This window comes from Oncorhynchus mykiss, chromosome 3 (genome assembly GCF_013265735.2).
Source record: "Oncorhynchus mykiss isolate Arlee chromosome 3, USDA_OmykA_1.1, whole genome shotgun sequence".
NCBI classification, from domain to species: Eukaryota; Metazoa; Chordata; class Actinopteri; order Salmoniformes; family Salmonidae; genus Oncorhynchus; species Oncorhynchus mykiss.
In genome coordinates, this window is record NC_048567.1 from 48,232,176 (window position 1) to 48,304,264 (window position 72,089).

Consider the following 72,089-nt stretch of genomic DNA (forward strand, 5'->3'; position numbering starts at 1 on the left):
TTGAGAATGATGCATTATAAACGGGATGATCGTTTTCACCCCAATAAAGATCTGCAGTAGCACTGTGAGTACAGAAGCATAGGGTTCTATGTTGTCAAATTGGAAGCTCATCTTCAAGACCTTCTTGAACACAAAAGACAATCATGGTGGTCAACAGAACAGGTAGGTAGCAATAATTTCCCACATCATCTAGGTTAAGGATGATCCACTTTGATCGGTGTGGGGCCGCAGTACCCACATCCATACCCACGTATGTAATCAGAGCTGGCCCTAGCCTTTTTGTCCCCCCAAAATTCTACACATTTTGCCATGGGGTGGAGAAAAGATTTTGCAATTTTCTAATACATTTTTTTTATTTATTTTTTTTACAAATGCACAAATTTTTCAATGGGGTGGGAAAGAAAAATGAGCAGTTTTACAGCTAATTTCCTGCAATTCCACACATTTTGCCATAGGGTGGAGAGAAATGTTTGACGTGATATGTAATATGATATCTGAGTGAGAGTGATTAACAAAATCAATGGGGAGATTCCCCGATAGCTGGCTAGACTAACTTGCATATAAAAAATGTTTTAGCCGACATGGGCTAATTGAGTGACACTCATTGACTGACATAACAAGAGAAAAACTGCTGAAGCGCAACCACATTTGGAAAGGGCACCTTGTGTAATTCTACTATTCTGACTCTCAAGAGTTAAGTTGAGACCCCGACGAGTAAAACCCCCAAAAATGAAGGAAGAAATGATCCGCGGGCTGCCAGTTGCCCATCCCTGATCTAGGCAGTAACATTTCACACATATTTACTACCACAATAGACCATACAACTGTCTGTAAAAGTTTGAATTCAGACTTTTATTTGAGGTATGCTTGTTCTCTCTGTCCATAATTAGTACTAAAGACATAAATTGCAAATGTCAACACACGGAAACAGCTAATACACAAATGTAACTTTTTTTTCTGCTTTTGATAAGCGCCATTGTTCTGATTAGGCCCAGGTTTGTTTCCTGTATAAATGGAGGAAAATCCGGTTGAAATGCGTCCATTAGCGCGGCTTGTTTTCATGTGCCCACTGCAGAGAAAAAGAGGCACAGCATTACAAATGAAACAGCACAGGGGCACAAAAATGCACTGTGACTTTTTTTTCCTTAATGTTAATTGTACAGCAGCTTCCTACGCACATACCATCAACTATATAATGATACCATCAAAAAAAAATACATAGAAAATCGACGCATAAATGTGCAATTTACATAAAGAGAATCAGTGGCAGTGTGGAGCTACGAACCGAGGGGTGTGATTGTATAATCCCTCTCCTTTCCTGTGATCATAACATTTTAATGACTGAAAAACAACACATTTGGTTAATGGAAGGATTACAATTACACAGTCGAGGCAATTTTCTATTAAGACACAGAAACCTTGGAAATAAATAGAGACGAATTGCCTCAAGAGAGCATCGCGTGTTGTGCATTGTATGGGTGTTATACAATAAATAACTGACGTTTCTAAATGTCATGTCTCTTGGCTAACATTATCCACGTCAGAACTGAAATTGTCAACACACATCGCGAACATGGACAGGTCCGCACATCTAATCAATCGAGTCTAACCATTGAGAGAGTGGAGACAAGAAAACACATTTGGTTTCCAGAAAAAAAACATCTTTATTCAATATTTTATGTGTTTTTTTTTTTTTGTACTGTACCTTGGAATAGATGAAAATACATTGACGTTTACTGTAGGTATGGCAATACATACACACATATAAACATGTACTGTACTGTATGTGGTGCATTTTAATATGTATATATCAATAGCAAATGTACATTGAGTACACATATGTGCAAGTTTATTTCCTGTACATATGTATGAAATGTATAAATTTGTAATTTCACATATCTAAATATGTTAACCCAACACACTTACACATTGAATTGTAAGTGCACACAAAGACACATTAACATGCGCACTACAACAGTTCACAAAATATTAAAGCAAAGTACATTCTAGTTTAAAAACGGAATTTGCATTGGAGACCCTAGAGAAAGACCTATACAGCCCACAATATACTTGCAGAAATGTGGCATTATGAGTACCTATATATCCCACAGAAGTCAGTATCTCATGTATGCATCAGCGTCAACTTCACACTCACTAATGTGTCTTCTCAGTTCTGCTGATAATACTGTTCTGGTGTAAGGACTGTCTTTCGGAGGTAAGCTGTTCATTTTTTGGTCCATTTTTTTTCTTTTAGCGTTTTTTTGTTGTTGTTGTTGCCGTCGTTTGTTTTTGTTTCTTTATTTTTGTACAAATGCATGACATTCAAAAAAAGACAGAACGTAAGTACTACATGTACAATATGTAGCAATGAGGTAGAAATGGTTATAAAGAACAAACGTTTAAATAGGATAACGGATAAGAACGACATAAAGATGAAGCCGACGTCTAGAGCAGCTCGGGAAACAAAAAACCCACCCAGAGGGACAAGTGATACAGGCTGGAAAGCAACATTCAAGTGATTAACGTTGACGTCAGACGTGAAGGAGAATAGATGTGCTTATCAACCTTTCCGTAGCCAGTTCGTTGTACTTAAAGGCCTATCCTTTACATTGTTGCCCTCCAAACGAAATTACTTTGAGAAACTGTATTTGTTTGGATGTTAGTGAAGTTTTTCTTCTCATCCCTTAGTTTTTCCTGTTCTACTGCTTGTATAATTAGTGTAATGTAGTGTATTGTAATGTATAAATAACTTGTTGAACAGCTCGTTTCAATATGTTTAATTGCTTTGCCTTAAATTCATGAATAAACATGCCCTATTGGCATAAGCAAAATTGCTTACCTCGCTATTAAAGTAAGTAATTGCCAGTTTCAGTTTAAATATCTTATGTCAAAATAAAACTGTTGATTTCACTTTGGCTTCAAGTGGAGACTTGACAACAAATTGTTGTATGACAAAACAAAGCTTCAAAAGTGCATTTGGTTAACTACACTTAACTTCAGGGGACTTTTATCCCATCTAACTATGGCAATAAAAGCCATATAGCAAAATCGGAGTGTTGTTTCTTGTGCAGCTGTTATTCTTTATAATAGTGTAACATGAAAAAGCAGCTGTTGCCAGGTTAACGTTGGTCATAAGACTACACTAGAACATGAAACAGTCATAGACAGCCAGTGATTCTACAGCCTCCTGTTGCTCAGTAAGTGCCGCCATTGGAGGTGAACAATATATATGTTGTCATTGTAAACACAATAAGCTGAGAAAGACGTATGAAACACAAATTGGGAAAATATCACGTTGAAATGCGGGTGAACTCAAACCCAAGATCCCTCAGTGCAGTTGCGCTGTACTGATAATACTTTCAGTGGTACTGTAGGACATCCCTTTCAATGCACTCGTGCGTTCTGACAGTTTTCATACTGCTATAGCGGGGGGGGGGAACAAAAAACAAAAAACAAATGCAAGGCTTTTTCATGCATTCATCAGGCCTTGTGTCTCCATTGCCCCTTTTCTGGCACATTACTAAACACTGATAGTTAGTAACAACATAGCTTTGCTGTAAGAAATGACCCTAGACCAAGGGCTTAAAGATAGGGCTAACGGACACACGTCTCCAGACCCCTTTTCAAGACCACCCTGCTCATGTTCTGAGAAATGAATACTCCATGTACATAGGTGTCTATGAATGGGGACGACACTGGCGTAACACTAACTTAAGCTGATTTTGTTGTCAGCAAGGCAGCTTTTTTGTTCCCTCAAAAGGCTTCATAGTTTAATGAGCGAAATAGGCTCTGTCATCTTGCCCTAACCTTAGATTCTGCTTTCAGAGAAAACTAATAAACTGAGGTAGAAAACTTAGGGCATACATAATCCTTCGTTTTCATTCGTGATAAACTAGCAGCGGGATGGAATGAAATACCTTGGAGGAAACGGTCTGTTTCAACCTCGAGAGGCTCGTTTTCAGCCTTACACATTTCTCCGCAAGTGGCCGGACAGTTTTATCTGCAGATGAGATACAAATTTAAGCTGCTGACAATATTCGACAAATACATATGCTATGCTTTCTCCTACAGATGAGGTTTAGCAAAAACATACATCCTAAAAATGTGTTCTCTTAATGTACTGTGGCCGGTCGATGAAGGCCGGTCGAATGTGTTGTAGTTGATAAAAGAAACGTCATTCCTCCATCTTTGCCACATATCAAATAAAACTATATTCACAATAGGATTCTTCACTTGGGAAATTGCAAAGAAAAACACGACACTTCTCCGTTTGTCTTCCAAATACTCCAGAATCACTCTGGTACATTCAATGTCATACTCATTTTTAGCCTTTCCAGGTACCGTAAACCCTCCATTTTTGATAATGCAAATTCAAACGCAAGCCAAATGTTTAGTGCTTTGAAACAATCTTTGAGGTACTGTACATATCACAATCACTTTCCTGAGTTTTCATAAAGAGAGAACATCAAAATAAATGATGTCTATAAATTAGGGTTCAGATTACCAGTAACACATGTACTTTCTACTGTCCACAGAGAGCGCAAAACAGACACAGTTGAGGAATACTGTTTCAATGGAAAAAAAGCAATTTTGTAGTTTTTGTCTCATATTAAAGCTTTTTATATTAGCACATGCCATCAATGTAGATTGTGAGGCGAAGAGATAATATTATAAAATAAAAGAGCACCACTTCAGGCACTTGATAGCAACTAAATCTCCAGAACAGCAAACTGATATATACACACAGGGGTTCCATCCTGTTAAAGTCTACCCACTTGCACCTTGGTAGGCGATGCTTGGCCTCATCCGTTTCAAGCATCAAAATAACATTTCTCTATGTGTTGTGTGCAGATTGCCAGCCGTTGTGTAAAGCATGCCTCCGCTTCTCTAAGGCCTACCTTTACGCCTTTACTGTACTGCAGGTGTTAAAGTCACCACGACCTGTATTATTCTCTTGTCCACTTCCTGTTTACTGAGAATTCTAAATGGTATCCTTCTGAAAGGGGTTTCCTTCCCACGTGTTCGAATGCTTCAGTTTCATTGACTGCAACCAAACATTTTATTCCATTCGGTGTATGTGTCCAGTTCTTTTTGTGATATGTTGGACTGGAATTTGCTAAATACATTGTCAAAGTCTTGGTAAGAGACTGGTCTCATCTGGCTGGGATGGATGGCTGAGAGGTCAGAAGCTGGGATGCCATGTATCGGTCCTACTACTGCCTCATGGCACAGCCGGGCCACGTCCAGTCCTGAAAAGCCCTCCGTCCGCTGGACCAGCAGTGACAGCTCTTTGTCACTGAGGCAATAGTTGTGCTGTGAGAGCAGTTGGCTGATTATCTGGTGTCGTGCTGTGCTGTCAGGTAGGGGGATGAGAAGCCGTTTGGTGAAGTACCTCCTCAGGGACTCTTGGATCTCCTCAGGCTTGCTGGAGGAGCAGACCACCAGGACGTGGTCCTCGGCTGAGGTCAGCACACTGTCCAGCTGCATGAGGAGCTCGCTCTTGATCCTATTCACTGGGCTCTCCTCGCTGAGCTGGGCCGAAAGCAGCATGTCCACCTCACTGATGAACACCACTGAGGGCTGGCGACACCTGGCTACCAGGAAGGAGGCCTGGACAATCTTCTCTCCCTCTCCCAGCCACTTGGTCACCAGGGCTGAGCCACTGAGCCGCAGGAAGGCAGCCCCCAGCTGGCTGGCCATGCAGCGGCCCAGCAGTGTTCTGCCTGTTCCCTGAGGTCCGAAGAGAAGGAGGCTCCGAGGTAATGTGGCAAGTCCACTGAACATGTCTGGCCTCAAAATGGGCCACAGAATCTCTTCTTTGATGGCTGCTTTGGCCAGCTCCAGACCTGCAATGTCATTCCAGTCTACTGGGGGACCGGGCTGAAGGATCTCTGTGGTGACCAACTCCACGAGGTTGGCATCACTGTTCTTCAGCTGCTCCTCTGCAGTGTGGCTGGATGAGGTAGCGCTGCCAATGTCCGACCCTGCTATGGAATGGGAGAGGAGCTGTCTATGCTCTTCACTGTGCTCATTCATTATGGGGGTTCCAAACTTTCCAAAGGACTCGCCCGATCTCAGGCCTCCCACAGAGCTTTTGGTTGATCCATAGGAGGGAGGGGTTAATGCTCGGCCAGACTGACTGCAACATTTTCTTTGCTGATCTGAGGATATTGGCTGCTTCGTGTGCTTAAATGCTAAAGATGACGGATCAGCATTCCTGTCAAATCCATTCCCTCTGCTTGAGTCTGAGATGCTGTTGTCTGGTATTCTGTACATAGGGCTTTGTGAGGAGCGCTGTTGGTTGTAGTTGAAATTACTATAGCTGGAGTCCATATCTCCATGCCCCGTCATGTAGAAAGCTTTTCTTTTCAATGAGTTGGCTGAGCTGCCATTCAAAGGTGTTGGTGCAATTGGTGCATGGTTATGGGACTGGTAGCTATAGCCAGGGAGTGTAGAGGGGGTTAGGGGCGTGGGAGCTGCGATGCCTGATGGCAGATAGGCAGAGGGAGGTGGGGCTCCCCCAGGGCTATAGCTAGGGGCAACAGCTGTCTGTGGGGGATACCCTGTCGGAGGATAATTGTAGTTGGAGAGGTTGGGAGACCCCGCGTTGTAGCTGGGCACTAGAGTAGGGGGAGGTGGTGGGGGTGGGGGCGGGGGTTGTAGGAGACCAGCATTGTGCAATGGAGAGGGGAGGCCTGAGGCGGTCTGCCCGCTGTAACTAGAGTGCAGGTAGGAGCCATTGTAGCCCGTAGCGTATTCCTGAGAGGACAGACCAGAGTGTAGACTGGTGGCTGTGTGACTCCCACAGTTACTGCTGGAATAGCTGGGCTCGGTCAGGCTGCTGGCCCCCCTTGGGGTGCTACCTATGCTGGCCGACACGTCTGTTGGGGGAAGGGCAGCTGTCATTCCAGATTTGCTCACAGATAAAACATCTGGAGCGCAGTTCATTGGGTAAATCCCCTCCTGCCAGGACTCACTCTCTGACTTACGTCCATTCAGGAGTCCAGGAGTGCCATCGGAATAGGAGCAGAGCAGCGCTCGCTCACTCGGACCCTCTAAAATCCCAGAGTACTTCTCTGCGTATTTCTTCAGCAGGTTGGAGGCGGTGAGTGCAGAGATGTCGTCGTTGGCCCAGGCGTACTGATAGGTGCGCTGCAGGTGCCCCCGGTAGGCCTCCACTTTGTGTGCAGGAGAGCGTGTGGTGGAGGAGATATCAAAGTGCTGCTCGGCCCACTGTGCATGCTCTGGGGTCCACTGCATCTTTAGGCCTAAACACCAGACAGAAAGAGAGACGAGTCAAAAAATACCATCAGAAGGTAGTTGCTATTTATTGTGAGTTTTCTTGCGTTGTCAGTATGTTGTGTCTAGAAGTTGGTACATTTAACGTGGTGGAAAAGTTGCCTTTGTAGCAATGAATGAACTGCCAAATATATCCCAAATCCCAATACCATTATACAACTAACTTCCTCTACTGTAAAATAGGCACTGCTGAGCAATTACATCATGGGCAGTGTGTGGATTTGGGACCCAACACCTGGTTAGCACAGTATAATGCACCCTGCACAGAACCGAATGACATAGACATTGCAGGTCAGTCTATAATCCAACTCTCATCTAAGGCATTCCGAGACAGTTTCAAATCTGCTTCGAGGAGTGCAGCAAAGCAATCTCCCAGGCAGCGCTCTGTTGCTTTCATCACACAAACCCCACTGCCCGGCATGAATTACAACGGCCTTGTGTCTGCCTACTGCTTCCCAGTCTACATGGTGAGAGAGAAAAAAACATGCTGTACTTGTCTTTCTCGCTTCCCAGACCATCTTTTTTCATTGCCTCCGGGGCTCAAAAGGCACCGTCGAGTTTAGTCCTAAACTCAATTTGCAAACACAAGCTGTTACATATGCTGTCATTTTAGACTCAGCATGGGATTATCAAAGACAGATATACCCAAGAAAGAAACAGATCATTGTGTTTACAGTATTAAAAGAAACACAGATACACAGCCATACACACACATACATATACACACACACACATGCACACATTGTTTTATCAAAGCTAATCTGAATTGAAACTCCATTAGTAAACACAGAATCACATTGCAAAACCACCCATTCCTGCTGCATTGATCCACCCCTTAGCCAGCCACACGCGCATCAGCATCCTATGAAATTGCCCAGTAGCCCATCCCTACCCAAGGCTTTAGGAAACCGACAGAGAGCGTCCAGCGACGGATTACAGCGCAGTGTTTGTCTAGTAAACAGGCGAGAATGTGGATTCCCCCATGACTCCCTCCCAGCCGCTTGCCCAGCCGCCGTACCAGGCACCAGGAGCTAATTAGCAGGATGATGCTGCGCTAATTGTGTTAATTTACAAGGTTTTAGTCAAAAGAGATCCATGCTATGGCTCACATGGCTGTCAGCCATCCAGGCTAATGATTAAGAAAAGGACAAGGCGGGGGAAAAAAATCCCTGTCAGACTAGCTGGAACTCTATTCACAGGCAACACAACCTATAAAACAAGACACTGGTCTGAGAGACACAACAAGTCAGTAGCATTTGAAACAGAGAAGAATACACGGGGCCTTCAGAAAGTATTCACACCCCTTGACTTTTCTCACATTTTGTTGTGTTACAGCCTGAATTTAAAATGGATTAAGTTGAGATTTTTGGTCACTCGCCTACAAACAATACCCCATTGTGTCAAAGTGAAATGCTGTTTTTCAAAATGTTACAAATGAATAAAAAATGTAAAGCTGAAATGTCTTAAGTCAGTAAGTATTCAACCCTTTTGTAATGGTAAGTTGCATGGACTCACTCTGTGTGGAATAATAGTGTTTAACATACAATTGTGTGTAAGGTCTGTCAGTCGAGCAGTGAATATCAAACACAGATTCAACCACAAAGACAAGGGAGGTTTTACAATGACTCGCAAGGAAGGGCACCTATGGGTCAGAAATAAAAAGCAGACATTGAATAATCCTTTATTCATTTATAGGATAGTGAAGTTATTAATTACACTTCGGATGGTGTATCAATACACCCAGTCACTGCAAAGATACATGTCCTTCCTAACTCAGTTGCCGGAGAGGAAGAAAACCGCTCAGGGATTTCACAATGAGGCCAATGGTGACTTTAAAACAGTTAGAGTTCAATGGTTGTTATAGGAGAAAACTGAGGATGGATCAACATTGTAGCTACTCCACAATACTAACCTAATTGACAGAGAGAAAGAAGGAAGTCTGTACAGAATAAAATATTCCAAATCATGCATCCTGTTTGCAACAAGGCAAAAAAGTAACACTGCAGAAAATGTGTCAAAGCAAATTAACTTTTTTTCTTGAATACAAAATGCTATTTTTGGGGCAAATCCAGTGGTTGAATAAGTACCTAATTGTCATACTTGAGTAAAAGTATAGATACCTCAATAGAAAGTTACTCAAGTAAAAGTGGAAGTCACACAGTAAAATACAACTTGAGTAAAAGTCTAAAAGTATTTGGTTCTAAATATGTATCAAAGGTAAAAGTAAGTCCGTCAGATCAGAGGCAGTAGGGATGACCAGGGATGTTATCTTGATAAGTGCGTGAATTGGACACTTTTCCTGTCCTGTATAGCATTCCAAATGTAACAAGTACTTCTGGGTGTCATGGAAAATGTAGGGAGTAAAAAGTACAATATTTTCTAAAGGAATGTAGTCAAGTAAAAGTAAAAGTTGCCCAAAATATAAATGAGTAAACTACAGATACTCCAAAGAATACTTATGAACATCTGCTCTTTCCATGACATTGACTGACCAGGGGAATCCAGGTGACACCTATGATCCCTTATTGATGTCACTTGAGACAATTGAGACATGGGTTGTCCACGTGTGCCATTGAGAGGGTGAACGGCCAAGACAAAATATTGAAGTGCCTTTGAACGAGGTCTGGTAGTAGGTGCCAGGCTAGAACTTATTACCATACAACTGCAACGCTGCTGGGTTTTTCACGCTCAACAGTTCCGTGTGTATCAAGAATGGTCTGCAACCCAAAGGACATCCAGCCGATGACACAACTTTCGGGAAAGACTGGAGTCAGCATGGGCAAGCATCCCTGTGGAACGCTTTCGACACCTTGAAGAGTCCATGCCCCAATTCATTGAGGCTGTTCTGATGGCAAAGGGGGTGCAACTCAATATTAGGACGGTGTTCCTAATTTTTTGTGCACTCAGTGCTGTTGGTGTTCCAGGGGACTGTTTGTACTGTAGCTGTCTTGGGAATTCAAAAAGTTACTTTCACTGATGTCAGTACCTTTTAGACCTTTTGATATTTCTAGCATTACTCATCCTTTATGTTCTAGGTTATTAGACCTCTTAGTAGTCCTCTTGATGCATGTGGGTGGTGAGGCTGCAATACAAAAAAAGTAAGATATTTCAAGTGGGACATTTTTTTCTGGAACAACACATTCAAGTGTATAAGGGCCTCAAACAATATTCCGGCTCTGATTTGAACGGCTTTTGTTACATTATCAGTACACTTAACAATATAAAGTTATGGTTTTGTGTAAGCAAATACATTGGATAGAATACATATTTGGGCACCAGAGACAGTCTTCAACATTTGTTGTCTATCACATTTAACATACATCATTGCAGTGGTGTAAGATACTTAAGTAAAAATACTTGAAAGTACTACTTACAGTTGAAGTCGGAAGTTTACATACACTTAGGTTGGAGTCATTAAAACTCATTTTTCAACCACTCCACAAATTTCTTGTTAACAAACTATGGTTTTGGCAAGTCGGTTAGTTCATCTACTTTGTGCATTTTTTTTTTTTTTTTTTTTTTTTTTTTTTTTACCTTTATTTAACCAGGCAAGTCAGTTAAGAACAAATTCTTATTTTCAATGACGGCCTGGGAACAGTGGGTTAACTGCCTGTTCAGGGGCAGAACGACAGATTTGTACCTTGTCAGCTCGGGGGTTTGAACTCACAACCTTCCGGTTACTAGTCCAACGCTCTAACCACTAGGCTACCCTGCATGACACAAGTCATTTTTCCAACAATTGTTTAACAGATTATTTCAATTATAATTCACTGTATCACAATTCCAGTGGGTCAGAAGTTTACATACACTAAGTTGACTGCGCCTTTAAACAGCTTGGAAATTTCCAGAAAATGATGTCATGGCTTTGGAAGCTTCTGATAAGCTAATTGACATCATTTGAGTCAATTGGAGGTGTATCTGTGGATGTATTTCAAGGCCTACCTTCAAACTCAGTGCCTCTTTGCTTGACATCATAGGAAAATCAAAAGACATCAGCCAAGACCTCAGAAAATACATTTGTAGACCTTTACAAGTCTGTTTTATCCTTGGGAGCAATTTCCAAATGCCTGAAGGTACCACGTTCATCTGTACAAACAATAGTATGCAAGTATAAACACCATGGGACTTCGCAGCCGTCTTACGGCTCAGGAAGGAGACGTGTTCTGTCTCCAAGAGATGAACGTACTTTGGTGCGAAAAGTGCAAATCAATCCCAGAACAACAGCAAAGGACCTTGTGAAGATGCTGGAGGAAACAACAGTAAATCGAGTCCTATATCGACATAACCTGAAAGCCCGCTCAGCAAGGAAGAAGCCACTGAGCCAAAACTGCCATAGAAAAGCCAGACTATGGTTTGCAACTGCACATGGCGACAAAGATCATACTTTTTGGAATAATGTCCTCTGGTCTGATGGAACAAAACTAGAACTGTTTGGCCATAATCACCATCATTATCTTTGGAGGAAAATGGGGGAGGATTGCAAGCCAGAGAACACCATCTCAACTGTGAAACACAGGGGTGGCAGCATCATGCTGTGGGGGTGCTTTGCTGCAGGAGGGACTGGTGCACTTCACAAAACAGATGGCATGATGAGGAAGGAAAATTACGTGGATATATTGAAGCAACATCTCAAGACATCAGTCAGGAAGCTAAAGCTTGGTCGCAAATGGGTCTTCCAAATGGACAATGACTCCAAGCATACTTCCAAAGTTGTGGCAAAATGGCTTAAGGACAACAAAGCCAAGGTATTGGAGTGGCCATCACAAAGCCCTGACCTCAATCCTATAGAACATTAGTGGGCAGAGCTGAAAAAGTGTGCACGAGCAAGGAGGTCTACAAACCTGACTCAGTTACACCAGCTCTGTCAGGAGGAATGGGCCAAAATTCACCCAATTTATTGTGGGAAGCTTGTGGAAGGCTCCCCGAAACGTTTGACCCAAGTTAAACAATTTAAAGGCAATGCTACACAATACTAATTAAATGTATTAAACTTCTGACCCACTGGGAAAGCGATGAAAGAAATAAAAGCTGAAATAAATAATTCTCCCTACTATTATTCCGACATTTCACATTCTTAAAACAAAGTGGTGATCCTAACTGACCTAAGACAGGGAATTTTTATTAGGATTTAATGTCAGGAATTGTGAAAAACTGAGTTTAAATGTACTTGGCTAAGGTGTATGTAAACTTCCGACTTCAAATGTAAGTAGTTTTTTGGGGTATCTGTACTTTACAATTTATATATTTTTCTAACTTCACTACATTCCTAAAGAAAATTATGTAATTTTTACTCCATACATTGTCCCTGACACCCAAAAGTACTCAAAAGTACCCAAAAGTTACATTTTGAATGCTTAGCAGAACAGGAAAATGTTCTAATTCCCAGAGTTATCAAGAGAACATCCCTGATCATCCCTACTGCCGATGATCTGACGGACTTACGAAACACATGCTCCGTTTGTAAAGTATGTCTAAGTGTTCGTGTGCCCCTGGCTATCTGTAAACCCCATAAAACAAGAAAATGACGAGGTCTGGTTTGCTTAATATAAGGAATATGAAATGATTCATACTTGTACTTTTACTTTCAATACGTAAGTATATTTTAGCAATGACATTTACTTTTGATACTTAAGTATATACTAAACCAAATACTTATAGAATTTTACTCAAGTTGAATTCTACTGGGTGACTTTCACTTTTACTTGAGTCATTTCCTATTAAGGCATCTTTACTTTTACTCAAGTATGACAATTGGGTACTTTTCCCACCACTGTATCATTGTCAATATCACCATTGTACAAATTCCTGTACATAGTGCAGAAATACATTTTTCCTTGAAATACTCTTTAAAATCCAAGAGGCGCTCCTTGTAAAAATGTTCATATCAGATCCCTTCACATAAGTGGCTTAATGAAATGGAAAGCCAGCAAAAAAGCCAAATGATTTAAATACAGCGAGTAAGTGAACATCTACTGAACTGTGGATGAGGGCGGAGAGCCATCCCTCTCTCTGTAGAAAGGGACAGAACACTTCACTTTGAAACGTGTGTGACAAACTATAAACAAACTTGGTTCGGTTAGAAAATTGTATCATTGCCTAGCAGGGACACTTGAAAGACTTCAATCCGAACCAATAACCACATGAAATGTGATTACACACATCATGGGAGACATTAGCATGGACAACTGTGTTTTATTTACCTAGGCAAGTCAGTTAATTAATTAAGAACAAATTCTTAGTTACAACGACAGCCAACCAGGGAAGAGTGGGCTAACTGCCTTGTTCAGGGGCATAACGACAGATTTTTTACATTGTCAGCTCGGGGATTCGATCCAGCAACCTTTCGGTTAGTAGATTAACATTCCCAGGTTCATGCCTGATGTTGTTTTAGCCCAGAGACATACAGTATAATTTAGATTTGCATAATGAGTTTCTACGTCCACATTGCGTTAGAACACCATCCATTATCCCGTCTTTATAGAAATAGAAATACAACAACATCCACCGCTTCCTTTCTATGTCTTGCAAATGGTATAATTATTGACTGTTTCCGTTAGTGGAATGTTTTCAGACAGCCTGAGGGCTTAACGTTAAGCTCAAATTCCACTGATTAGCAACTCACAAAACTCTTTGTTTTTTAGCAGTCTCCTCTGTTGGTCAAATTTCAAGATGGCACCCTCCAAATCTCTTTGTCCCTAGTGACAGTTACGTATGACGATTTTTGTATTGAATCTGACACTCGCAATGTTAATAAAAGACATCACGAAGGACAAAGCATTGATATTGCATGATGTTTAATTTCTGCTACTGTGATCATCTCCGATGAAACAGAGACACTGACCTTTTTGAGAACTATTAATCTTGGTAGCCTTGGCCATTTTTTAAGCAAACAGGACTGGATCTCCGCTTTGTCCATCCAATTTCCCAGTGCGCAAATTGGACTGCCGCTTGCACAATTCTCTATTCATTACTGGGCTGCTGAAAGGAAGCACAGAGGTGGCAGAGCGTTTTTTATTCTCCTTTTTTTGTGTGCGAGTTGTGTGTGTATGTGCGTAGGTGTGTGTGTGTGTGTGTGTGTGTGTGTGTGTGTGTGTGTGTGTGTGTGTGTGTGCGTGCGTGCGTGCGTGCGTGTGCGTGAGAGTGAGAGAGAAAAAGGGAGATAGGAGAATGAGAGAGAGAGAGGGCAATGCCTTCTAGGAGGTTCCCAAGCATAAAGAGCTGGACTCCTCTCCCTAGCTCTTTTGGGGTGGGGGAGGGCTGAGGTAACAGCTAGCTGTCGTAATTGAAACGTGGCCTAATCAGACTCATTAACATTTCCAGCAATTTGCACCACCAAAGATGCTTATTAGGTAACTGTGTTTAATAAGCCGCCCTTTAGAAAACTAACTGTAATGAGCTCTTTAAAGTCAGACTTGAGCGTGATTATGCACTGGAAGTGTTTTGCAGGGCTGAAGCAGACTGGTACATTTAGTCGTGTACAATGTCATAATTAAGCTGCACAAACTCTGCACTCCGCAGCACACAATATATAGTCACAGCTGAGGCAGTAGACACGCTGAAAAAAATATTTTATAATTACTGATCATTACAGCCCTGGGATTTTCATCTGTGGATGTAAACATAATTACGAGAGCTTTTGCTTTTATATTGCAAACACAGACCACTCGATATGACAAGCGTGCAAAATACTGTCGACAGACATTAATTACATGTATAAATAAAAACAAGCTCATTCATATTCAAATTCACTCGAGCTATTTTGAAGGGAGAGAGAATTCTAACGCAATATGTAGTAATAATCGGTATTGGCAACCGAAGCCCATTCATCTCACATAAGAACATCTAAACTCAATTTAGTGGTCCATGTGGCAGTAATTCCGACGAATCTTTAGACCGCAGGGCACCATTTAACCCCTCGTTTAGTAAAGATATGCCTTCCTCAGTCACTGTCTTTTTCATTGTTTCAACCCATCCACTTCTAACCCAGACTGCACCGCCAATGAATTTGACAGAGGAGAGTTTGCAATGTGCTCTGTTGTCCGTTGCTGGTGCGGAGCATTTTCTGCTATCTGATGATTCAAATGAACCGTACGCTCATAACAACTAATAAACCTTTCAGGATTCAAAAGTGCAACAAACTGACTTTGTCACCTTATCTCCAGGGTATGGTCATCAAATTAAATGTTCAAACCACGATTAATCAAGTAATTACCTTTGAATATGGTCAGAGTCAACATCATAGTGGTGTTGTGGTTAATTGTGGTTACTTTCGCACCGATTAAGAGAATGGAAACTAGCTAACAGATTCCAGACGACTCCAAGGCAATCAGGATATGAGTGTAAATCTACAGTGCACTTATCATTATTACATTAATGTAGTTGGCCTGTCAATCAAACAGTCAATTTCCTGTGACAAGGCCACTCTTTGTAATCACAGTAATATTCATGATGCCATTCTCAGAGACACAGAGGCAGGCCCGCTGTCACAGAGCTGTAATCATTTCAATCTAGTAAACACAGATTATTCCTTTCAAAGCAGCCGGCTCCTTCAGTGATACAATGTGCCTGTTCCCTTTCCCTGGAAGCAAAAGCACTCTTACCTCCGACAATATATCCCCGAGGGAATAGAGGCGAGTGTCTCACTGTGGCATTTACCCTGCTACACGTGGGCCTGCTACACTATACAGTAAATGCAAACAGGTTTCCAAGTCTCCAGATATACTTCCGTTGTATCCAACTTGTATCCAACTGCTTTTGTTTACACCCAAGCTGCCATCAGGCACAGGTGCTTATTTTCGGCGGATTGCGTTAGATGGACGACACAGGGACTTGTTTTACAGTGCTTCGGGATACGGAAATATGGGATATTACCTCAATTCTGCGAAACAAATTGTCATCGTCTGTGGTTTAATTGAAATGGGTTGCCGACAATAATGGCACCGTGGATTATTTAAGAGAGTTGATATAGCCAACAATGAATTGTATACCTTTTATCCCAGGTGGAGACGGAAGAATGAAGTCATAAACTCAGACAAGGCAGGAGAGAAATAGAAATGTCTAGGCTTGAATTATTATTGCAGAAATGAATCTCTCTTCAAAACAACAGATTCAGTCAGTTTCTTTCCCCCACTGACATTAATAGAGAGAAAAAAAATGCCTTTCACCTCCTGCTTGGTCATTTATCAGATCAAATGTGCTAATTATTGAGCCAACAACCAAGACACAATGCACATTATATTGTAGTAACTATAAATCATTGCAAACAGTATGTTCTGATATTAAGAGGCCGGTAAGTACAATGGATGCATCATGTTTCAAGATCACATGACAGCAGGAGTGTAATGACTATCCATTATCTTATAATGGTTGCAATAATCATTTTCAAGTGACTTATTTCAAGGTTGGTCTAGTAGAGGCTTGGGACCAAGAGGCTCCATAATTACTATCTAAAGGTCTTTACCAGATTTGAAGTCCCAAAGTGAGTCATTTTTCACAGCAAATTTGGAACACGGAAGACATACTGTACATGTAAACTCAACTAAACAATCACCTATTGAAAATATAAATTAAATAAAACCAGATCAATGCAGATCAATGAAAACCAGCAAACTGAGACTCCCAACCCCAAAAAAGGGCAGTTTAAGATCTAACAGAAACCCACGCGGGCGCGCGCACGCACGCACACATGCACACGTTACACAGTCCTTTTGGCTTGACTGAAAACTATAGCCACATCATAATAATTGAAACGGCTTCATGTCAAAATGTTCCATTTTCTGCAGCCTGACTTGGGGCGGTTCTTAAAAGTATCATGAGCACAAAGCAGCCTAATCCTGTGGGTAGAGACAACAGACACTGCTAGATGTCTGGAAGCTCTCTCTCTCTCTCTGTCTCTCTCTCTTTCCCTCTCTCTCTCTCTCTCTCGCTCTCCCTCCCTCTCTCTCTCTCTCTCTCTCTCTCTCCCTCCCTCTCTCTCTCTCTCTCCCTCCCTCTCTCTCTCTCTCTCCCTCTCTCTCTCTCGGACAAAAACAAGGAAACACAAGCATGTATTGCGCCAATCTCCATCTCTATTCAACTCTTCTACCGTTGCATTCTCATTGGCCGATGATTGTCTTTTTTATTTTTTTAACAAAGCTTCTTATTTCCACACTTTATATGCATGCCCATAAAGTACTGCACACATTTCGACCTCAACATCAAATGCTATACAGAAATGCTGAAGCCCAGCAATGAATCATCATCATTATGCAAATCCCTACACATAATACCTCTTGTCCTGTTTTATCTGCCTGCGTAGATTGTTATAATAATTCATTTGAGTGAAACTTGCACGGGGATCCATATGATTCTATCCACAATGGCAATCGAGTATGCCCTTAAATTAGACAATATTGTAAAGTAATTTACACGAACAAGTAAAAAGCATGTGTTAGATTTCTACTGAAAGTTGAACACATCAAAACTACACCATCAAACTATCTCCTCTGAACATTGCAGGGCAGAACCCAACCGTACTTCAACACTAGTGTCTGCTTGTTGTCGCATCATGACTGAACTCTATGGAGCTAGCGCGGACTCTCAAACTCACAGATCAGTCGATACTTTTAATAAACACACGTGTCAACACATTTTCATATTGTCGAAAAAGGTTTACTCCTCATTCCCAAGATAAGAATACTTTCTTCACATATACCACAATTCTATGATTATATAACATGTTCAGTTTACTTTTATACTGAGCCATTGATATATTAGTGTCCCTGACTGAATAAGAAAACAACTTGAGCAACTCTCTATCCTTGGATACTATTGGGGATTCTCAGGAGAAACTTATCTTGGCTGACATCTGAACTACAGAGAGTATAATAATAACATATTGATCTGTCATTTGTAAACAAACTCACCGGAGCTTAGAGGCATCAAATGGGTTGTTCAAATGGTATGAGAGCAGAGGATGGTTCAACGTGCCAAATGTGAACAGTACTTCTACTCTGAATTATGCAATGACAATTAGTTTCAATGTATAGGGTTTTGAAAGAAACAAGTGTCTTGTATTTGCCATGTTCTGATGAACCGTAATACAAAATCATGGGGTTGAAAGTGTTTCTGAGCCGTCATTGTTCTGTCCAAGCGATGCTCATTAAACCATGACTATTGAGGCCAAGAGACACGCAAGGCAACCTTTTCCATTACAAGTCTTAAGTACAGTTAAATCCTCAGACATGCACATCAACAGCCCTCAACACAGAAACTGAGAACAATCCAATGTTCTTGTATGGAAAATAATACAATCAGGCTTAACAGTATGATACAATTCAAATGGCGAAGCTGAAGAATTATAGAATACTAGTTATTGTTTCAAATGTGCTCTGCTTAACCGTAGAGAACATTCCAAAAAAAAAAAATATGTAAGCAGGGGTTTTGCAAGTCCCCGCAAACTCTGTTCAAGGATGGGTACTCCATCCCTCCCCAGGGATCTCTTACACACTTCAAAAGAGAGGAGCTGTGGACGGCGACCTTGCTACACTAAGGCTCATTGACCAAAATCTACACTCTCACCGGCGTCCCCATTCCCAGTCCCAAAAGTCCTATCCCCATAAGGATGTCTTCAATAAAGAGAAAAAAAATGAGGAGGAGGAAAGTATTCTGGGTTGTTTAACACATCTATCACTTATCAGATTTTTACCGCATCTCAGCGGTTTAATGACACGAGGAGCCGGTCATCTGATTCACAAACCAATAGGCCAGCCCCATTGGAAATGAACACATTTCCTTGTTCACTGGTCCGATTCACTACTGTGATTACTTCACACTTCCGCCCACTAGACTTTACAACGGACTAAAACTGCTAATAATCTGATTCCTGCCAACGCAATGTTGATGTAAAACACCAATCTGCAGGAAAGAGTGTATGGATTTTTGTTTACAAGGCGCTGGGTCGACAATGATAGGTTTGACCACCACCATCCACAGGCATCGACACTGCTCTGTTTCAAGGCCCCTGACTAACTCTACCGTAAGCCTAGGACGACTGGTAAAGGAAATGGGCCAGAACAGTCTTGGCAGACTAACAAACTACTCATCTACTTGTGCTATTCAAACTTTTAAAAAATAATAATAATAATGAAGCTCTTCCCCAGTGTCCATATACAGTGCCTTCAGAAAGTATTCATACCCCTTGACTTATTCAACATTTTGTTGCGTTACAAAGTGGGATTAAAATTGATTTAATTGTTACTTTTGTCAACAATCTACACAAAATACTCTGTAATGTCAAAGTGGGGGGAAAGTTATAATATTTGTAAAACATTTATGAAATATAAAACACTAATATATCTTGATTAGATAAGTATTCAACCCCCTGAGCCATTACATGTTAGAGTCTTTCTGGGTAAGTCTCTAAGAGCTTTCTACACCTGGACTGTGTAACATTTGACCATTATTCTTTTCAAAATTTATCAAGCTCTGTCAAATTGGTTGTTGAGCATTGCTAATCAATCGTTTGCATGTCTTGCCATAGATTTTCAAGCAGATTAAGGTTAAAACTGTATCTTGGTCACTCAGGAACATTCACTGGCTTCTTGGTAAGAAACTCCAGTGTAGATTTGGCCTTGTGTTTCGGGTTATTGTCCTGCTGAACAGTGAATTCATCTCCCAGTGGCTGGTGGAAAGTAGACTGAACCAGGTTTTCCTCTAATGTTTTTCCTGTGCTTAGCTCCATTACAGTTATTTTTTTATCCTGAAAAACTCCCCAGTCCTTAACGATTTCAAGCATACCCATAACATGATACAGCCACCACTATGCTTGAAAATATGGAGAATGGTACTCAATAATGTATTGGATTGGATTTGCCCCAAACATAACACTTTGTATTCAGGACAAAAAGTGAATTGCTTTGCCACATTTTTTGCAGTATTAGTTTAGTGCATTGTGAAAACAGGATGCCTGTTTTGAATATCTTAATTCTGTACAGGCTTCCTTCTATTTAGATTAGTATTGTGGAGTAACTACAATGTTGTTGATTCATCCTCAGTTTTCTCCTATCACAGCCATTGAGCTCTGTAACTGGATTAAAGTCACCATTGGCCTCATGGTGAAATACCTGAGCTGTTTCATTCCTTTCCGGCAACTGAGTTAGGAAGGACACTTGCATCCAAAGTGTAATTAATAACTTCACCATGCTCAAAGGGATATTCAATGTCTGCTTATTTTTATCCATCTACCAATAGGTGCCCTTCTTTGAGAGGCATTGGAAAACCTCCCGGGCCTATGTGGTTGAATCTGTGTTTGAAATTCACTGCTCGACTGTGGGGTACAGAGATGAGGTAGTCATTCAGAAATCATCTTAAACATTAGTATTGCACACAGAGTGAGTCGATGAAACTTATTATGTGACTTGTTAAGCAAATTTGACTCCTGAACTTATTTAGGCTTGCCATAACAAAGGGGTTGAATACTTATTGACTCAAGACATTTCAGCTTTTCATTCTTAATGAATTTCTAAAAAATTCGAAAAACATGATTCCACTCTGACATTATGGGGTATTGGGTGTAGGCCAGTGACAAGAAATCAAAATTGTATCCATTTTTAAATTCAAACTGTAACACAACAAAAATGTAGAAAAAGTCCAGGGGTGTGAATACTTTCTGAAGGCTATTGTGACAGACATTTCATCAGTGGATGTCTACATTTCAGGTCGTCTCCTCGCTCTAGGGCCAGTCTGGGGTGTGCTAGTTCTCTGCTAGGTGCTCTGCAAACAAAAACACACTCTGAAGACTAAAGGAACAACCCCTGGTCAGCATCTCCCTTTCTCTGTGCTGCACAACTCCATCCACACTGTGTGGTACAAAACATTGCTAACTCACCTGTCCTCTACTAGGGGAATATTTTTTTCGTTGTTCTCCCGAAAGTGAACTCAGCTCTTCCGCAAAGGCATCCATGTAGTTTAAGAACGCGGGAATAGATCCTATCTTCTACGAAGGAAAAATAAATCCAACATAACCAGGCCCACGAACGACACAACTCGGTACAGTTCACTTGTAGGGGGAGTCACTTCTATCAAACTCATGCGGAAATGACAGAAAGTGCATATATCAAGAGGCCTTTGTACAGACACTGATAGAGACAGGCCAGCAATAAAAGTAACAATGCAATGGTTGTCTTTCACACAAAAGACGACAAGGCCATTGTTTTATTCAATTACCTCCTATCTGTAGAACAATTACGGTTTTCAATAGACGACTAATTGAAACTGTTTGATTAAACGAACCAAGAAAGGAACTTGGTCTGTCGCCGTAACTAACTTTCCCTGAAGCATTCTACTGTATGGTCACTATCGACTGCCGGTGTGGAGGAAGGTCATTTCTCCAACACAAGCCAGACAAAAGGTGAAATGAGACAACTGAAGCAATCTTAGGTCAATATGAAATAGAAATCTCTCAGCTATACTGTAATAAAGTTACTGAAGTGAAGTAGGGAAACTATAAAGGGGAACTTTTACAAGGAGAGAGCTGTCTGGGAGATTGGTTCGCCCACCGGCACACACTGCCCAGTAAAGTGCTCTGTGGCGAGGGCAGTACAGTTACACTTCCATAGAATCTGATTACTACGTGTTCTATGTATCACTCAGTTCACAGTTGTTGTTGTTTTTTTTAACCTCCTATCATTTACGTAATTTTCAATCTGCTCTGGTGTTTTATTGTGGATATAGTTAAAGCCCTACAGCCGAGAATATATCACGGCTATTCAGTGGAGAGACAATAAAGTTAAAAGTGAAAGTTTCTAACAAAGCTAGTCAGAAGTTTCGTGGAGAAATCATCATAGCCTCAGTAAGTAAGTATTGGCAGTCCCATTGTGCTGGATGGTCCTTAGGACTTCCTGATTCAGACCCGATCTATTTATCTGTGTATGAGTTCTCACTGCCTGGATTCAGCTGTCATCTCAGTATTGATTGGCAACCCGAGACAAAAGACATCTCTAAACTAATGCAATTGAGAAGACAAAAGCTGAGTTGAGCAAATGGGAGACAACAAGCAGCTTGCAAACTGACAAACATGCAGCGATAAGCGGTATAAACAACATTTGACTTTAACGGGGCACACTGTGCCTCCCTCGGAACTAAACGTCGGGCCAAAAATGAATGATGCACTTCAGGGCTGTTCCTCTTCCATGACTTGTCATCGCTACTACGCTACATTAATCAAGTGGCCAATCAATACAGATTGGGGTGTTTTTTTTGCCAAAAGCTTTCTTCAAAATCTCAAGAGAATCCAGAATATTGTAGGATTGATAGTATTATCTCAGGAAAGAACGGGGGATCCTTTAAACCATGGGACTGGGATCTCTGCCCACTGGGCACAGACATCTTTTCAACATCTAGTTTTGTGGAAACAATGTTGTTTCAACCTGTTTTTACCCAGTGGGTGAGTTACTGTAACAGGAACCAGAGGGGCATCAACACACTAGCGTAGTACACATTTACAATACGCTTCACTGGTTAACATTGGTCATTGGTCAGCCTAATGGGCAGAAATGGAGGCCATTGGCAGTAAACTGCTGATTGGGTTGCTGGTGGTCACTGGTGGTGGATGGAGCATTGACATGGTGTCTAGTGAGGCCCAGTGCAAACCAGTGTGGGCGGTGCTGATGACAGGGAGGGGGCGGCCCGCTAAGAGGACCGTGATTTTGAGGAAATGAGCCAAGAAGCCCAGTAGAATGAATTATTCCAAAACATTCCTTTACAAATTGTGAAATGACTGAGGCGAAAGATCATTTCTAACCTCCCTGCATTTGGGCTTTAAACAGACATGGTGCAGGGAATGATGGTCACCGGTGATAATTAAAAGACAAGGCAGTTGTAAAACAGGTGTCTTTCTAATGTCTTATTTATCCTTAACCCATTAGATATATATTGTTCCACCACACCAGAATTACCTGTTCTGATCACTTCTTAAAGCACAATATAAAGCGCAACAAAGAACAACGATATTCCATTGAGTAGACGCTGATGTACAATTACAATTTTTTTACGCAGTGTAAATAACGATTGAATCAGAATGTGCCGCATTTGCATGTTCCGCTTTCTCCCAATTAAAATCGAATTAATTAGACCCAATTCTATTAAGAAACAAATCCCAATCGATATACACAACCTAAGGTCACCCACCCATTGCTCAAATGTGAATGGTCTCTTTTGAATTGTGTGGAACTAAAAATAGCACAATAGCAGACTTTGGGCTTAAAATAAATAGGTTGGCATGGGTATGCTCTAAGGTGCAGGATCTCATCAGAGCTGATGGATTTTTTCCCCCCACCGGCAGACACAGACAGTAACATCAGATGCTTCGCTCATACAGTAAAGACACATGGCCCCCGAGTCTAAGTGAGCCTAAGCCTTCATGTGGTGCAATCATATTTTAAGAATGATCAAATGCAGAAAAAGTTCATGCAAAAAGACAATTAACAATGCTCCCCGTCCCTCTCTGTCATGTCCATTTATGTTGGTTGCAACAGATGTCTCCTCATGAATTCATGGTGATTAATTCCAAACCATAATATTAAGCTGACCAGTAAAACAGCACTGGAAGTTTACCTTATTGTAAATAAGTTACTTGAGGGAGTATTGAGAAAGTTAGGAACAGTTTGCCGCTGTTTCATTTGATTTTGCCACAAATACAAATGGTGACAGCAAAATTGAAGCTTGCTAGTTACTCTTTCTACAATGACGTTTGTGAGAACGGTAGTGGGCAATGAGGTTGTATTCATGGGGAAATGATGGGGTTTCATGAGCCATTGTTTAAACTCTGCGCTCCTACATACTGCCGGTCCGACGGTGGTGTATTGTTAGTGCCGTTGCTTAGCAACTGAACAGTGATTTGCGGCAGGATCTTCGTGAAACATTTTGATCACCTTTCTTTCAGGGAAATGTGGGTGGACGTGTTTTAATAAAGCGACAATGCACTGGGGGCCGTGATACAGTATATTGTTAATGTTACTCAGTGTCTAACAACGCCCCGTAGCAATACCCATTTTCATGAGATACCATGGCCTCTCGGGCCTTATTGCTTTATCAAGAAGATTTATGTCCACTACCCCCTTCCGTATTTACCATCATCCCTGACCCAGCACTCACTGGGCAATAAACAGTCTTAAAAGCCCATCTTCTGTTGTTCAGACGGAAAACTTGTTATGGTGAGAATAGTCTGTTGTATCCTGATGACTAGCCTACAAAAAAGGGCAATGTTTTACAGATACTATTTCCCTCATAACACGTTTCTGATTTATTCATTCCATTTTGGCTCTCTTGCAGCTAGTGTGCATAATGTTTAGCAAATCTGCTTTTGGCTGGTAGGCTTACGAGTCCCCTTGATGAATAGTCAACAGTAAGTCTCTACAATACGCAAACGCTCTGCACAAGGCTATCACCGAGCTGTTCATTTGGGTATGCATGAAATAACAACAACCCACAGGGAGCATTCCAAGTTTCAAACACTCAGGTCAAATACCCGAGCAGATTCCACATGTGCAGCCTCTGGCCACTGAGGCCTGGAATCCACATCCTTTCTGGCTCGATGTGACGTTGCATGTTCTACTTCCAGAGTGAGGGTTGAAGTAAGGCTGCTGGGAGTGTAACACTGACCTTCATAACCTCTGTGACCTAGAAAAGCTGCCTGAAGGCCTACACACAAAATCTTCACTCCTGTGCAATTATTAGCAAAAAGAAACACAAGCTTCCACATGTAGTATGCCCCTTTCATGCCAAATGATTTGCATCCTTTTTTATTCATATCTTTGACTTTGTTGTCAACGTATTCCACCATGGTTGTGGAGCTTGATGTTTTGTCTCTTTAGTCCAGAACGGAGAGGGATAAGGGGAGAGAGAGGCAAACAAGCAGTCTTGTTTACTTTCAGCCCTAGTGTCCACGGACCACATGTCTCCGGTCATCTGCCACTAGTTTACATATATACAATGACACTTCCCCCTCTCTGTGGGAAGCTGTTGTCACCGCGTGGCCGGCAGCTGAGGCAGACCGGGTGCTGGTGGGGTCTCCCCCAGGTATCTCTAGGGATGAATATTAGGCCTGGGTGACAGATTGACAGGCACACACAGCCTGCCACCATACATGCCTCATCCCCTGTCCAAGCACTCACTCCTCCTACATGCAACCGCTGCCTCCCAAGGCAGAGCACATTTTGCATAAAACAGCGACTTTGCTCTAGATACAGTTAGTCAGACCAAAAAAATATTGCCCCCACTAGCCTCCCATACTACATAAAACTTTTGGAGTGAATAATGGAAACAACAGGGGTGGCTGAGGGCTCTGGGGATACGGTTAAATATGTGGGCGTGCAGATTCAGTCAGGGTTTGGCATAGAGCTAAATCTACATGGGCCAAGTGTGCTGATAAAAATCTAATAAATGATAATATTTTGGATAGAAATAGTTATTGAGTAAGAACCCTCTTTGGTGACTAATTCCTGTTTTATTCCAAAATAATAAACACTTTTTCCCTTTGTTACCTTTAAATATCACATTTCAAAACAAAGAAACCTGGGTCATACTTAGTCTTGAAAACGGTAGCGAAGTTAAGTGAGTGGTAAGTACTTGAATAATATCACCTTGGCTAAAGAGGAAGGACAATCGAGCGCCGGGACTGGAAGTGAACGTTTTTGATTTAGCAATACGGTATGTACTGCTGACTTTGGGGTGCCAATCACTGACAACTGGTCAGTTACAGTAATTTGATGGTTCGTCAACTAACCAGACTCGATATCATGTTCCTCCCTCAAACACAAAATATGAACAATATCAGAGAACATGAGATCAATATAATATGGGTAACCACTCTCCGAAAGGGGGCATTCGTTTGTACCGAAGTCTCCTCAGAGTCCATACTTTCCTCCAGGCACCAGCTTAACTAGAATAAAGGTCAGAACATACTAGAGAAGGATAGACCGCCAATATAGGCTTCAGCTGACTTGATTCCCTTTTCGAAACAGACAGAATTAACACAATGTTTAAGGTTTCTCAGCAAAACGTTGATTGGGTATTTCCACCTCCCTCCCCCGAGCCCAGGAATCTAAGTGAACCAGAGAGCATGGAACAGTGCTCTGTAACAGCTATTTTAGACCATGCAAAGTCAACACTACTCCCTGAGGTGATTTCCCGATAATGAACACAAAAGAGGTGTCGGCCCTCATAAAGCTCCAGGATGATGCTGAACTCTTTATGAGGACAATTTTCCCCTGGTTTAAATTAATCTAATTCCATGCGGACACTAAGAGGGAACGTCAAATAGGCCACACGCAAAACAAGCCTTTCCATGGCTATCCGTTTCCAATGGGATAGTCTGCTTGTGGCTGAGAGAGACAAAGGACTCATGGTATTCCAAGTAACTTTAGATATCTGATCACATATATTGGCTTTGCGTCTATCCACACCTAGTCCACACAATTTGAGCACAGGACATAGATAGGGTCAAAGGTTTCACAGTGGGGCATTATTCATTCAATGTGTACAGTATTTACAAACCGTGTTAACCAATCAGCATTCAGGATTAGACCCACCCGTTGTATAAAAACAAACATCCCTGTGCAACAGTGAGTGTTTGTATTGTGCAGGAGCTGAAATGAACTTTGTGGAAACTCATTTTAAGCTCATTTGAAACCAAACATATTGTGCCTTTGTGGCTAGAAATAGGGTCATCTTACACTATTGTCTTGGGTTGAAGAAGGTGGTTAGTAAGAGGGATGATGTTTGCAATATCCTAACCAATAAAATACATCTCCAGTCTTTTGAGGATGATCATTATACTGTTCAGTAATATATTGCTGCACCTGGTCTACCAAATAAGCAATATCAATCAACAGGCAACAAATAGGCTGCTTTTCGCATCTGCTCATGCGAAACGTTTCTGCTTTTATGAAAACAACGGAGAGCGACGCACCACTTTGTTCTCGGGGCTAATCTTTTCCGTTTCAAAACACTAACTTTAGACACAAGCATTTGCTTCATTGTGTACTTTGTTTAACTAGGCAGCCTAGTCTAAACTCGAATAGAAAACCAGGACGTAGGACATTTGCCTTGGAAAAAGACTAGGATGAGCCAGGGTTGTCTGCCGTTTGTCTCTCTCTAAAGTGGCGCGCTCCAGTGCAGAAGGCAGGATGAGATAATCACACTACGTAGTCTAGCCCCCACTCCCCACCCACCCACCCACCCGCCACGGCCAGTAGCACTCACTCACCCCTGCACTGGTTGATATCATCACGTCACTGACACCGCAGACACACAGCCTGCCCGCCGCAGCCTGATGCCTTAAACCTCCATGGCAGTGTACCAGCCTCTCTCTTTCCCTCTCCTCTCTCCTCACCCGCTCTCCTCTCCTGCAGACAGGCCTCTCAGACCCATCCTCTCCCCGGCACTCAAGGTTCTCTCTGCCAGTCCATGGCACCCAGCCAACCTGTCAGCCACACAATTCCGCCGAGGATGAATGAATCACTGTGAAGTTAGCGAGCACCACTGATAGCGCGTCTCCCTGTGATCATCTTCCTAATTAAGATTTGACTTCTTTTATGTGTTCTTTAGTGAAACATCAAAATATCAATTTGAGACAATTAACCAGTCAAAGTGATGACTCTATTCATCATTCCAGAAGGAATTTCCAAGACAGAAAAGCAGCTAAAACATTGACTTTCAGATTCACGGAAACGCATGCCTAGTCTCTTGAATATTAATGCATAACTTTATTGAGACATTCATTTCAATACAGTAATTACACAATTACTGTGTCATTATGTGAATCTATTCTGGTATAGTCAGTAAGAAGCTGCACAGCTACTAATGTCTTTTGTGGCAAAATCTCCAATTAAAAGAAATCAACCTGGCATTTTACAAATTATGATTATGGAGGCTGAATTACAGCACATGCAGACTCTTTCCATGTTCCCAATTGCAATCCAACACAAAGTTAACCAAGATGAAGAGACTAGCAAATAATATGAACTTGGAATAATACAATGCATTTCAAACACTCAAGGAGCATATTATAGTAAATAAAACAGGTTAACTATTGCGTGATCTTAGATTTACCCTAGCTCTAAAAAGAGACAAAATGTTAATTGGAAGCTTTGACCTGAATCTTGAGTCGAGTATGTGTTCTGTTCCAGACTTGTTGAATACATGGGCTTGGAGGCTACCAAGGATGGTGGCCTCGCTCAAATGATTAGGCATGTGTTTTGTGAGAAGACAAGTGGAATTTCAATACAGTAACATATTCTCTTATCCTCTTGTGAGGTACTTCAAATGCTACAGAAAACTCTAAAAGCATTACGCAAGGAAACACCTTGAAGCAAGGAAAAAGCGCCTCACTTTTTCCCCAAGGATGTTCAATGTTAAGCTACATACTCAAGAACAGAATGATAAACTCTAACCATTTTTGAAATGTCCCTAATTTTGAAAATCATTAAATTGTAGAATTTGTTGAATAGAATCCTTGAGTGTCTGACATTTCCTGCCATTCCCATCGGCTACCTCACATGGCAAGATCGGCTTTAGGGAGCCACATCCCAGTCACAAAAACAAGTCCTTGCAAGAGCAAAACTTTTAACACATAAGAATGTACTGTAATTTTAAAAATATCAAACTTGTTTGAATATTTCTTGATATGATGACAATTTGACAATAATTTGCCTAACCCAAACATGTTTAAGAGAGCACTCAGGGCCAGCTCTAGGCATGGTCTGAGTAGGGAGGTGGAAACCGAAAACTAGCTGTTATTGGCAGAGAGATTTGGATCTCTTTTTGTTATTGGTATATTACCGCATGGTGATGTCACCATGGAAAGCCAAAAAAAACTCCCGCCCAATGCAAACCTGCTGATTAGGTCCTGTGTAGATTGTACTTTCCACCAGCAACTATCAGGAACTAAAACTGATTGAAAACAATCTGACTTTTACAATGTTAGTCTCATCAGATGTTGTACAATATGATACAAAAATCAAATGTTGACTGCACTGGGCCTTTAAAAATATATTTCCTAGCATGGTGAACTGTCATCAGAGGAACGGCTCCTCCTGCCATTACAGTATAACTGTATGATCCGCATGGAGCCTCTGCCTCCCTTGAACTAAAGAGGAGAAAATCTCCAATCATTATGGCCATTAGAAATCAAAAGTTTGTGCATGTCTAATTAAAATGTAAACAGTGTAATGAGGACCTCAGTGATTTAGGAAAAATGTCTCTCTCACTGCCACTGGGTGTCTGATCATTACTGAAGCAAATCTATGAATGCATACGAATCTCCTACAAGTCCAGGTTAAAAGCATTACTGCTAAAACCTAGTTTTGTACACCTGGGGATTGTCTATTCTAACCAATCCCCAATAGGCTCTGTGCTGCCTCCACTCTTTATGAGTGCAGAGAGACAGAGACAGGCTTATGTGAACGAGATGAAACAAAAACCCTACATTTCATTGCTTCAAATGGCAAGAAAAGGGCTTTAACGTTACGATACATTTCAATGATTTAAATTACCCCCTATGACATACATGGCCTGAGCGAGGGATTTTGCTGTAGGAATTTTGAAATCATTTTAAGTTATTACCGGTCACTAAGTAAGCTCAGCATACTGTGGAATAGTAAGATCTATATGAAAGACCAGGACGGATGAGGTTATGCAGACTAACATGTTGGTCAGTCAAACAATTGATGTGTTAATGACTGACTATTCTCTGGAAGGATGTATGCATATTACAATTCTATGTGCAAATGTTCCTCATTTGACTGTTTTCTAAAGCCACTGGTTATGGTTTTAAGGGTGATGGCTAGGGTTAAGGTGAGGGTAAGGTTAGAGGTAACCTGGCTCTAAATACACTAAAACATAACAGTCAACTACTAATCTTCAGAAAAGGTTGAATAAAGCAACTGTTTGAAAAACGCTGCTCTTTCCACAACACGTACAGTAAATGTCAAGCATATATCTGAATTGGGGTTTAAACCCCTTAAAAGACAAGGGCTTCAAAATAAATGGACCCAGTGCCTTTTAAGACCAAACAAACGCCACTATGAGTTTATGGAAGTAACACAATAGCCAATAAGAAGTAGCCTACACTAACCCACATCTATTGGATACAAAACCAGGTGTATGATAACGGAGTCAGTTAATGTCCAGTGTTATCCCTGTGTTAGTGTATTAAGTTTACGAAGGATCTCAATAGAAACGTTTGTCTTTAGATCCAGAAAGTGTACATAAATAAGAGAACAGGGCAGAAGGAAGGAGATGTGAAGTGTAAGCACAAGCAACTGATAATGGACCCACATGCATTTCAGAAAATGTCTATGCTATGCTGTCAGTCAGAACAAACAAAAAAAACACAGTGAGCAGACAGTCCCTGTGTCTAAATGAGATGGTGGAAGGGGTGGGAGGGGAGGATGTCAAGGATTCATGATCCTTCGTCTTTGCAGTAGAGCACACACGTCTCTCAGTATAGCAACAGACAGCTGTTTCCACTTTCTAATGCACCCCAACTTAGATCACTGGAGAAATTGTCAGCGCACCGAGACACACACAAAGATAACATAGCAAGCTGCCATGAGGGAGACGAAAGAGACAGAGAGAGAGAGAGAGAGAGAGGGAGAGGTAGAGAGAAGACGGGGATGCTGCTCTGAGAAGAGATGGGATTTGTTCTATTTGCATGAGTCTCACTCCCTTGGGCTCTCCCTCGCTTTTCAGACGAAAAGCACGAAAGACAACACTTAACATATTTGCTTAAAGATGACAACCTTGTACTGGTTTCATTTGCACAAGGCTTTGTCTAGAATTGAGACGGGAGAGACTGAATGGGATTTGTTACCGTTGCTGACAAATGTATCCGTCAGTACGGATGAGCGTGTTATCAATTTACAACAGCCCCGCAGACCTCCCAGGGGGTGTTTACACAGGAGTTACTTAAGTTAGTCACAAGCTCACTTTAATTGTCACTATTAAAGGACAATAAAAACCTGTCAGCCGTATTCATACACACACCATGTCACAGGAAATGGCTCTGGTCACATCTTCCACTGAAGCCAATTCGAGCCCTCACTTATCATAATGCACCCTATACTGTAGCTCTCTGAGGGAGGAAGGTACACTATCTACAGACAACGGTGAAATCCCACTGCTTCATTATGGTTCTACCAGACTGTCTGTAGTCTACGATCTCTATACTTGGTGTTAATCGGAAGCAGTGAGGCTATTTATTGTAGGACAGGGTTCCCAAGCATCTGACAAGGTGGAATGAGTGTGTTCAAAACAGCTATATTCTACAATTCAACGGCATAACTTATGAAAGTGTATGCATACAGCATATGTATGATATATCATCATGTATGGTGTTGGTTAAGAAAATGCTAGAGTGAAAAGTATCTCAAATAGTGGCTAAAAAAATCCAACATGTTTGACCAGTGAATTCTGAGGTTTATATCGTAATGAGAGGGGACAGAAATGTCAATATCATAAGGCTCTGTGCCTTCTATGTTTTGTGAGGACTTGTTGCTCCAAGAAGAAGAGAATGTGGTGGTATCATATATAGTAATAATATAAAGTTCCTTCACAAGGTTTTCATACGCCTTGACTTATTCAACATGTTGTTATGTTACAGCCAGAACTCTAAATTGATTAAATTGATTTTTTTCTCTCACCCATCTACACACAATACCCCATAATGACAAAGTGAAAACATGTTTTTAGACAGTTATGCTAATTTATTGATAATGAAATACAGAAATATCTCATTTACATAAGTATTCACATCCCTGACTCAATACATGTTAGAATCACCTTTGTGGGTAAGTCTCTAAGAGCTTTGCACACCTGGATGGAACAATATTTCCCCATAATTATTTTCAAAAGGTTGTTGTTGATCATTGATAGACAACTGTTTTCAAGTCTTGCCATAGATTTTCAAGCAGATTTAAGTCAAAACTGTAACTCGGCCACTCAGGAACATTCACCGTCTTCTTGGTAAGCAACTCCAGTGTAGATTCTGGGTTTGTTTTAGGTTATTGTACTGCCGAACGGTGAATTAATCTCCCAGTGTCAGACTGAGGCAGGTTTTCCTCTAGGATTTTGCCTGTGCTTAGCCCCATTCTGATCATTTTTTTATCCTGACATACTCCCCAGTCCTTAACAATATCAAGTATACCCATAACATGATGCAGCCACCACTCTACTTGAACATTTGGAGAATGGTACTCAGTAATGTGTTTGTCCCAAACATACCACTCTGTATTCAGGACAATAAGTGAATTGCTTTGCTAAATTATTTTGGAGTATTACTTTAGTGCCTTGTTGCAAACAGGATGCATGTTTTGGAATATTTTATTCTGTACAGGCCTCCTTCTTTTCACTCTGCGATATGTGACTTGTTAAACATATTTTTTTTACTCCTGAACTTACCATAACACAGGGGATTAATGCTTATTGACTCAAGACATTTCAGCTTTTAATTTTTAATTAAATTACAACAAAAAAAAATCTAAAAACATAATTCCACTTTGACATTATGCGGTATTCTGTTTAGGCCAGTGACCAACAAATCTAAATGTAATACATTTTAAATTCAGGCTGTAACCCAACAAAATGTAGAGAAAGTCTAGGGGTGTGGATACTTTCTGAAGGCACTGTATGCCATTTAGCAGTTGCTTTTATCCAAAGCACTACCTAGTTTCACATCTCTTTCAGCAGCAGTATGCTTAACTATAGGTATATGATTATCCAAAGCAAAACACAGCCCCACATGTATAGATTTCACATATGGGTGGATCTGGGATTTGAACCCACTATCCTGGTGGAACCCACTATCCTGGTGTTACAATCACCATGCTCTACCAACTGAGCTACAACAGATCACCGTATTGACTAGCATCCCAATCTTGTTGAGTAGCATCCAGAATATATATCCTATGTTCTTCACTCAACGGTTGCTGAAGAATACAATTTGAATTGTACAGTACTCTAAATGGTCAAGACTACCTTTTCGTGGACAATGAAAAATATAATTTCACTGGCTCAGCACCATTCTGATCAAATGCATGTACTATCAAATCAAATCAATGTTTTGTCACATGCGCCAAATACATCTGGTGTAGACTTACAGCTTTATCTGCGTTAAGCCTTTTTAGGACTTCAAGGACGTTATCTAGTTTCACTCTTCTTTCATCAGCAGCATGCTTAACTGTTGCTATATGATTCGTATACATGCTGTCCAAAATCAATAGGGTTGTAATGTCGAGAAAAGTTCAAAACAAGAAACAACGAAAATTCTTAAAATTACATACATTTGTTTAAGCAACACAGAACACTGATGGCCATACATGTATTTAAACTATTCAGGAGTGTGTGCATGTACATTTGCATTATTTATGACAAAGTTATTAACTATATGTTTCCCAAACAATATACACTGCAAATGTAGTTTGCCTAATTGCAACAGTTGCATACGGTATCTTTCCCAATATAAAACCCCAAATTATGAAGGGTGTCGCAAGAAATGTGGATGCAATGAAAAACAATAAGTCTGTAGTAGAATGTAGTCACGCTGTCAAAAGCTAAGATCTATCACGCTGCAGTATTTGCTCATAAGTACTCTGCTAATACGTTAACATGCACAGGCATAAAGGCGAAAAGAGAGTGGTGAAAAGGGGAGTGGTCAGCATCTGTCATCAAGCGCAGTGCAAAACTCAACTAGAGGATCCATGTCAACCACAATCCGAAGTGCAACCAAATGAGAAATAAACACGAGTTGTCAGGGCATTCACCACACACACTGGAGAAGCCAAAAAAGGTTCAATCAGGACTAAAGAAAATCTCCTATCAGCAGCCTATGGCGCCGGTGCTATGTTAGGACATAGTAATTAACGGGACTAGGTCCTAGTAATCTATTTTTATCTATTCTATCCGCAGCTACTAATAGCCAAATGAAAGAATACTGTACTCATAAGAGACATGTGAAATGTAAAATGTTCATGTGCTGAAAGGAAGCAGAAACGCTCAATTCACAGTTTTTTTAAACCACACAGCTACATCTTGAGAGGGAGTGCTGCATGCAAATAGTTAGTTTCACCTAAAACCATCAGGCATGTGAAAAAGCAGTGAGAAATACAAAAAAAAACACACATGTACTGTATGGCCATGTCCACTTTTATGAAAACACATTACAGCAAAACACTCCAGCATAATGGAAGTGGTTGTGGTGTACATTTTCCTGAAGAGGAATGAAAACACACTTCAGCTCTCTGTTGATGATTTAATTCCCTCTCATATAAATGCAAATGAGATGTGTGAACAAAACTATTTTGGATTACTGTATTGAGAAAACAAGTGTTCAATTGGAGGATCAAAACTTCATACAGCTAAACCAAGAAGTTCTCAAACAGAATGTATCCTCATGTGTCAATATTATAATGTGAAGTACGAATCTGTAGTAAATGTATTTAATACCCCCCAAACAACTGCTAAAACTTGTGGAGTGTGCTGTGGATTGCAGCGGATCGTAATATGTGCCCCTGTAGACTATAGAAATAGGTTAACCAATTCTGGTGAAGACAAATCATGTGTAAATGCTGAATGTGAATGTTATGATATTAAAATAAAGAATGAGCAAAGTTTCCCATAATGTTAAAAAATGGAAAAAGGCAGCACAACACAATACTGATTTGAGGGGTCCTAAACAGCACTTGTGGGAGTTGTGCTGCTGATCATTGTCCTTATTGATTAACTCACACATTGGCCTACTTCACAATACAATATGCCTGTACTGAACATTCACACACAAACGTTTCCTCTAATTCAAACCTTTTGCTGTCTGTGAGGCTAACATGTGATTTATTGGTTTTAAATAACTATCATTTATCAACTCTCCATATCAGAAATGGCATATACAAAGTAACATCTGATTAGTAACACGTGCATAGGTCGACTGTTGACACAGCAGGTAGCCTAGCTGGTAAGAGTGTTGGGCCAGTGATCGCTGGTTCGAATCCCTGAGCTGACTAGGTGAAACATCTGTCGGGCAAGGCACTTAACCCTAATTGCTCCTGTGAATCGCTCTGGATGAGAGCGTCTGCTCAAATGTAAAAAAGTAAAGATTTGATGGGCCACTTACCCCTTCATTTCACCACAAAAACAGAGTTAATAACCCAAACCCTTTCATAAGCATGAATGTCTTAAATGAGGAAACAGCCCCTGGACTATGCTGCTGGTTGCAATGACCATTCAATTTGGAGCTAATGCCAGTGGTCTAATGTGTTGGTTTAATTCAATCAGAGACAGGCAAAACAGTAGAGAAAATACATTAGATCTTGTAACATACGTGGAAGAAATACCTCATCCGGCAATCACTTTGTCTATGACATAAGAGCCGGTCTCCCACTCTCAAATACTACTTTTAAATGATGTTAATCTGAAACCCTCCCTATCATTTTGTTTATGCAGATAGGGGAAGCATTTTGCATCATGTAAAGATAAATGGTGAATTAAATATGACAATACATCAGAACATACATTTTAGGACACATGCAAAAATAGATAAGATGGAACAGTATGCGAAAACCAGGCATTTTGAATGCAAAAGACAGATAAATTACACACAAACTTCTAATTTACACAATGTGAAACTGATAATAGGCTAATATCATTATTAACAGGCTAGTTTCAGTATTATGTTATTCCTCTACTATTGTTATTATTACCATTATTAGTAGTAGCATACTAGTGTAGGTTAGTTAACATTTAATTTTGAACACATACACTAAAATAACATTATAGCAAATCCCAAATGTGATCAAGTGCAACCACATGATAAGCATGATATTTCTATTTCAAACTATTTCTGAAATTGCTACCTCATCCAGTGTTTAACTTTTCAACATTAAAACGAGCCATGCATACACCATAAACGCACCGGAAAATGTCTCCCAGTTATCATGTAATCAATAAGGGAAATTGTCCAACATACCATAAATACCGGTGCTAGTGATCATGTCTTCAAGCCTAAAAACAAGGGAAAAGGAAAACAGCAGAATCGGAATTTTCACGAGGAGCAATTCCAAAGGTTGCTTCTCACTTTTCCTCTCAGCTATCGAATATCACTGCCTGAAACATGGGCCCTTTCGTCAGGTATTCATTTGAACCTACATGCATATAATTTAAAAAATAAATACAAAAAACAACAAAATCTCTTGGATAGCATGCGGAGAGGAAAAACACATGACCACGAGTGTAAAGCCCATGTCAGTTCTCCTTGTTCCTTGTTGAGGCTTCGTATGATGACATAAAAATATATATATATATATTTTTGTGTAACCCCATTAGAGGAAGCGATTAAAGCATCATGATGTCCCATTACTTTTAATAATAGATTACATGCAGTCAATTGTCACCACGAAGAGCGCAATGTCAACGTACGTATTTATTAACCTCACACAAACAGTTATCGCGGCAAGTTTGTTATCTTCAGATTATCATACATGCATTTACTTGGAAATTACTTTGAAACAATTTGTATCGCCCTCGACACAATGATTGATTCTGAAATCATTAAATGCTCAAGCGCCTGAGTGATTCTCAGCGGTGGCATAAACTTCACATCCTCGCAGTACTTCTGTATTTGGTAAATGCCAATCTAAAATATTTTAAATACGTTATAACTGTATATGTGACTACCACAGAGATTCTAAACCTGCAATTCTGCATGACGCGTGAGAACGCTTCCAGGGGCATACCGTAAAGCGCTTGCTCTTACGTAGTGCAGCCTCGCTTCTTTTTAATTGTTCATATCGAAAATAGAGACACATTAACTCTTACCTGTGTATATATGACAGTGCTGCTTCAAAGATTAGAGTAACATCGATCCACTGGATATGCTTGATGAATGGGTGTTCAGGTTAAGCGCGGTTGTTTGCGATTTGAAACCATTCCAAGTCAAATGAAGACTGACCACAGCCTCTGCCATGTTGGAATTCCAAACACTGGACAGCTGCTCTACAGAAGGCATAATGCGGCGCACTGCGCATGTATTCTAGCAGAGGTGGCAAATTCAAAGCGCTTCCAAAAACATTGACGTGACAGTATATATTATATATATATATATATATATTTGCTCTTCATTATGAACAATACATTTCACATCTTCAGTATGAAGAACGAATATATTCACCTGTATGATTAGAAATGGCTATAAAACTACTATAATGGCTATAATGATTAGGCAATAAATAGGTAATGCACTGGTGATCAAAATATAGCATTCCAGTATCTGAAACTGATCTGTTAGGGTAATTATACAATTACTACACACATTTCATTATAATTAAAGTCGCTGTGTGCAATGTTTATTGGTGTACAACAACACATAGGATACAGTAATGCATTGTCAAACTCGTCAAATGTATCTTTGGGGAAAATAGATGCTGGATATTCCCTGCTTGTCTTGATTCCGAAATGTATTCACTAAATACTTAATTCAGTATGATGTTAGTTACATTATATGACATTGATCATTAGATCCCCAATTCCATCTCTCTTGTATCATTCCACAGCTCCTTGAAAGGAGGAGGTTGTCTCTCTAGCCCATTGGGATGGCAGGCTAGGAGTAGCCCCAGTTAGACACGTGATCTGGATCTTGGCACCCTTAGTCCCACAATGTCCTATCAAATTCATGTGCAAGGGCCTTGGCTTGATGCATTGATTTAGCCTTGAGCACTCCCCACAGACCTCCCCATGCCACTTTTAGCAGATCCTGAGTTCTTTAGAGAATTCGTACACATAGGCAGCCCAGCCTCAGCTGCTGTGCCGCTCGGACCAATGACAGCTCCAGCTCACACACTGCAAGGTAATAACTGCACTGATTCAGCGGTGCAAAGCTAATACCTATAGCTTGCAGCCTGTGGGAAAGAATATCCTACCTTGATTGCTCTGTGTTGCTTGTCAATTTTCCAATCATTCCTTCCTTATTCCATCTCTTAAGGTTTTTGCAAGGTAATTTGGCATTGTTCATTTGAAAGAAAAGGATGAGCAAGATAAATAGATAGTTTACTGATAAAGAAACGTCTCTAGAAAGGAGACTACAAACATTGGTCTCTGTTCATGTTCATTGCTTCAAGCTATTTAGATCATACAAGGCGAGCACAAAGGAGGAGCGAGAGTACAGACAGAACAGTAGATGTAATCAGATCAGGTACTAATCTCCTGCTTGAGATGTTTCCAGCCCTGGAATTAAGTGAGAACACGCTGCTGCTCATCAGTGCTGGGATTGCGCTACCTGAGTGTTGCAATGCCCAGTTAATGCTATGGCTACCAGACTCTGTCTGCTCCTAAGAACAGCCTCTGACAATCTCAGTCTGCGTCCTCAATGGCACCCTATCACTAGGCTATATTGTGCCCGACTTTTGACCGGGCCCATAGGGCTATAGAGCTCTGGTCAAAAGTAGTGCACGATATAGGAACTAGGGTGCCATTTGGGACATAGCCTCAGTGTGCTCTAGAGGTCAGGGATAAAACAACCGCAGTGCATTTCCAGGTGTAGCCACGTCCATTGTCTCCTCCCTCATATGAGAATGTTCTGTCTGCGCCTTTTGTCCTTGTGTCAGCAGGTAGGACATTCTAAATTATTTTGCTCAGCTGCCTCCCTGAACTCTTGCTACAGCACGTAGATACACACATCATCTCGACTCCCCCACATATCAGGGATGCAGCTCATGTCTATCTGAAACCTCCTACGGTGGGTGATCAAGTTAAGAGACTTAAAGGAACATTGATCAGGAATTATTGTTTTTTTTTTCTCTCTCCCTGTTTTCACCTTTGTTCATGTGCATGACTGTTACTGTTAATCATTCATTAGGATTGACCAAATTAACATTCATTACCCTCAGAGATAATTCATTAATGGAAAAGAAATGCATCCTTCTCACAAAATACGATACACAAAACCCAGTAAATGTGGTATTATACAGTGTTTTCAACACATAGGCTGAGGAATAATGCTGTTACAATTCAGATACAATTGTATGTTATTTTACAACACATTGCATTAATGAACCCCTGTATCATGATCAGCTAAAATGTTAATTGCAACATGATTCATATCGAAATAGTTCATGCAACATATGAAGTATGTACTGAAATAGTTCATATTATGTATGAAATAGTTCATACATAATATAGACAACAGGTTGCATAATACAGAATATAACAATATTATGCACTTTATATTTAACTAAACCACTACATTATGATAATCAGAGTACATTTTAGATCAATCTGAGGTTACGATCTGGGCCCACTACACCTGTAACAAGAAGTAGCTCTTTGACGCAATGAGAATGTAGTGTGGCTAGAATGTTTGCTCAAGATATGTCTCACACAGTAAAATTGTTCATCTCCTCAGGAACAAGGTTAGGGGTTTGCAGAAGCATGTGACTGGCTGTTTTTTAACCTTCTGCCTACAGCCTCTTATGTCACCTCTGATCACTTCAAAGTGGCTGCTCTTGGTTTATTATTTCTGCCATGAAACACTAGCTTTGGAGAAAACCAAACAACGGCTGCTCTCAAAGAAGGAGATTGTGTCATTCGAGATATTTTAAACAAATAGGAAATGTTTTAGCCTAGATCCCTGCTTTGTGGAATCCGATAATTGTCTCGTTCTATGTTCATTGTATTTAGACTGTTCTCTTTGATTTTGACATGCGTGATATCTGTAACTTAACGTCAATCTATTAATAGAGATGAGAACATCTTATCTCATTTATCTAGCAAAACACAGATGGATTAGTTTTCACTTTAAAGTCTAGGCTGTATACAAAATATTATGCCTTAAACGAAATATTTAGCTGCCTTTGAGCTTTTTTTTGGGGGGGGGGGGGTAAATGTTGTTAATATCACTCTAATTGACTGCCTTCTTGTACCTCTTATACTTAGAGTAAGCACTGCGTTGTGTCATTTCAAAATGCCGTCCTCAGGTGCATCTTAACAAATAAAGCTCGTGCAAATCACCAAGGTCCACGAATAGAAATATAAAGTAACCGTGATTTGTGTGGCCCTCTGGGGGGTTGATAAGAGAGTTTGGGAGGAGGAAGTGGTTTGATAAAGAATAAAAGTCTATAGCAACCTCCACAATAAAACTCAATGGCTGCTGAAGAGTCCAGGTAGAAAATAACAGAAAAATGAAAAAAATAAAAGGTTTGCTTTCTCACATTATTTCATGATGTGTAGCCAAGTCCCTTTATGGACTGGGGCTAAAATCCTAATGGGGACAAGCTTGAAGTGAATGGAGCCCACAGAGGATAAGCTACTAAATCTTGCAATAAAAGCAATGTGATTTACAGTAAATTCCACAAGGCTGACAGTGCCACAGCTAAGGGCATAAACACTCCTTTCAAAGCTGTGCTGCCACTCGGCTCTATCTGCTGTTGAACTACAGTTGCACAGCGAGCCGTGCTGCTAACCAGCAATGACGTTGATAAATAACCAGGAAGACCCACTGTTGGCTTAAAACTAGAAGTTGTTCAGTTGCAATTCTACATTTGTCCCTCTTGAATGGGTCTGGAAGTGGCTTTACCAGTAATCTGTCAGTGATTGATTGGGTCTCACCAGATCCCCACCGTGTTTTCCTCTGCAGCCTCAATGCTCAGCCACAGCAGAATGCTACAGCAGGATGGCTGTATTAGGGAAGTGCATGCCTTATTTACCTGCTACACAAGCACACTTAATTCCACTTGGGTAAATATGTGCAGGGGTGAACGCCAATAAAACAGGAAATGAGAAGTGACATGTTCTTGTTGGTGCTGAATGCATGCGCCCAGGGATAAACAAACACATTTGTATAGACCAATGACTCTAAGATGTTTAAAATAACTATTTCACCTGTCATCATCAATGTTGAATTGATCGTTTGTCCAGTATCACCAGCAGAAAATGGATGGCATAATTTGATGGCTTTAGTTGTTGTCAAAATAGAACCACATTCAATTCCCAAATATACAGCAATTGTTGTCAAAATGGCATTGTCTAATGGTACGTGCACAGAACTGTTGGAACGCCTGATCTTTATGGGATATGCTTTAGGTTTATCCAACACTGCTATGTCCAATTTAGACTGGGTGCTAGATATTGATTACATTTACCAGAAGATCCATTTTAATTAAGTGAGAAGGCTGAGAAAGATGGCGAATGTCTACCAGTGATTCCTTCTTATTGTTCTTTGTGCATCTTCTGAGAAATGATAGCAAAAAAAGCAACACATGGAAAACACATTTCATACAGTTAGACTTTATTCTTTAATCAGGCATTTAAAACGGGCCTGGGGTAATAATCGAATTCATTTCACATGCAAAGAATATTTTAGTTATTTTTAACAGGAGGTTTGGGCACGAGCATTTCATGTATGAATTTTAATGGAGATACTTAAATGATAATTATTCCACCCAGGCTCAAACGCAGGTAACAAATGGAATTCAATCAGTGTCCGTGCATAATGACCGTCATTATGAGAAAGAAAATAATAATGACATCCTATCTGCATTAAACCTGCAGACACTTTACACAGTGATCCTGTACCCATTATTGATCTCCATGGAGATAAGCAATTGTCACTTTTCAGCATTGTGCACCAATGTTAAATACAGCACATGTTGTTTGCTGCTGCAAACTATTCCAGTGGGCGCCACAATCCATTCAATTTACTACTTGAAATCACTGTACTTGTTCTTCTTAATTTACATTTTTAGAAATGGCCGGCATAGTTAGCTGGTGCTCACTCTCCAAACCCCCTGTTGTTAGGTTTGAAACCAGCAAACATACAAGCTCACATTAACTTCTGTTCAAAAAAACGATCTAGTGTAAATGACAGCTGAAGTTTGTTGTAGGGACATTTGGAGTTTTACTGTGATGAGATTATACTGTTTGTGCTCGATATTCAAGTAGCTATGCTCTCGCTCCACTGCAATGCAGCCATCAGGTCCTCAATCAAATGTACACTTGAACAAAATCAGGTAATCTCCACTCCCACATCACTGTTTTAATGTTTTACCTAAGTAGTGTTTATCCAAATGATCAACTATGAATGAATCTGAATGATACAATGGTACTGGTAATGCATTCACTTATTGACATTAGTGGTTGGTTTAATAAAAAAAAAAGCACTGTAGAGATCTGCAAAGGACAGCATGTTTCTGTATGGAATGCAGATAAGAATAGCAGTTGTGACTATACCACAAGTTTAAACTCTAGAATACTCCGCTTTTTTTCGGTCCACTCCAGGGTACAGTAATCATGGATCTACTGACAGGGTAACTGCGGCAAGGTTGAGAGGAATATTACTTGGCTGGACAAAATCCCTATGGTTTACACTAGATTCAATAGCACTTCAGTTGGATGGACTCAATGAAATATCTAAGCTCTGAGGAGTAAAACTGAACTGGGCCTCGAAAGCTTCTGACAGATTTTTAAACATACACTGTAGCAGAATGCTCTCAGAGTATCAGTATAACGATATATTTGTAACATACCGTACATCTCCCATACTGTTTTCATACTGTTTTACTTTTCAGATTGTATAGCCAAAAGCATCAGGCCTATTTAGATACTATTAGGTCTTTGTCACTGTTTCAGTGTTTTTATTTTGTCTGTTTTTTTCAGTCTATGAACACCGCTGTGGCTAAGTATTATTGAAACTGAAATATGTAAATTTCCAGATAGTAGTTGGGATTTGAAAAATAGTATCAAACAGTATCAGTGACCATTCTGGCCATCTTCTTAAAATATATCCAATCATTCATTCACTAAGTGAATTTCACAAGCAGTAGTATGTGTCAGGTTCAACATTATAAGTTGCCAACACACACACACGGTAAACAGCACTTATGAAGACTCAAAGATGGCCAATTGGAAAAATAATTGAATGACAATTCCAACTAGTGAGCCAAGCTTTACATACCTTCTGTTCCAGACTAGCTCCATCTGTTTGATTTTGAGAGCACTGACAAGGACATTTTCCATGGGAAGTTAAGCCCGGGAATTTTGTGAATTTTGCTTAAATTCATCAAAAAAGTTAGCTTGAAGCAGTTAACCTTTTTTGTGGGATACACATAAGGCAATTCTAGGTCTTGTGGTATATTTTGGTTAAACTATCCCCAATTCAATGGAATTGCAACCCTCTGCATGCACAGTGCACTCTTCCATCACATGTACAGCTGATTCTCAACTTGAACACTAATGAGATGCTATTGAGCCCACACTACTACATGCTTTCTGGTAAGTTTTGATTACAATTCTGGGTGGGGCAAATATATTTTATATGACATACATGATTTTTTGTTCACTAGTACATAGCAGCCTACAGCAAAGTGTGTTTAAATAATTTCTAACTTTTTAACTATTTCTGTTAGTTAGTTTTTGCTACAAAGTGGGTTTTAGCTTGCTTGAGCTTGCCAACTGAGGAGTGTTAATTCACCTGTTTCCATACATGTTTCATTTTAAAACATTTATCTTACAAAGGAGTTGTTTAATCTAACTGCTTAACTATTTATCTATACATGGATATCTGTACATTTTTTTTATTCATTTTTTTCTAATCTTTACAGGAAAATGCCAAGGACACTATCTGATGTGTGGAGACATTTCACTGCAGCTAATGTAGAAGGAAAAGCTGTGTACATTTGCAAATACTGTGCCAAATCATATGTGAAGAATGCAACAAAGATGCAGAATCATCTGGCCAAGTGCATAAAGTTCCCTCAGTGCTCACAACAAGCAACCTCTGACAAAGTCCCTCTCCTTCTATTCGAGGTGAAAATGATGAATCAGGCACCTTATCAATAGCAACAGCTCATGGCACTCCTGGAATCAGAAGTGTTTTTGACTCAAAGGAGGAACGTAGTCAGAGAAATGTTGATGAAGGTCTTGCTCGAGCTGTGTATGCAACTGGTTCACCTCTGATGCTCACAGGCAATGCATATTGGAAGACATTTCTCAAATCAAATCAAATCAAATTTATTTATATAGCCCTTCGTACATCAGCTGATATCTCAAAGTGCTGTACAGAAACCCAGCCTAAAACCCCAAACAGCAAGCAATGCAGGTGTAGAAGCACGTTGGCTAGGAAAAACTCCCTAGAAAGGCCAAAACCTAGGAAGAAACCTAGAGAGGAACCAGGCTATGTGGGGTGGCCAGTCCTCTTCTGGCTGTGCCGGGTGGAGATTATAACAGAACATGGCCAAGATGTTCAAATGTTCATAAATGACCAGCATGGTCGAATAATAATAAGGCAGAACAGTTGAAACTGGAGCAGCAGCACGGCCAGGTGGACTGGGGACAGCAAGGAGTCATCATGTCAGGTAGTCCTGGGGCATGGTCCTAGGGCTCAGGTCCTCCGAGAGAGAGAAAGAAAGAGAGAAGGAGAGAATTAGAGAACGCACACTTAGATTCACACAGGACACCGAATAGGACAGGAGAAGTACTCCAGATATAACAAACTGACCCTAGCCCCCCGACACATAAACTACATTTCTGAATGTTCTTTGCCCAGCATACGCCCCACCAACCAGACATGCGTTATCTACTCTTTTGCTGGATGTAGAGTTCAGAGTTCAAGTGAAGGTCAAGCAAATCATAGAGAAAGCAGACTGTATTGCAATCATCTCTGATGGGTGGTCTGTCAGGAGGTCTATGTGTAGCTGGTGTATAGGAGTCAGGCGCAGGACAGCAGTAAATAAATATATTTTACTCAACATATAATAAATGTAATACAAAAACAGAGCCCACAATAACGGACATTCCTACATAGAAACAATCACTCACAAACAAACATGGAGGAACAGAGGGTTAAATAATGAACAGGTAATTGGGGGATTGAAAGCAGGTGTGTAAGACAAAGACAAAACAAATGGAAAATGAAAAGTGGATCGGCGATCGCTAGAAGGCCGGTGAGGTCGACCACCGAACGCCGCCCGAACAAGGAGAGGGACCAACTTCGGCGGAAGTCGTGACATGGTCAAAAGTTTGTGGGCAAGGAATAATTAACTACATCATCTCCACCCCTCAACCAGTATTCTACAAGATACAAGAGCACAGACACAAGGGACAACAGACATACCGGTCTCTACATTGCAGATGAGCTGAAGGCAGTTGTCAATGACCTTGGACCACAGAAGGTATTTGCACTGGTGACAGACAATGCTGCGAACATGAAGGCTGCATGGTCTAAAGTGGAGGAGTCCTACCCTCACATCACACCCATTGGCTGTGCTGCTCATGCATTGAATCTGCTCCTCAAGGTCATCATGGCACTGAAAACAATGGATACACTCTACAAGAGAGCCAAGGAAATGATTAGGTATGTAAAGGGTCATCAAGTTATAGTTATCTACCTCACCAAGCAAAGTGAGAAGAATAAGAGCACCACATTGAAGCTGCCCAGCAACACCCATTGGCGTGGTGTCATCATGTTTGGCAGTCTCCTGGAGGGGAAGGAGTCTCTCCAAGAAATGGCCATATCACAGTCTGCCAATATGGACAGCCCCATCAAGAGGATCCTCCTGGATGATGTATTTTGGGAGAGTGGTAAGCAGCATGAAACTCCTGAAAACTATAGCAGTAGCCATTGTACGGATTGAGGGAGACAATGCCATCCTGTCTGATGTTCGGACTCTGCTTGCAGATGTAATAGAATAAATCCGTACTGCCCTGCCCACTTCACTGTTTCTCCAAGCAGAGGAAACTGCAGTTCTGAAATATATCAAAAACCGTGAAGACTTCTGCCTGAAGCCCATACACACCACAGCGTACATGTTGGACCCCAAGTATGCTGGCAAGAGCATCCTGTCTGGTGCAGAGATCAATAAGGCCTATGGTGTCATCACTACCATGTCTCGCCACCTTGGCCTGGATGAGGGCAAGGTTCTTGCCTGTCTGGCGAAGTACACTTCCAAGCAAGGGCTTTTGGATGGAGATGCAATATGGCAGTCGTGCCAACATATCTCATCAGCAACCTGGTGGAAGGGACTTTGTAGATCTGAGGCTCTTTCCCCTGTTGCCTCCATCATCCTCCAAATCCCACCAACATCAGCCGCGTCAGAGCGCAACTGGTCCTTATTTGAGAACACACACACCAAAGCACGCAAAAAGGCTGACCCATACAAGGATTGAAAAATTGGTGGCAGTCTGGGCAAATTTGAGGCTTTTTGAGCCTGACAATGAGCCATCCTCAACAAGGTTGGAAAGTGACAGTGAAGATGAGGCCTCAGAGTCTGATGTTCAAGAGGTGGACATTGAGGAGGTCCAGGGAGAAGACATGGAAGCCTGAGAGGAAGACAACCAAAGCTTTAGTTTCTAGACTATAATTTTACTGATGTATGTTGAAAACGTTTTTGGGAGATGCAATGGATCATTGGGGATCATTCAATATTCCCTTACTTTTTTGTCCAGTGAAATCATCCCATGTGAAGAGTCAACTAATTTAATTGAAGTTCAATTCGTAACTAAATTGTTTGTTTGTACATTTCTATTGGAAGGATTTAATCATTTGCAATTATGTATACTTATGATAATGTAAAAGGTTTATGTTTCTGTCTCCATATGATATTGTAAATATATCCAATGCAAAAAACATCCACATCTACCTATTAATGATCCACCCCTTTTTTTCAACTTTAGCCTAAAATGACATACCCAAATCTAACTGCCTGTAGCTCAGGCCCTGAAGCAAGGATATGCATATTATTGGTACCACTTGAAAGGAAACACTTTGTAGTTTGTGGAAATGTGAAAGGAATGTAGGAGAATATAACACAATAGATTTGGTAAAAGATAATACAAAGAAAATAACAACCGTTCTTTTGTATTTCTTTAGTACCATCATCTTTAAAATCATCTTTAAAACCATATTGTATTATTCCAGCCCAGGTGCAATTTAGATTTTGTGTAGTGTATTTGCAAAGTTTTAGGCTGATCCAATGAACCATTGCATTTCTGTTAAAAATGTATCAAGACTGCGCATATGTGTCTAATTTGTTTATTAATATATTTTCATGTTCAAAATTGTGCACTCTCCTCAAACAATAGTAAGGCATTCTTTCACTGTGATAGCTACTGTAGATTGGTTAGATTAACAATAATTTAAGCTTTCTGCTAATATCAGCTATGTCTATGTCCTGGGAAATTGTCTTGTTACTTATAACCTCTTGCTAATTACATTAGCCTACATTAGTTATTCTGTCCGTGACACCGATCCTGAAGAAGTTAAATGGTATTAATAAATGGTATTAATATTAATTTGCATATATTTCTGTTAATTCCAATATATTCCCGTTAATTCTCACGGAAATTAACCTCTGAATATTCCCCAAAATGTGCAACCCTAGCACTGACACAGTCGCTCTTATGATTTAAACAGTAATGATACTATTGCATACAGTGCATTCTGAAAGTATTCAGACCCCTTCATTTTTTCTGCATTTTGTTATGTTACAGCCTTATTCTAAAATTGATTAAATATTTGTTTTCCTTCATCAACCTACACACAATACCCCACAATGAAGACACGTTTTTAGACATTTTTGAAAATGTATAAAAAATTCAAAACAACATAAAACCTTATTTCTATTTTGTATTCAGACCCAGAATTGAGCTCAGGTTTATCCTGTTTCCATTGATAATCCTTGAGATGTTTCTACAACTTGATTGGAGTTCACCTGTGGTAAATTCAGTTGATTGGACATGATTTGGAAAGGCACGCACCTGTCTATATATGGTCCCACAGTTAACAGTGCATGTCATAGCAAAAATCAAGCCATGGTGTCGAAGGAATTGTCTGTAGTGCTCCGAGACACGATTGTGTCGAGGCACACATCCGGGGAAGGGTACCAAAAAATGTCTGCGGCATTGATGGTCCCCAAGAACACAATGGCCTCCATCACTCTTAAATGGAAGAAGATTGGAACTACCAATACTTTTCCTAGAGCTGGCCACCCAGCCAAACTGAGCAATGGGGGGAGAAGGGCCTTGTTAAGAGAAAGGCCGATACTCACCCTGACAGAGCTCCATAGTTAACTCTGTGGAGATGGGAGGACCTTCTAGAAAGACAACCATCTCTGCAGCACTCCACCAATCAGGCCTTTATGGTAGAGTGGCCAGACAGATGCCACTCCTCAGTAAAAAGCACATGACAGCCCGCTTGGAGTTTGCCAAAAGTCACCTAAAGGACTCTGACCAGGGGAAACAAGATTTTCTCGTCTGGTGAAAACAAGATGAAACTCTTTGGCCTGAATGCCAAGTGTCATGTCTGGAGGAAACCAGGCACCGCTCATCCTCTGGCCAATACTATCCCTACGGTGAAGCATGGTGGGGGCAGCATCATGCTGTGGGGATGTTTGTCAGCGGTACTGACTGGGAGACTAGTCAGTATTGAGTGAACGATATACAGGGCAAAGTGCAGAGAGATTCTTGATGAAAACCTGCTCCAGAGCTGTCAGGACCTCAGACCGGGGCAAAACTTTACCTTCCAACAGGACAACGACCCTAAGCACACAGTCAAGACAACACAGGAGTGGCATCGGGACAAGTCTCTGAATGTCCTTGAGTGGCCCAGCCAGGGCCCGGACTTGGACCCGATCTAACATCTATGGAGAGACCTGGTAATAGCAGTGACACTCCCCATCCAACCTGACAGAGCTTGAGAGGATCTGCAGAGAAGAATGGGAGAAACTCCCCAAATAAAGGTGTGCCAAGCTACGTTGTTGGTTAGATGTTTCAAAAGTGAGAAAAAAATGGAAAGGGAATACACAAATTATAATTAAACAAACAAGCTATCCCGAGCTGTAGAGTAGGACACTAAATAAAGTATGTTTTAAATGTCTATCTTTACAGGGATGGCACGTAAGCCATAGACCTCCACCTTGATCAGACAGATTGAACATGTAGCTTTTCTTATCTTTGCTGTGACATCAGGCCTGGCTCGAAGTCGGCGTTCCAATTGATCCCAAAGTTGTTCGTTGGGGTTGAGGTCAGGGCTCTGTGCAGACCAGTTAAGTTATTCCACACCGATCTTAACAAACCATTTCTGTACAGACCACGCTTTGTTCACTGGGATATTGTCATGCTGAAACAGGAAAGGGCCTTCCCCAAACAGTTGCCAGAAAGTTGGAAGCACTGAATCTTCTAAAATGTCATTGTATGCTGTAGCATTAAGATTTCCCTTCACTGGAACTAAGAGGCCTAGCCTGAACCATGAAAAACAGCCGCAGACCATTATTCCTCCTCCACCAAACTTTACAGTTGGCACTGCATTGGGGCAGGTAGCGTTCTCCTGGCATCCGCCAAACCCAGATTCGTCAGTCGGACTGCCAGATGGTGAAGCGGGATTCATCACTCCAGAGAATGCATTTCCACTGCTCCTAGGTCCAATGGCTGTGAGCTTTACACCACTCCAGCCAACTCTTGCGCATGGTGATCTTAGGCTTGTGTGCTGACGTTGCTTCCAAAGGCAGTTTGGAACTCTGCAGTGAGTGTTGCTTTTTTACGTGCTAGGCTCTTCAGTACTCGGCGGTCCCGTAATGTGAGCTTGTGCGGCCTACCATTTTGCAGCTGAGCAGTTGTTGCCCCTAGATGTTTCCACTTCACAATAAGAGTACTTACAGTTGAGCAGGGCAACTCTAGCAGGATAGAAATTTGACAAACTGACTTGTTGGAAAGGTAGCATCCTATGAAAGTGCCACATTGAAAGTCACTGAGCTCTTCAGTAAGACCATTCTACTGCCAATGTTTGTCTATGGAGATTGCATGTCTGTGTGCTCAATTTTATACACCTGTCAGCACCGGGAATGGTTGAAATAGCCGAATCCACTTATTTGATGGGGTGTCCACATACTTTTGTGTATATACAGTGCCTTGCGAAAGTATTCGGCCCCCTTGAACTTTGCGACCTTTTGCCACATTTCAGGCTTCAAACATAAAGATATAAAACTGTATTTTTTTGTGAAGAATCAACAACAAGTGGGACACAATCATGAAGTGGAACGACATTTATTGGATATTTCAAACTTTTTTAACAAATCAAAAACTGAAAAATTGGGCGTGCAAAATTATTCAGCCCCCTTAAGTTAATACTTTGTAGCGCCACCTTTTGCTGCGATTACAGCTGTAAGTCGCTTGGGGTATGTCTCTATCAGTTTTGCACATCGAGAGACTGACATTTTTTCCCATTCCTCCTTGCAAAACAGCTCGAGCTCAGTGAGGTTGGATGGAGAGCATTTGTGAACAGCAGTTTTCAGTTCTTTCCACAGATTCTCGATTGGATTCAGGTCTGGACTTTGACTTGGCCATTCTAACACCTGGATATGTTTATTTTTGAACCATTCCATTGTAGATTTTGCTTTATGTTTTGGATCATTGTCTTGTTGGAAGACACATCTCCGTCCCAGTCTCAGGTCTTTTGCAGACTCCATCAAGTTTTCTTCCAGAATGGTCCTGTATTTGGCTCCATCCATCTTCCCATCAATTTTAACCATCTTCCCTGTCCCTGCTGAAGAAAAGCAGGCCCAAACCATGATGCTGCCACCACCATGTTTGACAGTGGGGATAGGGTGTTCAGCTGTGTTGCTTTTACGCCAAACATAACGTTTTGCATTGTTGCCAAAAGTTCAATTTTGGTTTCATCTGACCAGAGCACCTTCTTCCAAATGTTTGGTGTGTCTCCCAGGTGGCTTGTGGCAAACTTTAAACGACACTTTTTATGGATATCTTTAAGAAATGGCTTTCTTCTTGCCACTCTTCCATAAAGGCCAGATTTGTGCAATATATAACTGATTGTTGTCCTATGGACAGAGTCTCCCACCTCAGCTGTAGATCTCTGCAGTTCATCCCGAGTGATCATGGGCCTCTTGGCTGCATCTCTGATCAGTCTTCTCCTTGTATGAGCTGAAAGTTTAGAGGGACGGCCAGGTCTTGGTAGATTTGCAGTGGTCTGATACTCCTTCCATTTCAATATTATCGCTTGCACAGTGCTCCTTGGGATGTTTAAAGCTTGGGAAATCTTTTTGTATCCAAATCCGTCTTTAAACTTCTTCACAACAGTATCTCGGACCTGCCTGGTGTGTTCCTTGATCTTCATGATGCTCTCTGCGCTTTTAACGCCCAATTTTTCAGTTTTTGATTTGTTAAAAAAGTTTTAAATATCCAATAAATGTCGTTCCACTTCATGATTGTGTCCCACTTGTTGTTGATTCTTCACAAAAAAATACAGTTTTATATCTTTATGTTTGAAGCCTGAAATGTGGCAAAAGGTCGCAAAGTTCAAGGGGGCCGAATACTTTCGCAAGGCACTGTATATAGTGTATGTTTAATTGTTTACCTTACATGTACATTATCAGCAGACCAACTAAATCTGAGCAATATACTGTACATACTCAGCCATCACCTTCCTCTCCTTCGATGTCACAAAATGTATTGAGACATCAAGTTTAGACATCTTGAGTTGAGACCCTTTGAAACAGACTTTTCAAGACATCATAGGACATCTTGAGATACATTATGAAGGCATGCCTTCAGACACGCTATAGTCAGTGATTTCCACAAAATGAAAGTTTTTCCCAAAGTGGAAGGACATCACTTACATATCTTTTGACCTACAAAGTGTGATGTAATTTATTTAAAACTCCATAGGAGCAGGGCTGTGAAGAAGGTCACCAACGTTAACTGTTTCATGTTATTTAGGCCAACAATGGTCAGTGTTCAGAGAGACATGGTCAAAGACAGAGATGTTGAACTGCCCACTAAAATACAATTTTCTCCCGCTGTATGCCTTTTACGTTGAAGTGGATCTCCTCATTAAAACTCGTGATGCCAAGGTCATTCAATTAATGTCTGGGCCTTTCATCAGCTTTAGTAGCTCCATTGTGATGGAGCCACACTTTGCCCATCACACTAAAGTGCTCTGCCCATAATAGAAAGAAACCCACCATGATGAGTCCATGTGGTTTTTCTACTTCTCCTGCATTCAAATGATTAAAGTAACTTAATATATTCAGGCATGGGAATACTGTATGTATATGAGACATTGCTGGATGCAAGGAATTGATTGTGTTAATTTATTCATAGCATTCTTATGGACAAAGCTGGATGGCATTGACTTGAATTACTGAACAAGTTGTAGGTCTGTTATGTAATCAAATCAACATGAATGCCTTTCAGCTTAGCCACTGTGTATGGTCAACTAATTTACTTGATGAATACAAATAAAGACCAACCTACTGTATTTGCAAACAGTGAAGCATTATATTACACTACTCACAGTTATGATCAATGAAATAAATATTCATAGTATTCATTCTACATAATAGTAAGGACATTGGTCTCAGAAAGCAGAAACAGAAACGTGTTATTTCTATGAATGATTTCCAAGGATTTAGCACTATAGATGCTAAAGAAGAAATTGTTCCTCAGCAAGAAATGAGGGATGTGATGTGAAGTCAGATGGTTACATCATTGACAATACATGATGATCACGTACACTACTGTTTAAAAGTTTGGGGTCACTTAGAAATGTCCTTGTTTTTGAAAGTAAAGCACATTTTTTGTCCACTATAAAATAACATAAGATTGATCAGAAATACAGTGCAGACATTGTTATTGTTGTAAATGACTATTGTAGCTGGAACAGGCACATTTTTTTGTAATCGAATATCTACGTAGGCGTACAGAGGCCCATTATCAGCAACCATCGCTCCTGAGTTCCAATGGCACATTGTGTTAGCTAATCCAAGTTGATCGTATCCAAGATGGAATGGCAGTCTGACGTGTGTTTGTCTTGTCCCATCTTGTCCCCGGGAAAATTTCCTTGTTTTTTACTGTATATATTTTGTGTATATTTGAATCTCACTTTCCATCGATGAACTGAATATACTTTCCTGAAACCCGCCTCACCCAATGTGGTATGGATGTGCTATTTTTATACTTTCGAATTGGAACCTCCATCAGAAGATAGACAGCTAACTAGCTACTAGTTAGTAGTCAGTTAGACACTGCTAGTGGTCTTCACAGTTAACTGGTTGGTCAATACCTGCCAGTCTGCACAGCGCGATATCAACCCAGAGCCGGATTCCTGACGCAAGCTCTGGGCCTTTACACCGGAACATTGCAGCTAGCTAGCTGCAACCGAGTGGCTACTGCTGGCTAATGCCTCTGTCCTGAAGCAAGCACTAGTTAGCCTTGAGCTAGCCTCGAGCTAGGTCCATCTCCCGGCTAGCCGAAGATGTCTACCAGCTAATTCTTGGGCTACAATACCTCTTTTGCCAATTGGCCTGGACCCTTTATTGCTAACACGGAGCCCCGCCGAACCATCACGACTGCCGAAGTAATCGTCCAATGTGGTTTCAACAGGCTCTTCCGTTGCGAAGTCGCCGAAGACCCATCTGCTAGCCCCGGCCAGCTAGGTTTCTGAATCGCCGTGTCTCCAGCTCGCCTAGCATAATAGCGAATACTGAACGGCTCCCTGACTCACCTATTGCCCCTCATTGGAACACTTGGCTACACATGCCTCTCCCTAATGTCAATATGCCTTGTCTACTGCTGTTTCAGTTAGTTATTTTATTTCACAATAGAATCCCCAGCACCGCCGAACATGCCTTAGATAGCACTTTTGTCCCACCCCCCACACATGCGGCGACCTCACCTGGCTTAACTGGTGCCTCCAGAGACACAACCGCTCACATCATCACTCAATGCCTAGGTTTACCTCCACTGTACTCACATCCTACCATACCCTTGTCTGTACATTATGCCCTGAATCTATTCTATCATGCCCAGAAATCCGCTCCTTTTATTCTTTGTTCCCAACGCACCAGACAAACAGTTCTTATAGCCTTTAGCCGTACCCTTATCCTACTCCTCCTCTGTTCCTCTGGTGATGTAGAGGTTAACCCAGGCCCTGTAGCCCCCAGCACCACACCTATTTCCCAACGCTCTCATTTGTTGACTTCTGTAACCATAAAAGCCTTGGTTTCATGCATGTTAACGTTAGAAGCCTCCCCAAGTTTGTTTTATTCACTGCTTTGGCACACTCCGCCAACCCTGATGTCCTAGCTGTGTCTGAATCCTGGCTTAGGAAGGCCACCAAAAATTCAGAAATGTCCATCCCCAACTACAACATTTTCCGACAAGATAGAGCTGCCAAAGGGGGAGGAGTTGCAATCTACTGCAGAGATAGCCTGCGGAGTTCTGTCATACTATCCAGGTCTGTGCCCAAACAATTCGAGCTTCTACTTTTAAAAATCCACCTTTCCAGATATAAGTCTTACTATAGACATCCCTCAGCCCCCAGCTGTGCCCTGGGCACCATATGTGAATGGTGACCAGTGTTAGGTGACCTAAACTGGGATATGCTTAACACCCCAGCCGTCCTACAATCTAGGCTAGATGCCATCAATCTCACACAAATTATCAAGGAACCTATCAAGTACAACCCTAAATCCGTAACCATGACTTAACTAGGCAAGTCAGTTAAGAACAAATTCTTAATTACAATAACAGCCTAGGAACAGTGGGTTAACTGCCTTGTTCAGGGGAACAACAGATCTTTACCTTGTCAGCTCAGGTATTCGATCTAGCAACCGATACACCACTGCTGTCTTCAACCAGAATCTCAGCGATCACTCATTGCCTTCGTCCGTAATGGGCACGCGGTCAAACGACCACCGCTCATCACTGTCAAACTCTCCCTAAAACACTTCAGCAAGCAGGCCTTTCTAATCGACCTGGCCCGTGTATCCTGGAAGGATATTGACCTCATCCCGTCAGTAGAGGATGCCTGATTGCTCTCTAAAAGTGCTTTCCTCACCATCTTAAATAAGCATGCACCATTCAAAAAATGTAAAACTAAGAATTGATATAGCCCTTGGTTCACCCCAGACTTGACTGCTCTTGACCAGCAAAAAAACATCCTGTGGCATATTCCATTAGCATCGAATAGCCTCCGTGATATGCAACTTTTCAGGGAAGACAGGAACCAATATACACAGTCAGTTAGGAAAGCTAAGGCTATCTGTTTCAAATAGAAATTTGCATCCTTAGCACTTATCCCAAAACGTTTTGGGACACTGTAAAGTCCATGGAGAATAAGAGCACCTCCTCCCAGCTGCCCACTGCACTGAGGCTAGGAAATATTGTCCCCCGCTTCTCCTTCACCCAAATGTTCTGAAAGAGCTGCAAAATCTGGATCCCTACAAATCATCTGGGCTAGACAATCTGGACCCTCTCTTTCTAATATGATCTGCCAAAATTGTTGAAACCCCTATTACTAGCCTGTTCAACCTCTCTTTCATATCGTCTGAGATCCCTAATGATTGGAAAGCTGCTGCGGTCATCCCCCTTTTCAAAGAGGGAGACACTCTAGACCCAAACTGTTATAGACCTATATCCATGATTACCCTGCCTTTCTAAAATCCTTGAAAGCCAAGTTAACAACCCGACCATTTCGAATCCTACCGTACCTACTCCACTATGCAATCTGGTTTCTGAGCTGGTCGTGGGTGCAGCCATGCTCAAGGTCCTAAACTATGTCATAACTGCCATCGATAAAAGACAGTACTGTGCTGCCGTCTTCATCGACCTGGCCAAGGCTTTCGACTCTGTCAATCACCACATTCTTATCGACAGACTCAATACCCTTGGTTTCTCAAATGACTGCCTCGCCTGGTTCACCAACTACTTCTTAGATAGAGTTCAGTGTTTCAAATCGGAGGGCCTGTTGTCCGGACAGCTGGCAGTCTCTATGGGGGTGCCACAGGGTTCAATTCTCGGGCCGACTCTTTTCTCTGTCTATATCAATGATGTCGCTCTTGCAGCTGGTGATTCTCCGATCCACCTCTACACAGACGACACCATTCTGTATACATCTGGCCCTTCTTTGGACACTGTGTTAACAAACCTCCAAACGAGCTTCAAAGCCATGCAACACTCCTTCAGGGCCCCCCAACTAATTTTAAATGCTAGTTAAACTAAATGCATGCTCTTCAACCGATTGCTGCCCAGCACCCACCTGACAAGCATCCCTACTCTGGCTGGTTCTGATAAGGAAATGTGTTTTAATAAATTATTAGAATGTTACTGTCCTGAAACCATAGGTCTGATACCATGTGATTGTATGAAATTAATTTGAATCATTAGATTATTATAATACATGTGTGTAAGTGTTAGACTCATTCGATGATTATATTATAATACTGTGTGTGGTTTTATTCAGAATCAACGTTTTGGGAACAATGTGTCTAGTGTTTTGAGAACAGACTATCTGTCTGAGCCAGATCCGGGGAGACCTTGGCTGGGACACTGAGAACTTCCCAGTCCCAGGTCTCTCCCTATCTTAGGGGAGGGTAGGAAGACACTATTCTCACGTACTCCCCTAGGCTCTATTGGCGGGCGGATTTGATGGTTGGTGTGGAAGTATGTGTGTCGTTATAAATTGAAGGTCCTGTACTGTACACGTCAGAACGTTCCCGTGAATAAACATTTAACTTTGGTAGACTGGGCCTCTGTCTGTTTCCTTTTCTATCAGTATCTTACATATCCTGATATAACAGACGAAGGGTAACTTAATTTAGTTGATAAATTAACAGGAGTATAGAATTCTCCTGACAAATTCTGACTTAGAATATGTGGACAACTACAAATACCTAGGTGTCTGGCTAGACTGAAAACTCTCCTTCCAGACTCCCATTAAGCATCTCCAATCCAAAATTAAATCTAGAATCAACTTCCTTTTTCGCAAAACAAAACCTCCTTCACTCATGCTGCCAAACATACCCTCGCCCCATATACTACCCACCACTGCAACCTGTATGCTCTCTTTGGCTGGCCCTATTTTCACATCTGTCGCCAAACCCACTGGCTCCAGGTCATCTATAAGTCTTTGCTAGGTAAAGCCCCGCCTTATCTCAGCTCACTGGTCACCATAGCAACAACACATGTAGCACATGCTCCAGCAGGTATATTTCACTGGTCATCCCCAAAGCCAACACCTGCTTAGGCCACCTTTCCTTCCAGGTCTCTGCTGCCAATGAATGGAACGAATTGCAAAAATCACTGAAGCTGCACACATATCTCCCTTTCTAACTTTAAGCATCAGCTGTCAGAGCAGCTTACTGATCACTGTACCTGTACACAGCCCATCTGTAAATAGCACACCCAACTACCTCATCCCCATATTGTTATTATCTTTTTATTCTCTTTTACACCCCAGTATCTCTACTTGCACATCATCATCTGCACATCTATCACGCCAGTGTTGATGCTAAACTGTAATTATTTTGCCTCTATGGCCTATTTATTGCCTTACCTCCCTAATCTTATTACATTTGCAAACACTGTACATAGATTTTTCTATTGTGTTATTGACTGTATGTTTGTTTATCCCATGTGTAACTCTGTGTTGTTTGATTCACACTGCTTTGCTTTATCTTGGCCAGGTCGCAGTTGTATATGAGAACTTGTTCTCAACTGGCTTAGCTGGTTAAATAAAGGTGAAAAAGAAAATAAAAAAAATGTAATGGCTTATTGATCATTAGAAAACCCTTTTGCAATTATGTTAGCACATATCAAATCAAATCAAATCAAATTGTATTTGTCACATACACATGGTTAGCAGATGTTAATGCGAGTGTAGCGAAATGCTTGTGCTTCTAGTTCCGACCATGCAGTAATATCTAAAAAGTAATCTAACCTAACAATTTCACAACAACTACCTTATACACACAAGAGTAAAGGAATTAATAAGAAAATGTACACAAAAATACATGAATGAGCGATAGCCGAATGGCATAGGCAAGATGCAGTAGATGATTTAGAGTACAGCATATACATATGAGATGAGTAATGTAGGTTATGTAAACATTATATAAAGTAGCATTGTTCAAAGTGGCTAGTGATACATTTATTACATCAATTCCCATTATTAAAGTGGCTAGAGATGAGTCAGTGTGTTGGCAGCAGCCACTCAATGTTAGTGATGGCTGTTTAACAGTCTGACGGCCTTGAGATAGAAGCTGTTTTTCAGTCTCTCGGTCCCTGTTTTGATGTACCTGTACTGACCTCGCCTTCTGGATGATAGCGGGGTGAACAGGCAATGGCTCGGGTGGTTGTTGTCCTTGATCTTTTTGGCCTTCCTGTGACATCGGGTGCTGTAGGTGTTCTGGAGGGCAGGTGGTTTGCCCCCGGTGATGCGTTGTGCAGACCTCACTACCCTCTGGAGAGCCTTACGGTTGTGGGTGGAGCAGTCGCCGTACCAGGCGGTAATACAGCCCGACAGGATGCTCTCAATTGTGCATCTGTAAAAGTTTGAGTGTTTTTGGTGCCAAATTTCTTCAGCCTCCTGAGGTTGAAGAGGCGCTGCTGCGCCTTCTTCACCACGCTGTCTGTGTGGGTGGATCATTTCAGTTTGAATGTGATGTGTATGCCGAGGAACTTAAAACTTTGCACCTTCTCCACTACTGTCCCGTCGATGTGGATAGGGGGGTGCTCCCTCCGCTGTTTCCTGAAGTCCACGAACATCTCCTTTGTTATGTTGACATTGAGTGTGAGCTTATTTTCCTGACACCACACTCCGAGGGAGCTCACCTCCTCCCTGTAGGCTGTCTCGTCGTTGTTGGTAATCAAGCCTACTACTGTAGTGTCGTCTGCAAACTTGATGATTGAGATGGAGGCGTGCATAGCCACGCAGTCATGGGGGAACAGGGAGTACAGAAGAGGGCTGAGAATGCACCCTTGTGGGGCCCCAGTGTTGAGGATCAGCGGGGTGCAGATGTTGCTCCCTACCCTCACCATCTGGGGGTGGCCTGTCAGGAAGTCCAGGACCCAGTTGCACAGGGCGGGGTCGAGACCCAGAGTCTCGAGCTTAATGACGAGTTTGGAGGGTACTATGGTGTTAAATGCTGAACTGTAGTCGATGAACAGCATTCTTACATAGGTATTCTTCTTGTCCAGATGGGTTAGGGCAGTGTGCAGTGTGATTGCGTCGTCTGTGGACCTATTGGGTAAGCAAATCGTTAAGCAAATTGGAGTGGGTCTAGGGTGTCAGGTGGAGGTGATATGGAGGTGAAATGGTCCTTGACTAGTCTCTAACTGGATGCAGTTTATCACAGTGCCATCCGTTTTGTCACTAAAGCACCTTATACCACCCGCCACTGCAACTTGTTTGCTCTAGTCGGCTGGCCCTCGCTACATATTCGTCGCCAGACCCACTGGCTCCAGGTCATCTACAAGTCCATGCTAGGTAAAGCTCCGCCTTATCTCAGTTCACTGGTCACGATGGCAACACCCATCCGTAGCACGCGCTCCAGCAGGTGTATCTTACTGATCATCCCTAAAGCCAACACCTCATTTAGCCGCCTTTCCTTACAGTTCTCTGCTACCTGTGACTGGAACGAATTGCAAAAATCGCTGAAGTTGGAGACTTTTATCTCCCTCACCAACTTCAAACATCTGCTATCTGAGCAGCTAACCGAGCGCTGCAGCTGTACATAGTCTATCGGTAAACAGCCCACCCATTTTTACCTACCTCATCCCCATACTGTTTTTATTTATTTACTTTTCTGCTCTTTTGCACACCAATATCTCTACCTGTACATGACCATCTGATCATTTATCACTCCAGTGTTGTTAATCTGCAAAATTGTAATTATTCGCCTACCTCCTCATGCCTTTTGCACACAATGTATATAGACTCCCCTTTTTTTTCTACTGTGTTACTGACTTGTTAATTGTTTACTCCATGTGTAACTCTGTGTTGTCTGTTCACACTGCTATGCTTTATCTTGGCCAGGTCGTAGTTGCAAATGAGAACTTGTTCTCAACTAGCCTACCTGGTTAAATAAAGGTGAAATAAAATAAAATATTTTTTTTATTGGCCAGTCTTGGATATGTTTTTTTCTTTGCATCTCTGCCTAGAGGGCCAGCATCCCGGAGTCGCCTCTTCACTGTTGACTATTTAATGAAGCTGCCAGTTTAGGACTTGCGAGGCATCTGTTTCTCAAACTAGACACTAATGGAATAGCCTTCATTTCTCAGAACAAGAATAGACTGACAAGTTTCAGAAGAAAGTTCTTTGTTTTTGGCCATTTTGAGCCTGTAATCGAGCACACAAATGCTGATGCTCCAGATACTCAACTAGTCTAAAGAAGGCCAGTTGTATTGCTTCTTTAATGAGAACAACAGTTTTTAGCTGTGCTAACATACTTGCAATTTTTTTTCTAATGATCAATTAGCCTTTTAAAATGATAAACTTGGATTAGCTAACACAATGTGCCATTGGAACACAGGAGTGATGGTTGCTGATAATGGGCCTCTGTACGAATATGTAGATATTCCATAAATAATCTGCCGTTACCAGCTACAATTGTCATTTACAACATTAACAATGTTTACCCTCTATTTCTGATCAATTTGATGTTATTTTAATGGACCAAAAATGTGCTTTTCTTTAAAAAACAGGGACATTTCTAAGTGTCCCCAAACTTTTGAACAGTAGTGTAAATGGAAAATAAAATCCACAAAAGCTACACTGTATCAAAGTGTGACAATAATCAGAGGAGAAAGAGAAAGTGGTCTCATTGTGAAACAGTGGAGTTAGCGTCTCATTTTGCGAGGCGGCATTGCTTCTCCAAACAATCTCCAGGACTTCCTGATCAGGCCCTAATCCCCAGCTTTCACACATAACTCATTGAGAGCGATGGAGTCCTCTCTGTTTACTCACTCCAAACCAAATGATCTTTCACAAGCAGACCACTTCAGATGTGAAATGTAATTTGCCAGGGTGTTCTATCCTGAGTCTCTTTCTCTGCACGCTTTACCAATTCTCAAATAGAGTTCAGTCGTTCACAGACAATGTCTGTGTGGATTGAGCTGGACTCCTCGGCCATGTGGTAAAGACCCATGGGAGAGGCATTTGAGGGAACTAAAGAAGTGCTGTGAAGCACACACGGTGCTCAATTTCATTTTGTTGTATTTGCCCAAATGCATTTGTTCATTGGACAGTTGAAGAATGTGTATATCAGGGTTTGAATGACTGAACAATAAAATGGAGTCTGTGTACATTGAATCAATAATTGAGTTCCAAACTAACACCAGCACCCCTATAAATATACAATAAAATTGCACAACAGAAACACACATAACACACGCAACCACTGTAGGATGAAAAGCCAGGCTCTATATGAGGACTCTGTGGTAAGACGATACTCCATCACTAGTATGACAAACCCAAAGGCAAAATGTATTCACTGATCTACTTGATTGTATTGTCTCTCAGTAATATTCCTGTTAGACTGGAAAGATTTGGAACACTGCTGATGGCCTCGTCTTAGAAAAAGATTATAGTATTGCTGCTTTGGGATGTAGTGATGATAAATGGTTGTTCTAGGGTGTCTGCATTTACTTTGTAGAGTCGTTATGAGATTATTATGGAGCAGACAAACAGCCATTAATATTCATTATAATTGCGGAACCCTGAGATGAATGCAGATTGAGTGTCTGTGGTGCCAGCAGAGAGTTGCTATTGTTTTTAATGTATTTCTCTCTGCACCTCCAGAACAGCTGTGCTGCTACAAGTGAAAGTCTTAAAGGAGGTGACTATTAACATTTTTACAGATTTTGTCTTCCATTTAACCCTCTACAAACTGGCAAGTAGGCCTACTGTACTGATCAATCAATGGGAACATGATGACTTCTGGATATTTTCCTTGATTTCACCCACATGACAAATGCTTTACAATGCAATGTTCAATTGTCAGCTTGGAATGCATACTTTATAATGCTTTACCTTATATCTGACATGTTATGTTATTTAGTCCAGATGCTGAGCAATAATCTACTGAGAATTCCAACACCATTTCAACTCATGAGGGTGAGCTAGCTAGCTCCATCTTTGTTTGTGGCTGGTAATTGGAGGGATGTTGAAGTGAGGAACATTGATATGTTCCCTGGTCTATCTGTGCATGTGGCTGACTGTGGAAAGGAGAAGGTCAAGGCCTGAATTGGCCCCTCTCTCTAGGGCCTCCAGCTGTAGGGACTGGAGAACACCACAAACAATTAAACATGTTGCTTTTCTGGGTAGAGCAGCCAGACTCCTGTTGGTTAAAGGAGTTTTACCTCAGCGGGATACTGTTGGTCACTCTCCTCAGCAATAATCTGCAGGTTTGAACAATCAATACAGACCCGACAGCTGCAGCTTCTATTACTGCCCGCATCTCTGGAGTGCCTGTGCATGAGGAGGAGAGCACAGAGCAGGAATCAACCCTCTTTCACCCCACCACCACCCTCCTGCCGCGCCTCGGCACTGTCCCTCAGTCACAGATATAAAGATGTTTGTCCATAAAGCAGAGGTTAGAACCAAAATTATTTTCCAATCATTTCGTTCTGAACAGAACCAATGTTTTTTTCATTCTGTTCCATTGTTCAGACTAGCAAAATAAAGTGCTGAACCGTTTCGAACCCCCCAAAAATACTGGTTTAAATTGTTCCTTTGTGTACCTTTTTAAACCTCTGGAATATACAGTACCAGCCAAACGTTTGGACACACCTACTCATTCAAAGGTTTTCTTTGTTTACTTGTTTCTACATTGTACACATATGGAATCTTGTAGTAACCAAAAAAACAAACCTAAATATATTTAGTATTTTAGATTCTTGACAGCTTTGCACACTCTTGGCATTCTCTCAACAAGCTTCATTAGGAATGCTTTTCCAACAGTCTTGAAGGAGTTCCTACATATGCTGGGCACTTGTTGGCTCCTTTTCCTTCACTCTGCGGTCCAACTCATCCCAAACCATCTCAATTGGGTCGGGTGATTTGTGGAGGCCAAATCATCTGATGCAGCACTCCATCACTCTCCTTCTTGGTCAAATAGCCCTTACGCAGTCTGGAGGTGTGTTGGGTCATTGTCCTGTTGAAAACAAAATGATAGTCCCACTAAGCGCAAACCAGATGGGATGGCGTATCACTGCAGAATGCTGTGGTAGCCATGCTGGTTAAGTGTGCCTTGATTTCTAAATAAATCACTGACAGTCTCACCAGCAAAACACCTCCACACCATCACACCACCTCCTCCATGCTTCACGGTGGGAACCACACATGCAGAGATCATCCGTTCACCTACTCTGTGTCTCACAAAGACACGGTGATTGGAACCAAAAATCTCAAATTTGGACTCATCAGATCAAATTACAGATTTCCACAGGTCTAATGTCTATTGCTCGTGTATCTTGGCCCAAAAAAGTCTTCTTATTATTGGTGTACTTTAGTAATGGATTCTTGGCAGCAATTTGACCATGAAGGCCTGATTCACACAGTCTCCTCTGAACAGTTGATGTTGAGATATATCAAACGCATTAAGAAGGAAAGAAATTCCACAAATTAACATTTAACAAGGCACCCCTGTAATTTGAAATGCAACTGGCTGAGAGAATGACAAGTGTGCAAAGCTGTCATCAAGGCAAAGAGTGGCTACTTTGAAGAATCTCAATTATAAAATATATTTGTATTTGTTTAACACTTTTTGGTTACTAAATGATTTCATATGTATTATTTCATAGTTTTGATGTATTCACTATTATTCTACAATGTAGAAAATAGTAAAAATAAAGAAAAACCCTGGATTGAGTAGGTGTGTCCAAACTTTTGACTGGTACTGTATATATTTTTACATTTAGCTCAATATTAAAATGCTTCACCAATCAGTGCAGCCAGAGCAGCTTGCTGTGGAGCGGGTAAGCAATTTAATCTGTACAGGAAAGTCGTTAACATCTCTAGGCTAAGGGGCGGTGTTTTCACGTCCGGATGAAAAGCATGCCCAAAGTAAACTGCCTGCTCCTCAGTCCGAGAAGCTAGGATATGCATATTATTAGTAGATTTGGATAGAAAACACTGAAGTTTCCAAAAAACTGTTTGAATAATGTCTGTGAGTATAACAGAACTTATTTGGCAGGCGAAACCCCGAGGACAAACCATCCAGAAATAATTTTTTGGGGGGTCACTCTCTTCAATGGGTTTTCTATGTGGATCTAGATTTCTAAGGCACTTGCTTGGAGTTCCTATTGCTTCCACTAAATGTCAACAGTCTTTATAAATTGGTTGATGTTTTTCCTTTGAGAAATGTAGAAGTAGGGCTGTTCAGAACGAGAGTTGAGTCTAGTGTACTGTTTGTTAGGGGCGCATGACCTGAAAGCTCGCTCCACTTAGTTTTTATCTGCTATTGAACACAGTTTATCCCGTCTTAAATTTTATCGATTATTTACGTTAAAAAATACCTAAAGTTGTATTAGGAAAGTTTTTGGAAATGTTTGAACAAAGATTACAGGTAACTTATTAGATATTTTGTAGTCATGTTGCGTGAGTTGGAACCAATGTTTTTCTGGATCAAACGCGCCAAATAAATTGACATTTTGGAGCTAAAACGACAGAATTAATCGAACAAAAGGACCATTTGTGATGTTTATGGGACATATTGGAGTGCCAACAGAAGAAACTAGTCAAAGGTACGGCATGAATTATATAGTTATTTCTGAGTTTTGTGTCGTTCCTGGTGGGATTGTCTGTGTTTGTTTGATGGGGTGCTATCCTCAGATAATAGCATGGTTTGCTTTTGCCATAAAGACTTTTTGAAATCTGACACGGTGGCTGGATTAACAAGAAGTAAAGCTTTAATTTGGTGTATTGCACTTGTGATTGTATGAAAGTTAAATATTTCGAATAATTTTATTGGAATTTGGTGCTCTTCCATTTCACCGGATGTTGTCAAATCGATCCCGTTAACGGGATTTGATCCCTAAGAAGTTTTAAGAGCAAATTGTATTTTGCTGTAACATTATGGTTTAATCATAATGAAAGACAAACACACACACACTGTGCTGCAGTCACAGTGTAGGGAGCGAGATGCAACTGACATTTTGAGGGTGAGGAGAGAGCGAGAGAGGATGGAGGAAGCTTGCCTTGAATTGCTGGGCATTTTGTTATGACATGCATTATCTGAATAAGGCCAACATAATTATACCTATGGAGGAGTGGCTTCTATGGAGGAACTTTGAATGTCTTTGAACTTCTGAGTTGGTTTAGTGTTAGACCAGGGCAAACGTTAGCTAGCTGGCTCGCTAAGAAGCTTGTGTATGGAGAGCAGCACAATAATTAAAAAACACATCTTACCGTTTTATATTTATTAAATATATTGCAACGTGATAACAATAGTATCCTTAACTAGTACTGAAAAACGAAATCCATTCTTCATTAGTTAAACATCTCTTCCTAATTTCTGAATTATGCTTGTAACGTTGTCAGTAGGCTAAAGTAACCTATGTTTCAGAGTGAGGAGAAAGTAGCCTGCACACAAGCACACCCACTGGCAAAGATTTCCAGCTGGCAGGCAGACACTGGAATATGTTTCTGAGTGACGGAGTGAGGGCTTTGCATATTCGGCTTTGTTGTGGTTTTTGTGGGACTGGAAAACAATGCCCCGGATGTAAAATAACATTATTTACTGGTTCCCATGCTTTTAAAAAAATGGTTCTGTTCCGGAACAGTATAGATTACTTTTGTTTTGTTTTCGGTTCGGGTTCTGTTCCTCAAATAATGTTGTTATTTTCTGGTTTTCGGTTCTGTTCCCTGTACCTGTTCCAACCTTTGCCATAAAGTCAAGCTGGCTGAGGTATTATCAACAAGGACAAGTCAAACAAATTCCTCTTGCTGATGATGAAAAGGACAGCATAAAACCTTTGTCTGTGCAATCATAGGTTGCTGCTAAATATGTCTGCAATAGTTGCTCAAAACAATGAAGAGCCCCATTTAGGATTTCTGCTTACTGAAGATGATAATGACTTGAAGAAAAAACTAGTACGACCTGCAGCTATCTAGTGAGTACAAATAGCTACTGTGAAATGGTGTCACCTTCTCTAAAAGCCTACGCCCATCAAATCCAGCATTAATAAAGTAGAGGACAGGAGACAACGTATCCATTAGGAATAGATGAAAATACTTATAAATGAATAAATGAAAACACTTCTTTCATGCAGGGAATTTAGAATGTATCTTACAACTTCATCCCACATAGCATATTTTTGTGTTAAACACTCATCCTCTTTTATTTCCAGGGCCAGCCCTAGGCATAGGCAACATAAGCGACCACTTGGGACACCGCTGCCCCCTTTTTTTTTTTAAGGAACTCAGTCAGGGTCTCAACTTACTGTTGAGAGTTAGAATAGTAGAAAACACAAGGTGCAATTTTGAAATTTGTCTGTGCATCAAATCATATCAAATTGTGCTTGTCCCATGCGCCGATTGCAACAGGTAGACCTTACAATGAAATGCTTTCTTATAGGCCCTTAATCAACAATGCAGTTTTAAGAAAATCCCTTTAAAAAAAGTAGGAGATAAGAATAACAAATAATTAAAGAGCAGCAGTAAATAAGAATAGTGGGGTGATATACAGGGATACCGGTACAGAGTCAATGTGTCAATGTGCGGGGGGCACCGGTGTCGAGGTAATTGAGGTAATTATGTACATATAGGTAGAGTTATTAAAGTGGCTATGCATAGATAATAACAGAGAGTAGCAGCAGCAGGGGGGCGGGGAGGGGGGCAATGCAAATAGTCTGGGTAGCCATTTGATTAGCTGTTCAGGAGTCTTATGGCTTGGGGGTAGAAGCTGTTTAGAAGCCTCTTGGACCTAGACTTGGCGCCCCAGTACCCCTTTCCATGTCGTAGCAGAGAGAGCAGTCTATGACTATGGTGGCTGGAATCTTTCACAATTTTTAGAGCCTTCTTCTGACACCGCCTGGTATAGAGGTCCTGGATGGCAGGAAGCTTGGCCCCGGTGATGTACTGGGCCGTACGCACTACCCTCTGTAGTGACTTGCGGTCAGAGGCCGAGCAGTTGCCATACCAGGCAGTGATGCAACCCGTCAGGATGCTCTTCAATGGTGCAGCTTTTGAGGATCTGAGGACCCATGCCAAATATGTTCAGTCTCCTGAGGGGGAATAGGTTTTGTCATGCCCTCTTCACAACTGTCTTGTTGTGCTTGGACCATGTTTGTTTGTTGGTGATGTGGACGCCAAGGAACTTGAAGCTCTCAACCTGCTCCACTACAGCCCAGGTGATGAGAATGGGGGCGTGCTCGGTCCTCCTTTTCCTGTAGTCCACAATCATCTCCTTTGTCTTGATCACATTGAGGGAGAGGTTGTTGTCCTTGCACCACATGGTCAGGTCTCTGACCTCCTCCCTGTAGGCTGTCTCAGCGTTGTCGGTGATCAGGCCGACCACTATTGTGTCATCGGCAAACTTAATGATGGTTTTGGCGTCGTGCCTGGCCGTGAGGTCTTGAGTGTACAGGGAGTACAGGAGGGCACTGAGCACGCACCCCTGACGGTCCCCCGTGTTGAGGATCAGCGTGGTGGATGTGTTGCTACCTACCTTTACCCGTCAGGAAGTCCAGGATCCAGTTGCAGTTTTTCTCTTGTTATGTCAGTCACTGACAGTCACTCATTTAGTCCATGTCAGCAATTTTTCGGGGGATTGGTAAGTTAGTCTAGCCAGCTATCTAAACTTTTAGTAATCATGGTCCTGCCACTGACCGAGCACGCAGAGCCACTACATTTTACGTAGGGCCCCAGAAAGGCTGATGCCGGTCCTGTGTATTTCTCTGATGGAAACACAGGATGTACATGTTTGTGCTTTAGAAATGTAAAGATCATGACAGAATCAAACAAATATCACTGTGGGAAATTTGCCAGTACTCTTTGGTCTGCATGGCAGCCATCTTTGTTATTGAATAGTTAATAACGATGTAGTTCTTAAGGTCCTCCAGACATCTCTGAGGGGGCATCAACCAATGCAAACGTAATAGACTGAACACGTAAAGCAGAATTGCCACGGATCCAGCAAGTCACACCCCCAGGGAAGGCAGTTCTACAGTAGTTTCACAATTAAACAAACAAAGAAATATTCAGCTTAATGCTTCCTGGAGGAAAATCATAACATATCCAGAGGGCTTGATTTTTGTTTTTTTCAACTCGCAAAACTAATTGGTTCCCTTGCCTATTGTTTGTCGTCCACAATACTGTGAAAATGCCTTTGACTCTCCGACTGCTCCTCATGAAGAAGAAGGGGGTCTGAACACAAGCAGGTCACATGGATTCTATATAGACTGTCACCTTGCAATAGGTTAAGACTGATGCCATTCGGCTTGACTAACACACCTGTTCTTGTATTTTAACTGTTCTTTATTGAAGGCATGACTCTATGGAGTTGCTCCTGGCTCTGAGTTAATGTGCATTGAAACATAGAATCAAATGATCTGATGAGCTTTGGTTAGTACATTTAAGGTCAAGGACCTCAGCCACCCAAGCCACAGCCTGTTCACCCTGCTACCATCTAGAAGGCAGAGATAGTACAGGTGCATCAAAGCTGGGACTGAGAAACCAGGCCATCAGACTGTTAAATAGTCACCACTAGCCGACCCCCACCAAGTACCCAGCCCTGAACTTTAGTCACTGTTACTAGCCGGCTACTGGTCCTCTACCCTTCACCTTAGAGACTGCTGCCCAATGTACATGGTCATTGAACACTGGTGACTTTAATAATGTTTACGTACCGTTTTACCCACTTCTTATGTATATGCTGTACTCTAGTCAAGGCTCATCCTATATTACTGCTGCTGTACATATCGTTTCTATGCATATACTGTCCATAATTTCTATACACACCATCATATACATATATATTTATATTCCGGTCTCTGACATTGCTCATTTGAATATTTATGTTTCTTTAATTCCTTTATTTTTATTTGAGGGATTTGCGTGTATTGTTTTGCATTCCTGCACGTTTCGCCTTACCCGCAATAACATCTGCAAAATATGTGTCAGCAACTAATAGCATTTGATTTCATTTGTTTGTGATTTAATCAAGGGCTATAGATGATAAACCACACACTGTGCATGAATCTGTACACAACATAGCTGGTCAAATGTTGATTGTAAACGTATGACATTTTCGAAAAGAAAGGAAGCAGAAGAGGGAGAGAGTAGGGGGGGGGGGGGGGGGGGTCTAGTTGGAGTGGGACTTAACACACACAATCAGCTACTACTGTCTCCCATCTCCTGTTTATTGAGATATATCTTGTGAAACGTAACATCAGATGGGTGCACAACTCTCATGTATATAATGCATTTGTAAATGGGAAATGTGGAAGTTTCCGCAATGTCAACATTTGGGATTGACCTTAGAGGGAGGAGGAGGAACCAAGTGATGTGTCTGATGGATGAATGGAGAGAACAGAGTAGACTTGACTTGATGGATTCTAGCATGACATAATCAATGGCTTGAATAGTTGATTTTCTCTAACTTGAACAGGCTCTTACTGAATTGAGATGCTCCGTCAAGTATGAGTAAGGGCTTGGAGTGTACGGCTCTCGAAAAGCAGGACTTGATGTTGGAAGTATAATTGGTAATAATGGAAAAGAGGCACTTCCCTTGTGTTTTTCCGTAAGTGTGGTGAGTGTGAGCACGTACGTTTAGTATTGGTGGATGAGATGTGGAAATGTCACAATGCTAGAGAGAAAGAATTCCTCAACGTGAAGATTGTATGTACTGTTTCTTCTTTTCCCATATGTCATTCTACTTCTCAACAGCATTATGGAGAGCTGGTACAATGTACACAGAACACTGAAGGTTTGTTCTTGCAAATCCTGGTTAGAGAACAAATCCATAGAAATGGAGACATTTCCTTTTTTAAAGTCGTTATCGGTCTTTCATTTTGGATACACAGCTATGTGCCTCTCTCATCGCACTGACAAGAAGAACGTTGAATGCCCCTGTGGGGAGGTGAATGCTCTTCTTGATTTTCACCACATAAGTGAAAATGTTTTTTAAAACGCGAATTAATAAAACATTCCGCTTAAAGTTTAATCTCAACCCGAAACACTTCATAACATCCAGTGTACATGCGAGAGCTGCTTTCGTGGCCTCCGCAGAGACTCGTGTTCAGCAGTCTCTGTTGGACTAATGAAGCACACTTGTCCTTTCTCGTCATTCCGAAACAAAAATCAGCTTACCCCAAACGCCAACACTATCTCTGAGGGATATACAAGTATTATTTTGTAAGCCAGAGAATAGTGTAATCTTCAGGAAAGTATAACCGATTTAAGCTTTAGCTGGAAGCTTCTCCCTCCCTGATAGTGTTTTCTGTTTCTCCATTTGTAAGATATGACTTTTAGCCTTCTTTTATGTTCACGGGGCAGTTTTATGTTGTTGCCGCTGTGTTTATCTGCAAATTGTCTAAGAGTCACACATAGATGTCGTCACAGCCAATTGAGGAGTTCAATCTGACTTGATTGTTTGGTGACCTGGGTTGAATTCAGTACGGCAGAACGGTGTGCAACGTTGAATTAAACGGAAACGTTACTGCACTGAACTACCAGTTGAAAACCGTTGTGATTATGGTGACCCAGAGGGCATTTACCACATGGTGTGTGGTGCACAAGTTTAGCCATTTCAGATGGTCACACCCATATTGATCAGGCCACACCTGGCCACGCCCACCAAATGGGAGGAAAAGTACCTCAATAGCTGCTGAAGAACGGTGTGTAGCGCTCTGTGGAAACGTGTTGTTCAGTACAAAGCGTCACTCAACGTCACAAATGTTGAAGTGAACTGAATGCAACCCAGGACATATACCCGCACCAATTAGCTGATGGGTTTTTCTGGGTGAGTGGACTGGGTGAGTGTTATAGGGCTGCAATCAACACAATTCCTTTGAGGCTTTGGAGAACAGGGGCTGATGAGCTATTTAAGAAGGCTTGCCTCAGTAGGCTACTTTTGATTAATTACAATTTAATAATTCAATGGCTTTTGATGAAAGACAGCTTTTGCGTTTGAAAATGTACAACCTTTCAGAATTTAACAAATTGTGTTTTTTGATAATAAACAATGGAGAATGAGTATTCGGTTTCTGATAAAAAAAACACAAAAAATGTAAGCAGATTTAAGCTCAAGCCACTGTGATACATGTGTTTGTAATAAGAGTGGACCAGCTTTATTCAAAATCTATTGATGACAGATTGCAGATTTCCTTGTGCGGCACTGTCCCCCAGTACTAGATCAGTCACACTATGAGGACATCATGCTTAGTGGAGAGAGACAAGTCTACAGCACACACCATGTTGTGGTGTTTGTCAGCCAGTGAAAGAGTCATTGTAGTGTTACCATGGAAAAGCCAAAGTGCCACATTACTTCAATGAGGGTGTATGTGCTTGGTCCTTCACACTGTAATGTAACTCTGCCAACTTGAGCATGTGATTGGACTTCTGGCACAGGTTACCACATGAATAAATCTAATACAATTGTGTTGGTCACATGCGCCGAATACAACGGGTTTAGACTTTACCTTGAAATTATTGCTTACGACTCCTTGCCAATGATGCAAAGTTCAAAACATATCAATACAAATACAAATAGTAACACAAAGGAATAAAATACACAAGAATGGATCTATATGCAGTACCAGCACCAGATCAATGTGCAGAAAGAGGTATTTGAAGTAGATATGTACATGAAGGCAGGGTAAAGTGACTAAGCATCGGGATACATTATAGGTACTTGGTTTTATTAGTTGTGTTAGTAGTTGTAATAGTATTGTTTTATGCTGTTAATGTATGTTTTTTAAATTTGTATTATAATTGTTTTATTCTTATTATTAGACAGTAGCTACTACTATTATTGTTACTAAGT

At 41.2% G+C, this 72,089-nt stretch overlaps 1 protein-coding gene across 2 annotated transcripts; it reads right to left on the minus strand.

Moving 5' to 3' along the window:
• Positions 1–1,644: 1,644 nt before the first annotated feature.
• On the minus strand, positions 1,645–37,296 carry LOC110520071 (fidgetin). Of its 2 annotated transcripts, XM_021597082.2 has the most exons (3): positions 37,144–37,296; positions 36,296–36,330; positions 1,645–7,268 (listed from the first exon to the last, which is right to left on the minus strand). In XM_021597082.2, the coding sequence occupies exons 2-3, from the start codon at positions 36,318–36,320 to the stop codon at positions 5,038–5,040; spliced, it is 2,256 nt and encodes a 751-aa protein (XP_021452757.1). In that variant the 5' UTR covers positions 36,321–36,330; positions 37,144–37,296; the 3' UTR covers positions 1,645–5,037. The 2 variants fall into 2 exon arrangements, with proteins under 2 accessions (XP_021452757.1, XP_021452758.1); XM_021597083.2 differs by lacking the exon at positions 36,296–36,330.
• Positions 37,297–72,089: the final 34,793 nt, after the last annotated feature.

Coding starts and splice junctions, on each gene's coding strand:
- LOC110520071 (XM_021597082.2), bottom strand. CDS start 36,320: ATGATCACTAGCACCGGTATTTATG. Junction 7,269..36,295: donor CACTAGCACCGGTATTTATG/GTATGTTGGACA, acceptor TCTGGTGTTTAG/GCCTAAAGATGCAGTGGACC.